General features: G+C 40.6%; 2 protein-coding genes and 1 long non-coding RNA gene across 6 annotated transcripts in view; 1 reads left to right on the top strand and 2 right to left on the bottom strand.

The window, feature by feature from the left end:
• Positions 1–10,606: 10,606 nt before the first annotated feature.
• On the bottom strand, positions 10,607–17,598 carry CENPA (centromere protein A). 4 transcript variants are annotated; one of them, XR_008915461.1, is made up of 5 exons: positions 17,105–17,598; positions 16,847–16,962; positions 16,278–16,355; positions 12,087–12,167; positions 10,607–10,962 (listed from the first exon to the last, which is right to left on the bottom strand). XR_008915461.1 is itself a non-coding variant. In XM_007475961.3 (5 exons), exons 2-5 carry the CDS (start codon positions 17,208–17,210, stop codon positions 10,897–10,899), a joined length of 366 nt encoding a protein of 121 aa, XP_007476023.1. In that variant the 5' UTR covers positions 17,211–17,218; positions 17,395–17,585; the 3' UTR covers positions 10,607–10,896. The 4 variants fall into 4 exon arrangements, 3 of the variants coding, with proteins under 3 accessions (XP_007476023.1, XP_007476020.1, XP_007476018.1); XM_007475961.3 differs by lacking the exon at positions 12,087–12,167 and having other exon boundaries at positions 17,105–17,218; positions 17,395–17,585; XM_007475958.3 differs by lacking the exons at positions 10,607–10,962; positions 12,087–12,167 and adding an exon at positions 15,226–15,569 and having other exon boundaries at positions 17,105–17,214; positions 17,395–17,584.
• A 27,951-nt stretch (positions 17,599–45,549) lies between these two features.
• Positions 45,550–46,824, top strand: LOC103102661 (uncharacterized). Its single transcript, XR_001626313.2, has 2 exons — positions 45,550–46,045; positions 46,723–46,824. It is a non-coding gene; the product is annotated as an uncharacterized LOC103102661 (long non-coding RNA).
• A 15,036-nt stretch (positions 46,825–61,860) lies between these two features.
• Positions 61,861–64,218, bottom strand: part of SLC35F6 (solute carrier family 35 member F6) — a 19,850-nt gene continuing 17,492 nt past the window's right edge. Inside the window, exons 5-6 of the mRNA XM_001380247.5 lie at positions 63,648–63,758; positions 61,861–62,772 (exon numbers count right to left, since the gene is read on the bottom strand). Coding sequence (XP_001380284.1) covers positions 62,303–62,772; positions 63,648–63,758 — 581 coding nt within the window. The 3' untranslated portion in view covers positions 61,861–62,302. The remainder of the gene's footprint in view (positions 62,773–63,647; positions 63,759–64,218) is intronic.

The raw sequence follows: 64,218 nt of genomic DNA, 5'->3' as shown, positions 1-64,218 counted from the left end.
CATGTAAACTCCCCAATCCTAGGAGCTTATCTTAAGATCTCATTTCTTGGCATGTACTTGTAAGGACCGTAAAACCTTGAGCAAGCTGTTTGACAAACAGGCTGATTTTCTATTATTGAGACCAAGAAGTTGCAAGGAAAGGGTTAACAACTGCCTAAAGCAGCTAGTTTTAATCAGGAAAGAAACCTGATACCTGCAATTACTCATCAGTGGCCAGCTCCCTTCGGCTGTTTCCAGCTTCCTTTGGCTGCCTCCGGCTATCTGTCAGGGGCAAGCAGCCAGCAGCTGGACACCTGATCCCTCTGTGTGGCAAAAAAACCTCAGTGTGTCTAAAAATCACCTAGAGATCATGGGGCATCCCCCAGTCTCTCCTAGGGGTGCAATATCTTCCCAAAAGGGGACTCGAACCCCTTTCCCTTCAAACCAATTGAGAGCAGTGTCCACCTGGCAGAGACATGGAGCTCCGTGCTCAGGGCTCTCTCAACCTGACGGAGACTTTAACTCCATACGACAGAGTCAGACCTCTGTCCTCAGGGGCCTCTAACTACCTGGAAGTTCCGATCTCAGCACCTGCCCTGGACCGTATCCTTTCCCCACTGCTGATCACAGACGCTTCCTCAGTTTCCTGACTGGCCTTCTCTCGAAGGACACAGAAATGCAGTAATTCCGAGTCCGCACTAAGAAACAGGTGGGAGGGTTGGACTGATGCTGCAAGGCTAAGCCTTTTGCCTTAGAAAAAGGCGGGCCCTGGGGCTTAGCATAGGGGCTCTTGTTTAAACCGCAAGAACAAATGCCCCACTGAGCCTTATGCCCATCAGGGGTCCTCATCTCCCCCATACACATTCGGTCACCATTCGCACCCACAGCCACACAACACTCAGCTCACCTGAAGGTCTGGTCCAAGGCAGTGCCTTAGGCCCTCCTGTCTGGGGGGGGTTCCAAGGTGGAGGGGTACTGGCGAGCCCCCAAATGTTAAGGTCCAGTTCGTCACCCACCACCATGGAAGACCCATAGACAATGCAATCAAGCAGGAGGGTCCTTTATTCTGGTATACACCAGGGGAAGCTCAGCACAAGAGTTCCACCTGCAGTTGTGAGTGCAGAGTCTTTTATACCCAATGCCTGACAGCATATCACTAGCCACCATACGTGGCCCACAAGTTTCTCCTGGAATCTATGTTTTGGGTGTCAGTACAAGTTTCTCCTGGACTCTACGTTTTGGGTGTCAGTACATTTAGGTTCCCTGACAGGGGTCTGTTGGTCAGATGTTCTATAGTGATATGTGCTGTACTGACCAAGCAGCTCCCTGCTTGGGGAAAGAAAGAAAGAAGAAAGAAAGAAAGAAAGAAAGAGAAAGAAAGAAAGAAAGAAAGAAAGAAAGAAAGAAAGAAAGAAAGAAAGAAAGAAAGAAAGAAAGAAAGAAAGAAAGAAAGAAAGAAAGAAAGAAAGAAAGAAGAAAGAAAGAAAGAAAGAAAGAAAGAAAGAAAGAAAGAAAGAAAGAAAGAAAGGAAGGAAGGAAGGAAGGAAGGAAGGAAGGAAGGAAGGAAGGAAGGAAGGAAGGAAGGAAGGAAGGAAGGAAGGAAGGAAGGAAGGAAGGAAGGAAGGAAGGAAGGAAGGAAGGAAGGAAGGAAGGAAGGAAGGAAGGAAGGAAGGAAGGAAGGAAGGAAGGAAGGAAGGAAGGAAGGAAGGAAGGAAGGAAGGAAGGAAGGAAGGAAGGAAGGAAGAAAGAAAGAAACTGAGGCAAACAGGGTTAAGTGACTTGTGCAGGGTCACATGTCTGAGGCCAGGTTTGAACTCAGGAAAAGGAATCTTGACTTCAGGCTGGGCACCTAGTTGATTTTTATTTAAAAATCTGCTACCATTAATCACCCTTGGCTACTAAACCTTCTCCTCATCCCCCTCTAGGCAAGTGGCTGTGGCTAGAGACCTGACCCACTCCCAACTTCTTTTTCCACTGTTGTTGGATATGGAAGGTCTCATCCCCTCATCCAAACCCACCTTACCCTTTATTTTTCTGCTATAGGAGTGGCATTTCTTCCCAGGTTTCCCTATGAGTTTGTAGAGTTCAGATCTTATTTGAATCTGTAAAACTAAAGACATGAACTGAAAGTCAATGTCAAACTCTTCCAGGGAGATTCAAATGCCTTCCTTAAACAAAGTATTTCAGTTATAGTCAGGAAGTTCCTATTGTGCCAAAGCTTATAGCTATCTCTTTGTCTTTGGCTCCAGCTTTCTGGGGAAGAGAGAACTGTTCATCTGTGTCACTCTGAAGATTGTTATCCAATTCCCTCCCCAGTCTTCCTAGGTTAAATAACATAGATCTCATTTCCTTTCTTTTCTTTTTTCTTTAAAAAAAATTCCTTTTCCTCTTTTTTCACCAGAATGCCCGGGAAAGCTCAAACCACTTTAACCCTGGGAAAAGAAATGAAAAGGAGATAGATTTACTAGCTCTGGAAGACCTTTGATTTGTACAAATTCCCAGATTGTTCTCTTTTTCGTTTTTGAGAGATTAGAGATTAAGATTGCCTCTTTATATCCTACTTGAAAAGCATCATTTGACAATTATGTCATTATTTTATACCTGCCTTTTGCCCCAATCCCCCATATTAAATCTGGCTTTGGTTTAAGTTGGATCTGGATGAGAATGAAGGGGGGGGGGGTCAGATAAGGAATAGCTCAATGAAAAAAATTCCTTAAATCACAAATGACAGAAACCCCGGACAGATTTTTCAGGCATTTTCATTGTTCTCATTTCAACATCTCAAACTTTCTATGATAGCTTTTCAAAATTTTTTGTCTCAATACCCTTTTGCTGTATTAAAAATTATTAAGTAATCTCCAAAGAGTTTTTATGTGGGTTCAGGGGTATGCTGGGGAAATGGCTAATAATTAACTCTCTGAAAAGAATATATTCAGGGCACACTTTATTATTTTTTTTAAACCATTACCTTTCATCTTAGAATCAATACTGTGTTTTGGTTCCAAGGCAGAAGAGCCATAAGAGGAGACAGTGGGGTTTAAGTGACTTGCTCCAGGTCACACAGTTAGGAAGTCTCTGAGGTCCACACTTGAACTCAGGACCTTCTGTCTCTAAGCCAGACTTTCAATCCATTGAGCCACCTTGATGCCTCCAGGGCACACTTTTAGTTTGATTTGCATCTTTAAGATTTTCTCCACTTTCTTAAGTCTAGACCAAATCAATAAAATAACTCAAGCTCTGCATTTCCAGTGTATAAATGCCCACACTGAAATTTAACCATTGCTCTATAAGCTGGCTTTAGCACATCACTGTGTATGAAATAGAAATGTCTTAATATTATTAATAATAGAATAATTTTTACCTTAAAAATTCCTGAAAGATCCTGGGGATCCCTGGAGGTTTCTGGACTATATTTGAGAACCTCTGCTTTAGGAGTTATGTTCCACATGATGGTGAGGATGGTACACTATTGTCTTATTAGGAATGATGAACTGCTTGATTTCTGTATGAACTGGAAGGACCTACATGAACTGATGTGGAGTGAAATGAGCAGAACCAAGAGAACATTGTGGGATGATCAAATATAATAGACTACTACTAATAGCAATGCAATGATCAAGAAGAATCCCGTGGAACTTATGAAAAAGAATGTTATTCACATCCAGAGAAAGAACTATAGGAGTAGAAACGCAAAAGAAAACATATGATTTATCACTCGGTTATATGGGTATATGATTTGGGGTTTTGGCTTTTAAAAGATCACTCTATTATAAATATGAATAATATGGAAATACATATATGTGATATATATATATATTATATATATAATATAATATGCGTATAACGCAGTGGAATTGCTTGTCAGCTCCAGGAGAAGGGAAGGAAGAGGGGAGGGAGAGAACATAAATCATGTAACCATGGGAAAGTATTCTAAAAATAAATTAATTAAAAAATTTAAAAAGCTATCCCCCAAAGTGAGTTAGGGCTGACTAATACTGAGTAGCTGAAGATATCAGGAAGATTGCCCCATTGTTTCTATATGTTATACTCCTAGTTATAAAATGAATTTATTTATATTTATTTAGAATTTAAATTTTTTATTTATTTTTAAATATTTTCCCATGGTTATATGATTCATCCTCTCATCCCCCCCACCCCTTTCCAGAGTTGACAAGCAATCCCACTAGGATAGACATGTGTTATCACTTGATATCTATTTCCATACTATTCATAAAATGAATTTTTAAAGGCATGTACTACTCCCTTGATTCATTTGTTCTTGAGAATTTTACAATGAAGTCAGCTCTATTAAAATGTGTTCTTCTCTAGTTTAAAATTCGTTGAATGGACCTGGGCCATTCTAAGAACTAGGTCCACATCTTGCCACTGGCATAAATTGTGTGACTATAAGCAAATCTCCTAATATTTCAGTGTTCTAGAGAACTCTCTAAGACAACAATTTACCGAACAGTTGTTCTATTTGGTAGAGTTTCTTCATTCACAAGTCTTGACGAAGGAAACCAAAAACACACCTCAGAAGAGTTTAGATTGAGACACCTTGAGTATCGGTAGGAGAAAATGGTTTAAATTAGCTAAAAATGCCTTCTCTGGCTAACTAGATAAGACTTATTTATTAAGTGTCTAGCCGAGTCAAGTATTGAGTTAGGGGCTTGGAGAAAGAAGGGGCATCGCGGGGGAAGTAGCAGCCTGTGGGAGCAGGGGATAGGAGCAGACACTCGGGGGCAGAAAATATCTCCTCATCAAGACCTCCGCAAAAGGGCAGCACAAGGCGCGATAGCATCACTCCCAGTCATGCGTGTCCTCTGGCCATATCTATTCTCTCTTCAAATCCCCTTCCCCATTGGCGGAGCAGTAGTAACCTGCTGCAGAGAAGGAGTCTTTTTTGGTTGCCTTTTTTTTCCCTTTGGGTTGGGGAGACTCATTTAACCAAATGCATTTTGCTTTGAACACGTGTCCTCAGATAGATCTAGTAAGAGCAAACACAGCGCTGGGGGCTCTCAAGCTGACCCACACAATGCCTTGAACTGGGGTAGTTTTCTGGTGGCTGACCTGTGAGGGAGGAGGAAGTCCAGATACTGCTATATGTAACTTGCTCATGTTCATAATTTGTCAGGGTTGATGATATGAAATTCTATTTGTTTTCTTGACCTGGAGCCATCCCGAGGTTTAACCCCCCGTGGGGCACTGCTTCAGGAAGCCGGGGTCCTAGCTCGAAGTCCTTTCCCCCACCCACCTATGTTACGGACATTTTTTGAATGCCTCGTACCTATCTCTGGGACTTGATTGTTTTAACAATTCTTTCTGCCTACCGACCAACAGCCTCCCTCATCCAGTTTGGAAGGAGCATCAAACTGAGTGAGTTTCATCAGTCAAATCTAGGGGAAAATAAGGAGAGCGAGCTTAAAGTGAAAGGGGCCCCTCCGGAGCGAGGGAAGGAAGGCGGACACTATGTACTTAGGAAGTCAGACGCTGGGCTCCGGGGAGTGGCCGCGTCTTCGCTCCAGAAGTCTGGATGACTCCTTCTCGGGAACGCTGCAGACGGGGTCTTTTCTCGCGGAGGATTTGGACTCAAGGTTCCTTCTTTCTGAAATTCTGTGAAAATTCTTCAAATTTTCCTTTTAGAAGAGGCTCATCCTAGTCTGGGAAGTGTCCGGAGCTGTTTTTAATTGCTAGTGCTACGGGGGGGAGGCAGCGCCTCCCGGAATGGCCCGTGGTGCCTTCTGCACAAGCTCCCGTGTGCACCTTATGGTGAGCGCTGGGGCCCAAAAGGTAGCCCCGAGGGCTTTGTTCTGCTGGTTAAATATATACACACATATATATGTATGCCTATATATATACGTTACATGCAGAGTAACTTTAAGAATAGCAGGCCACCAGAAATACGGGGAAACATATTGATGGTACCTACATTCCTCTCATTCCTGAGGCTCCGCGATGGGGAGCAGAGTCTCCATTTTTTTGTATCAAGGCCCTTTTGGGCATGAAACCTAAGAACCTCTTCTCCAAAGAATGTTTTTCAGTGCATAAAATAATAGGATCACAAAATAATAATAGAATTATTAGAGTAAGATTACAAAAGAAATCAATTACATTGAAATTAACTTGTCAAAAAAAATCTTTTTAAGTTCATGGACCCCGGAGAAAGGACATTTAGTAATGATGTTGTTACTACTACTACCACATATTTTATAATGCTTTTTAAAGTTTGCCAAGCCCTTTATGTCAACTCATTTGATTCTGATAATTTGAACTAGGTGCTATTATTATCCCCACTTTACAGATGAGGAAGTTGAAGCAAAGAGAGTCTGTGGCTAAATTCAAACTTGGGTATTCCTGCCTCCAAGTCCCCTGCTCTATCCACTGTGTCACCTAGCTGCCTCAGAGTCCTGTTGCAGGTTTGAATCTCAATTCAGATACTTGCTTGATGTGTTGCCCTACGCAAGTCACTTAACCTCTCAGTGACTATCTATAAAATGGGGATAAATAATAGCATAGACCCTAGTGATGTCATTTTGGCCCTCTTTGAGTATGATGGACAACAGCCAACCACATATCTTGTTTGTAGGATTTCTTCATTGTTCAGTTATGTTCAGCTCTTTATGAACTCATATAGGATTAACAGAGGTTAAGATACTGGAGTCATTTGCCATTTCTTTCTCCAGTGGATTAAGAAAAACAAAGGTTCAGTGACTTGCCCAGGGTCACGCAGCTCATGTCTCTGAGATCACATTTGAACTCAGGTCCTCATGACTCCAGACTGTAAGGCTAATTTGGGGGTTGTGGCTTAATCTAAATTTATTTGGTCGCCAGAGGAAATTCCAAATAAAATACCCAAGTCAGTTTGGAAATTTATGGTGATTTTAATTAATATAGAGGGAAGGAATTAAGGAGAAGAAAGAGAAAGAGGGTATAGGATTTCTCTTGCCTGGCCTATGCTAAAGGGAGTTCAAAGACCTCTGCCACGAGGTCTTTGAAGATTAAAGGCTTTACTAAGAGGATAGTGTTTGAAAGGTAAAGGAGAAAGAATCAGCCTAAACTCTGAGAGCTCAGTGAAAATGTCTCACCTGAATTAGGCTACTAATTCTAATACTAAGCTTCTCCCAGTATAGTATCAAGGAAAACTCGCCACTAAACTGGACAATAGCTGCCGCCACACCAAGATACCAAGACATTCAGCATGCTGCCAGCCAGAGCCACCTCTCCGTGAAAAGAGCCCAAGAGAGGAAGTGATGGGAAATATATAGATGGTTTTTACATCATTTTCCTGTGACTCACATGTACCAATGGTAACTTAAGCTTGACTTAGGACAGCCTTCTGTCAGTTGTTTCTGATTTGTCATTTGCTAGCACATGTCTGTCACAGGCCATCCTCCCAAGTACTTAATCCTTAAGTATGGGTGTAGACATTTCTGTTTTTGTTAGACTAAGTAGGGTGGAGTAATCTAAAGTTCCAAAGACCCAGCGCTCTATTCCCTGAGAAACCTAGCTGCCTATTGTTTGTACATAGTTTAAACATCTGTCTGGCCAACAGGACTGTGAGAACAGGGATTGTTTTCCTCTTTCTTTGTATCCCCTGTCCTTGGCATGTAGTAAGAGCTTAATGAATGCTTACTGACTAATTGTAGGGAGGAGATGCATTCTTTTTCTTTTTCTTTTTTTTAACCTTACCTTCCATCTTTGAATCAATACTGTGTATTGAATGTTCCAAGGCAGAAGAGCAGTAATGGTGAGGCAGTGGGAGTTAAGTGACTTGCCCAGGGTCACACAGCTAAGAAATATCTGAGACCACATTTGAACCCAGGACCTCCCATCTCTAGGCCTGGCTTTCTTTCCATTGAACTACCCAGCTGTCCCAGAGGAGATGCATTCTTAACCTAACAGGGTAGAGGCAATTATAAAAGATAAGATGGATAAGTGGTTACATGAAAATGAAAAGCTTTTGCTAAAACAATATTCACGTTCCCAGGATAAAAAGGCAAATGGTTAAATAGGAAAGAGGAGAATCTGTTATTGGATTTCTCAGAAGAATAGATATACACATACATGTAGATATTGTATACACATGTATATGTGCACATATATGTGAATGAATTCTATTTTAGCCACATACATACACATACATATGACTAAAAAATCCTGATTCCTTCAACTGATCCCCGTACAAGTCAATCTGAAGGTCCCTCCCCATCCTATAACCTTTCAGCTTTTGGATGTACTTCCTTAAATGTGGTGCCCCAAAATGAACACAAAACTCTGTGGCTGGGGTGCCTCCCTAGTCCTGGATACTGTTCTTCTTAATGTAGCAATAGATTTTTTGGCTTGTTTATCACACTTAACCTTCACCTTTAAGTCCACTAAAACCCCCAAATCTTTTTTAGACAAATTTCTTCCTTGACCTACCTCCTCCATCTTGATTTAGGAGGCTGTTTTTTTGGAATCTAAGTCTATGGTTAAGAAATCACAAAAGGGACCTCAGTAGCCATCTAGTCCAGATCAACTAAGAACCCCTAATACAACATACCAACAAAAGGCCATAGGGTCTCTGTTTGAATATTCACATGTCTCTATTAAATCTCATCTCACCAGATTGGTGCATTATGCTCTGTCAAAATCATTTTGGAGGGGGGCAGCTGGGTAGCACAGTGGATTGAGAGTCAGGCCTAGAGACGGGAGGTCCTAGGTTCAAATCTGGCCTCAGACACTTCCCAGCTGTGTGACCCTGGGCAAGTCACTTGACCCCCATTGCCTAGCCCGTACCACTCTTCTGCCTTGGAGCCAATTCACAGTATTGACTCCAAGACGGAAGGTAAGGGTTAAAAAAATCATTTTGGGTTTTGACTGTCATCCAATGTATTAACTCTTCATTCTCCTTTCCAGTTTTATATCTTCAAACAGGCATCCTATCTAAGATTTCATCAAAATTATTTATAAAAAATTTTGAAGGGGCAGCCAGGGAATTCAGTAGTTTAAAAGCCAGACCCAGAGAGGTGAGGTCCTGGGTTCAAATGTGACCTCAGATACTTCCTAGCTGTGTGACCCTGGGCAAGTTACTTAATCCCCATTGCCTAGGTCTTACTGATCTTCTGCCTTGGAACCAATACACAGCATTGATTTTAAGACAGAAGGTAAGGGTTGAAGAAAAAATTTAAAAAAAAAATTTTTTTTTAAATTAGGTCTGAGGACAGATCTCTGGATTTCCCACCATGCTGACATTGCAATATTAACATTTAACCAGTTCCATATCCATCTAGTTGTATTATTATTATCCTCTATCTCTGTCTTGCTCAGCAGAACATGAAAGTTCTATGCTAATTATATCTCATGTAGTCATCAAAATTCATTCTTAGGCAACTACTTTGTACTGGGTGTGGTACCAAGTACTGAGGATACAAAGACAGAAATGAAGCTGTTTTTGCCCTCGGGGAGCTTCCATTCTGGCCAGAGAGGAGCAAGTCCCAATAATGGGACATTGATCGGAGTGCCTGAGGCATCTCCCTTTCCCCTCCTCCTTCCATCTCCTGTGTAGTTAGGAGGTCTTAGCAGGGTATAAAATAGATACAAAAAGTTCCAGTTTCCCCAAAGTGCCTCCTTTTCACATCATCACAACTCCTGGGCAGCTTTGTACTAAAAGAACTTTATGCCTCCTCCTATGTAAGAAGAGGCTTTCTAATCACTGCCTCCCTGATGGCCTGAAAAGGCTCAATATTTAGAGATGCACAGAGCCTGAGAGAGCTCATCCCACCCGCCCAACAGCAGATAACAAGGAGATATCTGTGGCTTGGCAGTATTCAAAGTGTGAGCAGCACAGATGTCCTGTGCTTCTTCTGTGTGCTCCCCAGCTGGGTAACTTTGAGAGATCATAACTTATTTGGGGGGGATATACTTTTTTTCATTTCTATTAAACACCTTTTCCTTTCAATTACATGTATACTTTCTGGTTGACTTAGTTAAAATTAAACATTGATAGAGGTTCCTGAGCTGGTGATTCTGGGTGGTTGACAATCCTCAAATTACCTCGAGCCTGGAAGTGGCCTTCTAGAGCCTAGGTATGGGGAAGGAGGGTTAGGTGCTATCTTTTTATTTTATCTCTTCATACACTGTTCTGTTTTGAGAATGGGTTTTTTGTTTTGTTTTGTTACTCAAGGAAAATTGGAAAGAATCTTCATAAACACTACTCTTTTCTAGTAGAGTATGGTTCTTGGAAGCCAGTTGTTCAGTTATTAAGAAGGCCCAGGAGTGAGGTAAATCGCAAAACCTCAGAGTTGGAAGAGGTCTCAGATATGATTTAGTGTAACTTCTACCTGAACCGTAATTTCTTCTATACTACATGTACTAGTGGTTCCCGACTCTGCTTAAAAGATTTCCAGTGATGGATAGAGAACTCACTACATTGTTGAGACAACTTATTCCATTTTTGGAATTAAGTATTTTCCTTATATAACCCTTGTGTCAGAGGCTCACATTTGGCTCAAAGGGCCTAGGTACAATTTGGGGAGTTCTTACTTCCTTGGTCTGTCACCCTAATCCAATAACCTACGAATTTTAGTAACTGGCATCATCCAAGGGTAATCACCAGTTCCTCTTGCAAGCACACAGGTTCAAAAAGTTCAAAAGAGGAATGGTTTTATTTAAAAATTAATGGAATCAGATGGGCCTTGAATCTGAGTTCTTGGGAAAAAAATATCCTTCCAGTGACTACTCTTTTCTCAGTCTCTGTGCCCTGCATAGGGCTCCCATCAGTGCAGCCTTCCAGGGCTGCTCTGTCACAGTGTTTGTCTTCTGCAGCAATCCTGCATTACTCAGGTGTCACCTGCCACTACTGCCCATCAAGTGCCTCTGTCCTGCCACGTCTTCCACTGCTCCATGGCAGCTCTCCTCCCCTCCCAGTAGGTGCTTCTACTTCTTGCCACTCAGATTTCTTTCTGCTTCCCAGGAGATCCAGGAGAGAATTCTGTTAGGAAGCTAAAGAAGGAAAAAGAATCCAGGAGAAAGAGCTGGTTAGTGGTGTCAAAAGCTGCAGAGGTCAAGTAAGATAAGGCCTGAGAAAAGGAATTGGATTTAGCAGATGAAATCATTGCTAATATGATTGAGAGCAGTTTCAGTTAAGTGATGGGGTCAGAAACCAGAATGCAAAGGGTTAAAGCACAGGTAGTAAGGAAGTGGAGGCAATGGAGTATAAAGGACTTTTTCTAGTTTAGCTTGCTGTTCTCCGGCCCAGCATCCCATTGCCTACCTCTAGATTACTGCACCTTCCAAGCCTGGAAAGTAATCCCTCCTCAGCTGCCCCAAGCCCAAGAAGGTCCTGGACCTTTTCTCTCTCTTTCCACTGCCCCCCTCCCCCCCCCCCCCCCCCTTTAAGCCCTTATCTTCCATCTTGGAATCAATACTATGGTCCAAGGCAGAAGAGTGCCACTGCCCTTCTTGATGGTCTAGTCCTAGGGGCTCAAGTATCATCTCTACTCAGATGATAAACAAATGTATATTTGGTTATTAACTCTAGTTTCACATTATCATTTGCCTGATGGATATCTCCTCCTGAATGTCCTAGAGCCAGGTTGGCAAACCTATGGTATGTGTGCCTGAGGGGCTGCTCCCCTCCCCCTCTCCACGCCTGACTGAGAACATTTCTCACATTACCCCTCCCTCTGCCCATTAGTCCAATGGGAGTGCTTCCCCCCTCCCCTGTCTGGGGTAAGGGAGCTGCTCACATGTGGTGTGAGGATTGTATTTGGGCACTTGGTCTCTAAAAGATTCACCATCCTAGTCCTAGAGGCATCTTTGTAAATAATTCTTCTCTTTCATCTTAGAATCAATTCTAAGCATTGGTTCCAAGGCAAAAGAGTGGTAAGGGCTAGGCAATGGGGGTTAAGTGACTGGCCCAGGATCACACAGCTAGAAAGTATCTGAGGCCACATTTGAACCCAGGACTTCCCATCTCTAGACCTGGCTTTCTAGCTCCTGAAAACACCTAGTTGCCTCCCCCTCCCCTACTCCCACCCCTATCTTAAATTCAACATATTGCACTTGGCACTTCCTACTCTTGTCCTGGATGGGATTCTTCATAGCCATCTCAGACCCAGACATACCACATTGCTCTCTGGCCTTCTTGGTGCCATGCTGTTCCCCCTCTCAGACTGCTTTAATCAAATCAACACTATCTGCCATTCCTGAAAAGAACAAGTTAATAAATTGTCTTGTAGCTCCACTCATCATCTCTTTGACTGCCCAGATAAAACCACCCCTCCCTAGCCCCATTCATCCATACACAGTTTCCCCTCAGTAGAATATAAGCTCCCTAAAAGCAGGAACACCTTGGTTTTTGTATTTGTATCCCTAGCACTTAGCATAGTGCTTGGCACATAGTACGGTTTCAAATCATGTTTTCATGCATTTATTCACACCCCAAACTGCAATTATCTTTGACATAAAAATTGTACAAGGATTTATTGACAGACACTGCTACTAGTCTTATTTGTCAATGTGCAAAAAACATTTAAATAATTGTAACATAGATCCATGGAATACAAAAACCAATGGGCCACAAACAGCTGTTTCAGCAACCTTCAAGGAGGGATAAAGGAGTATCCCTATAAAGGATGAAGGGTAGAAGATTGCAGAAGGAGAACATCAGTTAAATAATAAACTAGTCAAAATACTCTAGGGACAAAGCTGGAATTTGCAGACTAACCATTAACACAGGAGTTATGTCTACTTACTTGCCATGCTTATGCTGAGTAAAAAGAGGTAATAAAGCTGAGCTAGAAGTTAATTATCTTATCACTAACCAATTAATCAGTTTTAGACTGATCGTGGCCAAATTCTTCAAGTTCCAGCTTATGTGACTATCTTAAGGAAATAATACTGAAAAATTATGTTCTCAATTATTCCTCCTTCAAATTTTCCTATTTTTCTTTTGGGCAACTACCATCTTTCATTTAGGTACAGAACCTTAGAGTTATCCTTGACTTTTCTTTTTCCTACCTTACCTAAACATTAAAATATACTCAAACAGTTTTATTAAAAAACTTTTTTTTAATTAACAAGCATTTATTTTTCTCTCCCTCTTTCCCATCCCCCACCTTTCAAAAAACCAACCAACAATAAAATTAACCTGAAAGCAAATAAGCAGTCAAGGCAAACCTATTCCTGTATTAACTATGTCTAAAAATTTATGTCTTACTCTACACATCTTGAGATGGATATCAGGAAATGGGTAGCACACTTTTTCACTGGTGAGAGTTCTTAAGTCTTTCAAAGTTATTTTTATAGTGTTATCATATAAACTATTTTCCTGGTTCTGCTACAGTACTGGTTCTCAAGTCTTCCAATTTTCTCTGCAACTTTCCCTTCCATAATATCTTAGGTCCAATGGTATTCCATTATATTCAAATACCATAATTTCCCCAGTCATTCTGTAAATGAATGAGGCCCTATCAGTTTCTAATTTTTTTGTCACTTCAAGAAGAGGTGCTTTAAATGTTTGTGTACATATATGTTTTAGGAATGTACTTTGCAGGAGTTTTGAGGGGCCCAAAGCAAAATGCATCAATTTTTAAGTGCCTAAAATTCTCTGTTCTAATATGTATCTCAGGTTTTGGATACCAGATTATTAAGATTGCAATGAGTATTGATGCCTTTTGTTTTTAATTGTTACTTCTAAATATATCCTCTAAAAATTCTCACCTCTAGGAATTGAGCTCTTCCTTGTAACAAAAAATGTAAAATAAATGATTGCATCTCACAATACTTTGCTCACTTTCCAGCCAAGGGAGTTATGTTTCATTATCAATTCCAGCATTAGTATAGGTTTTTGCAAATACTTGGCACCCACCTTCCTTTTAATACTTTTCATTTAAACTATTTTAGTCACTGTACCTGGTTTATAGTAGGTGCTTAATAATTGTTTGTTGAGTGACATTTTATCAATTTTATTTGGTGACTAAGACAGCATTTTTTCAATTCTCAAGACCAAAGTATGTTCAATTCAGGACCTTCTGCATATAGGGGAAGACTTTCTAGTAAGACTCTTCTCAAGGACAAATGCTTCTTTATACTAACTCTAAAAACCTGTTGGATTCAGGATCTTTAGTCCACCTTGGCAGATTATACTCAATAACTATTCTTAGTTTTTTTTAAAAGAGTACAAAAATAAGCATACCTGATTAAAATATATATTAGTCACATTGGGGAATTTTAACTCAAAGACAAATATGCCAAGCATTATTCATTAAGATGGAGAACTCAATCACATAACACATTTGCTTTTGTATTTAGGGCTTTTGAGGGGGTGGGGGTGGAATCATACCTTTGATTTCATTGGTGTAAAAAAGTTCTGATTAGAGACTTCCTCTCTCATACGGGATCATCAATAGCTCTTGCAACTTATGTCTTTTAGATTTGTTTAGGGTACTGAGAGGTTAAGTGACTAGTATAGGCTTATCTTGATAATATGTGCCAGGGGTAGAATTTGAACCCAGGGCTTCCTTGTTTCAAATAACAACCACCCCAATACTGTCTCTTAGAGCTTTAAGGCATATAGATTTCCCTACTTTTCATTAACCACTTCACTTAGCATTGTTAATTTTGAAGTAAGTCATGTACCAATCTGGCAGACACCATATTTACGGGAGAGAAGACATACATATGTGGACTACTGGGGACAGAAGCAGTGGAAGAGGCAACTTGTAGTGAAAGTACCTTCAGGAAGTTGGGTTTCAAGATAGGTAAGTCACGTAATATTATTATCCAAGGGGTAAGAGTCAGGCATATAGTTAACCAGGCAGATATTGCCCCTTGCAAGGGAAGAAAAGAAAGGGAAATGGTGAGAAAAACTGTACCACATTGAAGGCCACTTCTTTCATACTTCCCATTGTTTCTAAATATACAGTGGGGGTGAATCTGATGGGCTGTGTTATAGTCCATAGAGAGCCAGTCTCTAGGTTGGAAAAAGCTGGGTCAAGTCTTACTTCTAACACATATGGTTATTGTGATACTGGACAAGTCACTTAACCCAACTCTTAAAGTTGCAGAGGTGCTAACCTGCTTTAGGAGAGGGAGTTTCCACACTTATACCAATGAAATCACAGGCCCAGTTCCTTTCACTGTTTTTAATGAACTCTTCACTTGAAGGAAGCTGATAAAAAGACCCCGGAAGACAATCCCTGCTCTCATCTTTTCCTATACATACTTCTCCCCCCACCAAAGAGAGGGCACTTCTGGCCAATCTTTAATTAAAAAAACTTTATTTAGATTTTGTATAAAGGAACAATTCAAGGTTCTCCAAAGGGTAACACTGTGCCCAAGAAATGGGTAAGATGACATGGTGCTGAAGATGGGAAGTGGCAACTCCGGCCTACGAACTGAAATGGTTGGAGAAACAGAAAGGCACTAGATTTTTAACTCCTGGATTTAAAAGTCCATTGATACTCAAGTGTTTAGCCTAGTCCTTCCTGTAAACCTCGGATCCTTCTGGCCAGCTGAATATCTTTGGGATACAGAGTTACCCTCCGGGCATGTATGGAGAGAAGGTAGGCATCTTCAAATAAATGAGTTATAAAAGCTTCTGCTGCCTGGGTATAGGGAAAGAGATAGATGAATTGATATAGTCTAGAAAAACTGGGGAAATTTTTCTTAGTGTCTTCTACTCTTAGCATACTAAATTCAGAGACAGCGGACCTTGACAAAGGTAGGTCCCACTGTATTAACACAGAAGGTAAATGGGGTGAGTGATGGTGATAAAATGCCATCTTTCATTCTTATACTTCAGTCTTAGGGAAAGGCTCAATACTATGTAAAAGATGGACCCTAATAACACTGAGAGTATAGTATTAGAGTAGCAGTGTCTAACTTTGGGGTCCCACATATTCTGGCCCTTAAACCCTCACTATTGCCTCATCTTCCTTGTCTCTTTACTTTGTGAATGCCTCAGGCATCTTACCTCATAGTTCAATTATACTTTTTAATGATATTTCAGTTTCTGGTCAATTGTTTAGAAATCTTATAAGTACTTTTTTTTTAACCCTTACTTTCTTACAATCAGTCTCAGTTCCAAGGTGAAGGAATGGTAAGGGCTAGGAAATTGGGGTTAGGTGACTTGCCCAAGGTCACACAGCTAGGAAGTATCTGGAGGCAAATCTGAACCCAGGACCTCCCATTTGGCCTGGCTCTCTACTGAGTCACCTAGTTTGCCCCAGTTTGTGCTACTTTGTGACAACCCTTTCTCCCAAGAACCACACCACCCTACTTAAGGTTGTAATCTCCTTTGTCCCTCTCCTCACCTCCTGTAGGGCCAGTAGAGCATTAGCTTGCCAATAATAATCCACCCCTCGAGTAAACCGGAGACATATTTCTCTAACCTGTAAAGTAGTTTAGGAGGGCAAAAAATAAATAAAATAAAATGGGGAAAAATAAAGGCTAAAGCATATCTTTGCCAAGAGAGGGTACCATTTTCCACTCGCCACCCCCCTTTTTTTATACTTCAATCTTGGGGATGGTTTCAATACCAACCAGGCTCAGCCTTAGATATAAGAGCCAGGTATATCTTATGGGGTATTGAAATAGGAATTAAAGTGCAGGAGCCACAATCTATTTAATGGGTAGCAATTAGCAAAAAATAAGCATGTTAAGTGGCTATTATAAGCTAAGCATCATATTAAATGCTTGTAGCGGTAGCGGTGTTTTAGAAAATTAACATCAAGCAAGTGAAACGTTTCATGAGGAGTCGTAGGGTTTAGGAAAACCTCAGGTAAAAAGTTTGTAATACATTGTTATGGGTAGGTGGCATCCTGGGCAAGCTCACAAACAAGAAATTCTATAGGTTAGGAGTGGAGTTATCCCTGATGCTTACTAGTCGACCAAAGGGTGCCTTCCTGATCAGCAGATTTGTGCTTTTCTGTAACTTGTGGATCTCCCTAAGAATTCGCTGACTGGTTCCACCCGGGTAGCGTCGCCGGCGCGTGGTGCCTAAGATAAATAATAGTTATTAGAGGGAAGGGAAAGGAGTTACGAGAGGACCGAGGGAAGGAGTGAAGAGGTGCAGTGGTCGGGGAAGTTGACCCGGGGCTGGGTAGGGGGGTGGGGTTGGGTCAAGGCTATGTCTGGTTACCTGTGGGGATGGTGGTGGTGGAAGTGGAGGCGGAGGTGGAGGCGCGGGGCTGAGATTGGTTCGAGGGGCGCTTCTTTGGGGTGGATTTGCGGCGAACTGGCTTCATGGTCCTGCCTGGCAGGGGCAGAGTGTGGACATCGAAGGTCGCGGGGCCTGGGAACCCATCGCTCCCTCCTTCCTTCTTTCTTCCCCTCCCTCCTTCCTTCCTCCCTCCTTCGGGCGGCTCGCGCAGGGGCCGGGCTCTCGTGCCGGGCCCCCCTTAGCCAGGGAAGCCGCTCAGACTGACTGACCTGCGGTCCGGAGGATACGGAGCAGTCCAGAAGAAGGGAGAAGGTCAGAGAGGGAGCCGAGTCGGGGGAGCCTGAAGAAGGGTGGGGTGGGGTGTGATCGGACTCAGCCTCTCGAACTGGCAGCCACAGGCTGCATCTAAGTAAGTACCTCTTAACGGATACTCTTCTAATTAGAATTTAAACTGAGCTCAGAGGTCTACGTCACATCCGGCTCCCCCCTAGGTTAGTTTCTAGGGGTGGGGAGGTGGGAAGTGGGGAGGAACCTACCTCTTAAAGGCCAATAAATGTGAGAGAAAAGCAGGTAAGGCGGGGAAAGTGGAGAGGGGGCGGTAACATTCTGTGATCGACGGCCAAAGTAGCCAACGGGGGCTCAGAATTCCTCCAAGGAAGACATGCCTCTTCTGGGTATGAACTTCCGCGTTAGCTGACAAATGCCGGAAGCAAGTAGATTAGACTTTTTTTTGACACTTGTAAGAGTTAGAAACCGGTTTAGGAGCCCAACGGTGCTACGGTGGTGGTGCTCCTGGACTCATACTCTGCTCGTCTGGCCCTCGCCGCGTGTCCTTCACCTTGGTTGTGATCCGTAGGTCTAGCTCGAGTCCTCTGGCTCCGTTCCTTGTTAAATATCATTGTGGTAGTTGCTAGCCACCTCTCGAATGGCGTCGTTGTTTGGGTAGTCTTTTCCCATGGAGCCACTGTGTTACCCTTGTCCTGAGGTAGAGAAATGATGCTAGTAGAGTCTTGGGCTCAAGGGCCCCTAATTCCCTCCCGCCGTAAATCCAAAAAATCATGACTTTGTATATAGCAATTAACAAAACCTCGGAGGAAATGGTGGAAGGAGAAATCCTATTCAAATTGATGTAGAAAGCAATCTAACAAGAGACTAAAGGGGGCAGCTAGGTGGCACAGTGGATTGAGGGCCAGACCTAAGACCAGAAGGTCCTGGGTTCAAGAATGACCCCAGACACTTTCTAGTGTGACCCTGGGCAAGTCACTTCACTCCCATTGCCTACCACTTACTGAATGTCTGCTTCTAAGAAGATAAGGGTTTAAAGAAAGAGGGAGAGACTAGAGTATAAATGCAATTATAAAGTACAGAAAGACAAATGATTACAAGGATATTCGTTGTTCACAATCTAGCTGAGCCAACTTAAAAAAAATGACAATGCCATTTTTTCTGGACCTGTGTTTTAATTGATTAAAAATAATAAGCTCAAATGTGAGGAAGCTGTTCATGCTTTTAGCATGAATATGAAATAGCTAGCATTTATATAGTACTTTAAGGTTTACAAAGAGCTTTATATATTTTATTGTTTCCATTTTACAGGGGAGGAACTGAAGCATACTAGTTAAGTGATGTGTCCAGGGTCTCACTGCTAGTTAGTATCTGAGGCTGACCAGTTCCAGGGCTTTAGCCACTGTAATTCTTAGCTCATCTGCTTTGGTATCTTCAACCAGAAAGTGAGATTAAGGTCAACCCAGTCACTGTTCTGCCACCTATGGGTTATAATAAAGATATCATTCATAGATGGGGAACCATTAAATACAAGGAGACCTCCTCAAGCCTGGAGCAATTGTTGTTGTTCAATTATGTCTGACTCTTTATGAATTCATGGACCACATAGCATGTCAGGTTCTTCTAACCTTCAGATCTCACGCCTCTTTTTAGTTTTTATACTGGTTCCTCAGGAAACAACTAAGATGATTTGGTACTTCTATATCTTTGAGAAGTTGCCAAAGGGAGAAGCTGGGTGGCTCAGTGGATTGAGAGCCAGGCCTAGAGATGGGAGGTCCTAGGTTCAAATGTGGCCTCAGACACTTCCCAGCTGTGTGACCCTGGGCAAGTCACTTAACTCCCATTGCCTAGCCCTTACCACTCTTCTGTCTTGGAGCAATACACAGTATTGATTCCAAGACAGAAGGTAAGGGTTAAAAAAAAAAAAGTTGCCAAATTTTGTTGTCATCCACAGAATCATGGACTTTAGTGTAGTCAATGAAGCAAAAATAGCTGTTTTTCTGGAACTCTCTTGCTTTCTCCATAATTTTATTTTATTGGCAATTTGGCCTCTTGTTCCTCTTCCTCTTCAAAAACTAGCCTGTTCTTCTGGTAATTCTTGGCTTAAATATTGCTGAAGCCTAGCTTGCAGAATCTTAAGCATTACTTTGCTGGTGTATGAAATGAATGCAATTGTTTTGGAATTTGAATGTTCTTTGGCATTGCCTTCTTTAGGGTGGGGCAATCCTTTCCAATCTTTTCCAATCCCATAGCCACTGTTGAATTTTCCAAATTTGTTGGCATATTGAGTGCAATACTTTAATCTTTTAGGATTTTAAATAATTCAGCTGGAACTCCATCACATCCATTTGCCTTACATGTTAGTGATGCTTCCTAAGGACCACTCTACTTCATTCTCTAGTATATATGACTCTAGATCAATAGCCACATCATTATGGTTATCAGTGATGTTAAGAGCTTTCTTGTGTAGTTCCTCTATATATTCTTGCCACCTCTACCTAACAGCTTCTGCTTCTGTTAATTCCTAACATTTTTGTCTTTTATCCTACCCATTTTTGCATGAATTGTTCCCTTGATATTTCTGATTTTCTTGGGAGCTTGATTTTTCCATTTTGTGAAATAGAAGAAAAACATATGATCAATCATGTGGTTCAATGAGGATATGAAAGGATATGAATAGGGTTTTGGTGTTAAAAAATCACTCTACTGCAAATATGAATAATATGTAAATAGATTTTGAACAATGATACATGCATAACCCAGCAAAGTTCCAAATTGCCATCTAGAATGGTCCAGGCCTTGTTTTAACTGACTGTATAGAGCTTCTGGATCACCTCCTGTATCATTGCCTTGTTGTAGTGGAGGGGCTTGCATAACTTAGTGAAACTATAAGCTGTTGCCATATAGGGTTACCTAAAACAGACGAGTCATAGTAGAGAGTTCTAACAAAAGATGACCCCCTGGAGAAGGAAATGGCAAACCACTCCAGTACCTTTGCCAAGAAAACTCCATGAATACTATTAAAATGATAAAAGAGATGACATTGGAATATGAGCCCCTCAGGTTGTAATCCAGTATGCTACTGGAGAAGAGCAAAGAACAACTACAAGTAGCTTCAGTACTAATGAAGTGACTGGACCAAAATTGGAAGGAAGCTTAGCTGTGGATGTGTTTAGCAACTATAAAGATCAATATTGCATAGGAATCTGGAACATCAGACGTAAGCTAGTTGTGGTCAAACGGGAGATGGAAAGATTAAACATTGATATCTTGGGTGTCAGTGAATTTAAATGGACGAGAATAGGTGAATTTAACTCAGGTGCTCACTGCATATACTACTATGGACAAGAATACCTTAGAAGAAATGGAGTAACCCTCATAGTAAAAGGGAGAGAAGGTAAAACTCAAAAACGACAGAATGATATCTGAATCCAAGGTAAACCATTCACAATCATAGTAATCTAAATCAATATTCCAGCCACTGAGGCTAAAGAGGCCAGAGTTGATCAGGTCTATGAAAATATATAACCTTTAGTCTAGAAAACCTATATTCCAGAAATAACACACACACAAAAGATATATTCATTATAGAGGATTGGAATGCTAAAGCAGGCAAACAAATGATAATTGGAATAGCAGGCAAGTTTGGTCTTGGAGTACAAAATTAAGTAGAGCAGAGATTAATAGAGTTTTATCATGAAAATTCTCTGGTCATAGCAAACACTTTTTTTTTCAACAACCCAAAAGATATGTGGACATTACCAGGTGGTCAATAAAGAAATCAGATTGATTATATACTTTGCAACCAAAGGTGGAGAAGGCTGGAACAAACTGATTGCTAAATTCCTGGGTTAAAGAGTCTGATTTTGCACATTTATATAGCTCTTTAAGGTTTTGCAAAACATTCTATATACATTATCTTATTTGATTCTCACAACAACCCTGTCAGGTTCTATTGTTACCCTCACTTTACAAAAGAGGATATAAGTTCAGTTATTAGGGGGTCTCAGAGGTAGTATTGTCTAAAGCCAGTTTAAAATCTGATTTTCTGTCTATGATACTAAACTGACTCAGTAGGAAACCTTTGGGTAAGAGATCTTGTCTACCAAGTCAGATTCATGGTTGATTTGTAATTTAAAGTCTAAGAAGTGACTTAGTGGGTCCACAGCCAATATGAAGATTCTTTTTGAACTTCGAACTTCCTGATGAAGGATGAATCACCATCCACTACTTGAAGGAAGACATATTCATATTAATTTATAGATTTAGTGCTATAACAATCTCCCAAGGGGTATTTTAGAGAGCTAAACAAAAGTAACAAAATTAATTTGGAAGAGGAAAAGATACAGGTGATCCCCTAGATCAAATATAATCTTCATATTTGAATAACAAAATAAAAAATAGAATAGGAGCTATTTATCTTCACTTTCTGTTGCTAGAGCCTGAGACCCAGAGTGGTATAGAGGATAGAAAATTGACATGGGATCCAGGAAGACCTAGGTTGAAGTCTCATGATTTCACTTGAATACAGAACTCCCAGGTGAAGAAATTGACTCTTGGTTCAGGTCAGCCTCTTCTTTGCAACTTAGAGTCTTAGCTAAGAGTTGCCTAGAGCACTGAGTGGTAAAATTACTTGACCAGAATAAAGCAAGTGGTATATGTTAGGGATGGGACTTGAACCCATCTTTCTAGCTCTGAGGGTGACTGGCTGGCTCTCTTAATAAATTGCCTATTGAATTTAACCCTGAGGTAGATCAAACAATAATTCTAGTCTCTCCTCGGGTTTCTAAATCTAAAACGAGGGAAGGGACCTTAGAATGCATTGAGCCTATCTCTGTCTCTTCACAGATGAGGAAACGGAGCCCTAGAAAGATATAAGTGATTTATACCAACGCTAGGAAGCCAGGATTCAAATCCAAATCCTCAGACTCCAAATAAGTGGCTCTCTCCCCTATATCAGACCATGAAGATACTCCTGTGCTTCTCTAATTCCATTATCTGAAAGTCTTAGAACATTAACTAGACTAGACTGTAGACTGCCTGTTAACCAAAGAGAAACCTCCCAGTGTGACAGTTTCTTTCCTCAGGCCTGTTTCCCTGAAGGAGAGAATACAAGTAAAATCAGCAAGAAAGGATAGGAAACCATCCAGTCACCCTTTAGGGCTTTTAGAATTTCAATATATCTATTTCATAATTCTTTCTAACCTGAAGAAGTCAAATTTGTTCTTATCCCTAGGATGATAGGTTACATTGAACACCAGGTTACCTATATCTTAAGAGCTTAGTTTGTCTTAAGTATTTGTATGTTGAGCTTGTATTAGAGAGACAACTCTTTATGGCAAGAGTTTTTCCTTTTTTTAAATCATGAACCAGTCAGGTGAAACTTATGGTCCCTTTCTCAGAATAATGTTTTTAAATGCGTGAAATAAGTTATTTAGGATTACAAAGGAAACTAATTCTAGTTAAATACAGTTATCAAAATATTAAAAAATTAAAACAAGTCCAGGGTCCCCAGGTTTAAAAACCCTTTCATCTAAGTCTATAAATTGCAGAGCAGGCGCCAGTCTGCTTTGGGAGAAGCCTCATCATTAGGAGGTTCTCTAGGACAGTAACATCATAGATCTCATCTAAAAATTCCAAAAGTTAATCTACACTTCAGTTAAAAATTAATCTACAACTAGAGGACTTTTGTATTTGTAATTGTGTTAGAGGCCTACTATGACTTGTAATTTTTTATGAATTTATCTAATTTTGCCTATTAATTATTAATATATTATAAATTATGATATAATATTATAATAATATTAATATAAACTTATCTCATTTTCTGATAGGCCTTGAACTTAAATTAATAAAGTTATTTAAATATTTTAGAGTTTATATTTTTTACATGGTTGATTATTATTGTTTTGCCTTTTCTCTTTTCCAATTTACTTATTCCTCTGACTATATTAAGAATTTATATGCATTACTGATATTTTATTAATATGAACCTGACCTGTTGTCCCATTTTTTCCAATTTCCTAGAGTGGCCATGATTTTTGAAAAGTTCTTTTTATTCTTATCCTCTCTCTGCTACACACACACACACACACACACACAGATATTCTCAATACATTTTTTTTTACTGAATTCATTAATGAGAGAAAGCCAATGACTACAGAAGAGATACACGTTATTTCTAGAGGTAGGAAAAAATGGGGATTAAATATATGTCTTGATTTAAAAGAAATGTGTGGTGGTGTTTCTAATTTCCAAAAGATATGTTCTCTGTAGTGAACACATTCTCTTTCTTTATGATTGTCTTATCTTCCTATAGTTAATGAATGAGTAGAATAGTTCCTAGAATGAATGGAATCATAGACTTTTAGAAGTAGTCTCATACTAAACAGTGTAGATGAAAGAAAGGAGGGGACAGCGCTTTGTACTCTGCTCATTGGTTTAAGGACAACTATAAATGAGGAGGCATCCAAGGGGATATGGCCAGGTGTAAGTCTCCGGAAATGGTAGCTCATCCCTTTAACTTCACACAGTACACACTGTGCCCATTGCACTATCCTGTGTTGAATGGTTGAAAAAATTAGGGCAACTGTAAGGGGTAAAAATTAGGGTTGTTGACTGAATATATTATGCTAGTGGTCGCCAGGGATTAAATTTCAATCCCAATAAAATACTCAAGTCAGTTTGGGATTTTTATGGTGGTTTAATTACAATAGTAGAAAGAAATTAAGAAGAAGAGAGAGAGGAAAAGGAATTGGACTGCTCTGGCAAGCCAGATAGGAGTTCAGAGGCCTAGGCCAAGGGGCCTTCTCAATCTTGCTTGGCTTCTAGCCACAAGGCCTCCTCCAAGATGAGAGACCCCCTAGGAGGATAGCGCTTTAGGAGGTAAAGGAAAAGAGGAATCAGCCTAAACCACTTACCAAGCATGCTAAGAACACTGCCATGAGCTCCCAACACTGAAAGAGCCCAACGTCTCTGAGAAAAAGAGAGAGAGAGAGAGAGAGAGAGAGAGAGAGAGAGAGAGAGAGAGAGAGAGAGAGAGAGAGAGAGAGAGAGAGAGAGAGAGGAAGTGATGTGAAATATATAGGAAGTTCTTTACATCACTTCCTGCATCTCACATGTACCAATGGTAGCTTAAGCTTGACTTAGGATAGCCCAGGGGGTCTGTCAGTTGTTTCTTATTTGTCACTTGCTAACACATGTTGGTCATAGGCTATCCTCCTCAACATTTAATGCTTAAGTAGGGGTGTATACATTCCTGGTTGCTAGAATTCTAATACTAAGCAGGGTAAAGTAAATCTAAAATTCACACTACTTAGACAGTAAAAGAGATTTAAGAAAGAACTCGAAATCTATGATAACTATATTTGAAAGGCTCTCTAATGGAAGTGGGATTGAAATTCTATTAGTGGGGAGGAAGTTATAGTGGGAAAGATTTTAGCTCATTTGCAGAAGGGATTTCTAACAATTTGAGCTATAAAAAATAGAAGGAATGGGTTACTGGTGCATATAGTGAGTTCCCTGTCATAGAAAACATTTGCGCAAATCCTGAATGAGTGCTTACTGGGGGTATTGTAGAAGCTACACAACTGTTTGGAGGAAGCTAGGTGGCCTAGTGGATAGAATGCTGGATTGAGAGTCAGGAAGACTCCTATTCCTGATTTAAAATCTGATACATACTAAACTCCGTTTACCTCATTTCCCTCATTTATAAAATGAGCTGGAGTAGGAAATGGCAAACCACTCAGTGTCTTTGGCAAGAAAACCCCAAATAGGATATTGAAGAGTTGAAAACAATTGAACAACAACTGAATAAATATAACTGATTTGGGAGGATGGACAAGATATTCTAGGTTAGATGTTTTTAAACTCTTTAGATTATATGAAAAAAGATACTTCCTGTTTGCCTTTGTTACTGTGTACAGCAAAGGAATTTTGAAGCGATATAAGCAAAGCTAATGTATTTATAAGCTTATAAAAATTATTAATATGTAACTTCTATGAAGTATATGCACTTTCCTAGCCTTTGGATCAGAGAGGTCAAACATATACCTGTGGGCCCCAGTGAGAGCTGAACCAGATTAAAATTTAACTGGGAAATATTTCACAAAATAAATAAAAATACAGTAAAATATAGGTAATGTGAATATATGATTTTCCTAATCAATATGTGGTCTACAGGGACCATCATGTATTGTTTAGTGGCCTTCTACATTTCTATTTGAGTTTGACATCACTGCTCTGGATGCTTTTTAAAAAATGTTTTTTAAACCCTTATCTTCCATCTTAGAATCAATACTATATTGGTTCCAAGGCAGAAGAGTGGCAAGGATTTGGCAATGGGGGTTAAGTGACTTGCCCAGGGTCACACAGGTAGAAATGTCTGAGGCCACATTTGAACACAGGACCTCCTATCTCTAGATCTAGCTCTCAATCTACTGAGCTATCCAGCTGCCCCCTTTGGATGCTTTTTCTGATCTTTTTCCCCTCTTTGGACTTGAATTAATGTAGCCAATAGCATAGAACTCTTACCGATCTGCAAGATTCTTTCACTGGAAAAGGACTGCAATCACAGGATATGTTCCAGAACCAAGGATGTCCAGCAAAGGGTGAATAAGGAGAGAAAGAGGATACTATGGTTAGTTTTGGATTTAATGTTAATCAGTAAAAACTAAGTTTTCTTTTGAAACAGATAATTTAGGGGATAATTACCAAGTGACTTGACACATTAACATTTCCACAGATCTGCATATGACATGAATTTCATATTTATAATTTTAATTTTAAAACATTCCTGTATCCTTAAATTAAAAAGATTTTGTACAAACAAAACCAGTGTATCCAAAATTAGAAGGGAAGCAACAAATTGGGGAAAAAATATAACAAAAACCTCTGACAAAGGCCTAATTACTCAAATTTATAAGGCACTAAGTCAATTGTACAAAAAAATCAAGCCATTCTCCAATCGATAAATGGGCAAGGGATATGAATAGGCAATTTTCAGATAAAGAAATAAAAACTATTAATAAGCATATGGAAAAATGTTCTAAATTTCTTATGATCAGAGAAATGCAAATCAAAACAACTCTGAGGTATCACCTCACACCTAGCAGATTAGCTAACATGTGTGAACCTTAAAAATTCTCAGACCCTATTCATATGGTTGGATTGTGAACCTTAAATTTCTCAGACCCTACTTCATAAGGTTGGGTTAAGACCATTCCCCATTTTAAGCAATGAAGGAACTTAGATCAGGAATGTGAGACTTCTACTTAGATCAGGAATGTGAAGACCTCTACTTCACCCCTACTTAAGCATTCTTTAGGGGAAGATAAAGTTGTAAACTCTTTGCTGAACAATGAAAAGTACTTAAACCCATACTTATAATAAGGCAAAAAGTTCTTAAGCTGTGCCTATTTTTAGAACTAATACAAAAGGGTGCTAAGTACCCATAAAGGTCAGGCAACTTGTGAACTTGCAAAAGGCAAAGAGGTGAGAACTTACTCAGGTGTGAATTACTCAAAAGTTTAGTCTACTCAGGTGTGAATTAAGAATGGTCTGTCTTTTGGAAAACCTCAACTGTGATTGGTAGATGTAAGAATTTAGGGGAGGAGAAAATTCCCTTTAAAAGGAACTCAGAAAGGGAGCTGAAGAGATGGACATTCACATTCAGATTCAGATTCAGATTCAGGATTGAGCTGGTGGAGTCAGCTGAGATGAAGCTGGCCTGGTATCACTAGAATCCTTGCTTAGACAGATCTTGTGGTGAGTGATTAAGGACTGACTGATCTTTCACTTAAGGCTTAGACCTTTGTTGGCCAGGGCTGCCCTGGGCTGGGCTATCCTTTTCTCTCTTTCTCTCCTTTTTTTAAATTCCTCATTTGTATTAATTAAAATTCTCTATAAAAACTAGTTGACTTGGATATATATTTAATAATTGGGAATTTTCCCCTGGCGACCACCTTATATTTGATTTAAAACAAGACACTGGCTTGAAACCATATTTTCTGCGGTCACAATTTAAGCCAGCCACTCTTATATCTGCCACAATTTATGTCTTCCACTATTTTAATTATTACACATGGCAGCAAAGGAAAGTAATAACTGTTGTAGGGGGTGTGGCAAAATTGGGACATTAATGCATTGCTGCTGGAGTTGTGAATTGATCCAAACATTCTAAATGGCAATTTGGAACTATGCCCAAAGGGTGTTAAAAGACTGCCTTCCCTTTGATCCAGCCATAGCACTGTTGGGTTTGTACCACAAAGAGATAATAAGGAAAAAGACTTATACCAAAATATTTATAGTGTAAGGATAATTTTAGTGTTTTGACTTAAAATCTAAATAATTGGTTGCCAGGGATGATTCCCAAATAAAATACCCAAATCAGCTGGGAATTATGGAGATTTAATTAATATAGAGACAAGGAATTAAGGAAAGGAAAGGAGAGGAGAGAGAGAGAGAATTAATTTAAACTGCTCTGGTTCAGGCTGAACCAGGCAGTAGTTAAAGGCCTTGGCCAAAGTGGCCTCCCTGAGCCTAAGGGTAAGGGAGTCAGTCTTATCACTCACCACGAGACCATGTCCAAGCTAGGTTCCAGTCCTCCACTGAACTCAATCTCCTGAACTGAGTTCAGAATCATCCACTCCGAAAGGAATTGCCTGAACTGACTTTTTATCCCTCCTTTTAAAGAAAATTTTCTCTTATGTCACCTCACCTAAATTTTCATGTCTACCAATCACAGTAGATGCTTTTTTTCCAGGACTGCCCATTCTTAGTCCTCACCACTCTTTAGTTCTCACCTTCTCTGGTTAGATTATATCTTCTGAGTACTTCACACTTCTTTGTTAAGCTTGCCTTTTGTGAGTTACTTGACCTTTTTTGTGATTAATTTAACCTTTACAGGTACTTAACACCTTTTTGTATTAGATCTAAAAATAGACCTAGCTTAAGGTTCTAGCTTCACTATAAGGTATGAGTTAAGTACCTTCATTGTTCAATCAGGAGTTTACAACTTTATCTTCCCCTAAAGTATGTCTAAGTATGAGTGGAGTAATGTAAAGTCCCCAAGACATTCCTGATTATTTAGACCAAGTATCTCCATTGTTACAATAAGGAAATAGCTAAATCAAATCTTTCTAAAGTACAGTCTGAGTAGTTTTTAAGATTCACAATAGCCATGTTCTTTGTGGTGGCAAAAAAAATTGGAAAATGAGGGGATGCCCTTTGATTGGGGAATGGCTGAACAAATTGTGGTATCTGTTGGTGATGGAATACTATTGTGCTGAAAGGAATGATGAACTGGAGGAATTCCATGTGAACTAGAACAATCTCTAGGAATTGATGCAGAGTGAAAGGAGCAGAACCAGGAGAACATTATACACAGAGACTTATACACTGTGGCACAATCAACTGTAATGGACTTCTCTACTAGCAGCAATGCAATGATCCAGGACAATTCTGAGAGACTTGGGAGAAAGAACACCATCCACATTCAGAGAAAGAACTGTGGGAATAGAAAGACAGAAGAAAAACAACTGCTTGATCACAGGGGTTGATGGGGATATGATTGGGGAATATAGACTCTAAATGATCACCCTAGTGCAAATATCAATAATATGGAAATAAGTCTTGATCAATGACACATGTAAAACCCAGTGGAATTGTGCATCAGCTATGGGAGGGGATGGGGAAGGGGAGGGAAAGAACATGAATCTTGTAACCATGGAAAAATATTCAAAATTAATTAAATAAAATTTTCTAAATTAAAACAAAACAAAACATTCCTGTACCTCTCTAACAGTTTTCTATCTTTCTTTTACTTTGAGCTCCCCAATTCCTTTCTGGTCTTATTCTCTTCACTAATTGTAATAGAAGCCTATTGTGGTTTATATTTTTTGTGAGTTTATTCCATTTTGCCAATTAACATATTTTCATATTAATTTCTGGTGGGAATTGAAAAATTAATAAAGTTATATTTCTTCAAAATATTATGTAGTTTATATTTTTGTGTTATTGCTTTATTTATTTCTTTTTCACTTATTCCTGTCTGCCCCACACTACAGATATTAGGATAAAGAGAGAATGGCTGTAATGTACTTTGAGAACATTAAGCTAAAATAAGAAATCCCAAAGTTCTTTATTTTATAGGTATTACCAGGAATGATTCTTATGACCTGTTTCCATGGTGATGACAAGAGTACTGGATGAGTCAAACCCAAGATAGAAATAAAAAGAAAGATTTAATTTAGTCTGATCACTAACATAACTCAAGTTAGTCACCCAGAGGGATAGAGCGCTCTGGGACACTCATCCCACACACTCCTGGTGTAGTCTATTTGAGAAAAGCCATATTCTATATAACCCTTTATTCACATTGCCACACAGTGGGATTACCAGATCTCCCTTTGTGTGAGTAAACATTATGTATAAAAGAGAGCCTTACTCAAACCTCAGAAGGTAGATCTTGAGCTTAACTATTTGCTTTGTGATAAAAGTAGAACTATGACAACTATAGTTTTAAAAAAAATGTGCTAATTTAACTTCTGTCTATTGTCCAGGGTAGTGCTGAGAACGTGGCCATATATATCATATATATATTTCCTCTCTCTGGAGCTGGCATTACTGGCCTGATGAAAGGGAGGTTTCTAAGATTGAGTTTTCTAATGTAAAGAAGAGAAAGGTCATGAGTGAAGTTCATGTAAATGAAATATGATTATAGGTGCAGACCAGGGGTTGGGAAGTTACAGGACGAGTTACCTGGATGAGTAGCCTGTTGGAATGGGCTGCTTCCCTATATTTTTCTTCCTGCTTTGTCTCCTATTAGGAGCTTAAGCAGATTGTGATGCTCATATCATGTTTGTTGCCTTCCCTTTCCCCCCCAAAAAGATCTTAGGACCTTAAGGCCCTAAGATAAGGGATCTTTGGGTATTTTGGGAAAGAGTCAGATGAACAATGATGCTTACTTAGGTCTGTAATGGAGCCAGGTCACAGTGAGCACAGGAAGTAAAGGCCAATGAACATAGACCCCCAAGAAAACTAGAAAAGAGATCAGAGTAGCATTTCATCTCTCCCCACTACCCACTGAAATAGAAAACCATATAAGTACAAAATAAGTACTTAATTTTTTCAGTCATACATTTATTTTTATTCAGTCCTCCTGTATCTAGGGTTAGGGTTTCCCAAGAGACTGATGATACTTATGGCTTAAGACATTGTTGTAATGGCAGGGGTCAACAGGGATTTGGGGGAAATTAGAGAAAAGCCTAAGAGAGATTTTGGGCTGTTACAATCCTCCTAGGTAGTTGAGATTTAAGAGAAACCTTTCCTCTAAAAATGAAAAGAAAAAAAAAACACAAGAAGATAAAAAGAATGAGAAAACTGAAATTGTTGGAAGAGGATGGAAACTCACTTTAGGCCTAGAAAACTTGGAGACATTTTTGATTCTACCATAGACCTCTGGGTGAGGGAGAGGCAGGGGTATGTGTGTGTATGTAGTGGGAGGACAGAGATGAACACAAAATTTAGCAAGAGAGATGATGAACCTGCAGACCGATTAGAGAGATGGGCTATATCTGATGGTAGAAAGAGAAGATCTGGGGTACTCAACCACATCTGAATATGATTGACAGTTCCAATATGCATCGTAAGCTACCTAGAGCCCACCAAAGGTGTCTGACTGAATGCAGCCTGAGCTAGCTCAAGGAGCTAGTCTCTTTCCCAGCAGCTGCTCTCTTCTCTTTTTTCCTTTCCTGGCTAGATACTGATCCTTCCCCACCCTCCTCATTTCCACCCCTGCCTAAGGGATCCCAGAATCATTCCTCCCCTCTAAAAACTTAGGTTTACTCTCCACTTCCCAGTGGTGGAGCTAGTCCTTTCCAAGCTTGGTGGCAAATACACTGATCTACCCTAAGGAACAACTGGGTCTCATCATCTACCCTGCCACTGAACTCAGTATCTTCAGAAATTTCCATTTACCTTGCAGCGGAAGCCTCCTATAAATAATATCTTCCCAAGAGGATGAGGTCCTTTGGAACAGAGACTGCCTTTTCCTATTTAGAGCTAACATAGTATTAGGTACATAGTAAGTATTTAATAAATATTTTAGTCATATAGTAATTTATTCATTCAATATTTCTGTGTTTAAAGAATGCTATTCACCTCCAGAGAAAGAACTGTTGGAGTAGGAATGCAGATGAAAGCAGATGATTTTTCACTTGTTTATTTGGGTATATGTGTTGGGGTTTTTATTTAATAAGATTATTCACTTACAAAAATGAACAATATGGAAATTAAAAAATATTCCTGTGTCTAGGGTTAGAGTTTCCCAAGACACTGATGGCTTAATAGATACTGTAATAATGGCAGGGATCAGCAGGGATTTGGAGGAGAATAGAAAAATGCAGAGAGATTTTTGAATTATCAAGGGATTTATGAGGTTGTTGTCCCAGGATTCCCTGTCCCTTCTTTATGCAGTTTTTCTGCCTACGTCCTATCTGTCCATTATATAAAAGTTGAGGTTACTTTTGAAGTTGCTGTATAAGATTTGGGAGTGCACTGGGGACAGAAAAAGGACCCCAGGTTCAAAAATGAAGGAGGGATTCAGTGAAAGAATGTACATTCTAGAGAGAAGTAGCAGACACTGAAGGTGCTCTGAATGCTGCTTTGTGGGAAAGAGTGAAACAAGGAATATAACTACATGAGTGTAGATAAAGCCCAAATAACACTGTAGTGCTTAGAGGTCCACAAAAGGAAAGCATCCCAGTTAATGTAGTGAAAATATTTATTGGGGCAGAGTCCTGGAGAATGGAAACCCTTTTAAAGTTTTGCTCAGAGCCTTGGAACCTAAATATAAGTAGGAGAATTTTGGAGGTAGAAAAAAGCAGCATAGGCTATATGTAGGAATCTTTAGGATAGGAAGGCTTCCAAATGAAAAGTCTTTTGGAATGTGAGAAAAAGCATGGAAACTCTAGGATTCCTTTGGATACTAATCCTGTCAGCCAAAACCTTAGAGATATTTTCTCTTTTGGATAGTAGAGTCTCTTTATAGGGAATAATTGAACCCTACATAGAAGACAGAAAAGGAGGGGAAGAGAAACTTGAGATTGAGGAGGAGCAAGTGTTATCTTTGACTTCCATAGCAATGAGGAACAGCAACCCCGGATCCAAATGTGAAGCAAAGAGTGAATTTCCAGTTAGCTTGTTCTACAAAATCTGGTTAATTGATGCTATCTCCTGGAATAGAATCTAAAACTCATTTCATCTCTTCCCCAACTTTCTTAGAGAACTTTCATGGACGTATAGTATAAAACTCTGAATCAACATAATTTTTATGGATGTATTCCTTACTGAATAAGAATACAAATTCTTCTATGCCTCATAACCCTGTCTTTGGTAAAATTTCTGCTCTGATTTCCATTTCCCCAATAGAACTACTATCCTGTCGGGTATTCTATGAGTGAATGATAAATATTTACTGAATTGAGTAAAATGAGTAAGACAAACAATGAGAAAAAAATAGTACAAGTCAACACCTTTGGGGTTTGGTGCAATAGCTAGATCTATTTCTTACATGGTAGCTAAAACTGGGGAAGAATTCCTGGATTTGACTTGTTTGGAATTTTCTTGCTTTGGATATAAGAATTCTGAGTTGAGCCTTATCATAAAATTAAGAAGGCAAGAATTTGCTCCTTGTGTTGTTTTTAAACTCCCTCAGGTGGCTAATCCATGGCATTGCTACCCTTTTTCTATACCCTCCAAGGGTATAGGCACCCCAGGATCCCTTATCCCATAGGAGACATTTAAATCAAAGAGGTTATTCTGGGAAAGCTTAAGAAGCTACATGGGAAATAAAAAATGGTCATGTAGAATGCTTACAGATTCCTGGTAAGGAGATGAGAAAATCCAACTAGGGACACAGCATCCCAACTGGCAAAGAAAAAAGAAAACATTGTTCATTATTGTATAATAATCAGGGTAGGGAGTTTCAATTTTGTCTTTGTATCCCCAGAATATAGTGGGTTAGTGCCTGGCATATAGTAGATGTTTCATAAGTTTGTTGATCAATTGATTGATACCTCTAAGTCTATAAATGCTTTCCTTCAACTGTATCTTGTTATCAGGGATATGATGAGCATAGAGGTGCATTATCTAGACTCTAGAATAAAGGGAAATTATGGCAGGAAAGTCCAAGATAGATAGGCCTAAGAAAAATTCTGTGTGAATTTCTCTTAGTGAAAAGTGAACTTGTGAAAGAATGATTCTAGAACACTTACTCTTTTTTATTTTTTGTTAAACCCTCACCTTCCATCTTGGAATCAATACTGTGTATTAGTTCCGAGGCAGAAGATTGGTCAGAGCTAAGCAATGAGGGTTAAGTGACTTGCTAGGAAGTGTCTGAGGCCATATTTGAACCCAGGACCTCCCATCTCTGGACCTGACTTTCAATTTACTGAGCCACTCAGCTGCCCCTGATACCTACTCTTTATGACTATTTTGAGGATCAAATGAGATAACATACATAAAACACTTAGTTGACTTAGTGTTAAAACACTTAGTTAAAGTGCTAGAAAGCCACTGAAGTCATAGGACATTGATGGCCACAGTATGGGAGCAATGCTTAGGAAGTGGTCATCTTATTCCCAGAGATCTGAATGGGAATGGAGGAAGTCAGAGAAGGACAATAGGTCTCAGTGGTCCTTAGAGGAGTTAGGTGGGATAGAAACATAGATCCTGGGAACAAACAATTCTTCCCACCAGCTTTCTTGGCAATAGAGCAGGCCAGCACAGGAAGTGGGAACAGAAGGGAGAAGCATCAATTTGTGGGGCAGAGAGCCCAGTCAGTAGGATCATATCATAGTTTACCCTGGATGGCCTGAGGCAAAGACCCCAGAATTAAGAACTCTTGAAAGTAAACTCTTTCAGGTCTTCTCAAAAATATAGGATAGATTCTAGAAGAATTAATTTGGGGTTTGTCCTAGGTTTAAGACCTAGAATTATGGATTCTCAATAGGCCATATTGAATTCTGCCCAATTTGGTGAAATCAGAAAGTAATGGAAATGTAGAAGAGAAAGCAGGACATAGGTCATGAGCCCTTAGTGATACCTTTAAGGAATGCCCATCAGCCATTTCCTGCTGGCCTTGGAGGCCCTCTGGAAATACTTAAAATTTTAAAGGCTGCCAGAGTTAGTAAGTATGATCTTTTCCAACTCTGTGTGCTTGACTTTTTCAACAGAAAAGATTAAATTCTCTTCTCTGGGTAGGTCCCCTCCCATCCCTTACCGATACTATCTTTTCTATGACCTTTCATGGTGCTAATGAGTCCTAGGCATGACTCCTTCAGCAGAATCTACATCTACAAATTCTCTTTCATCTCTAGCCAACGTAGGGTGCCACTCACTGCACGACGGTCCCTGTGTGATGCCACATTCCATTGTCTGCCTTACTCATGAACTTCATGAAAATGAAAGGCAGAAATAACCAGTCAGACTTTCCCTTGCTATCCTTCAGGTCATGCCAGATTTATTGTTCCCCAGGACAAGCCCTGAAATTTTTAGTGATCAAATACAGGCTAGTGGGGGTAAATAAACATTTATTCTTTCTGGGTTTTTTTTTTCTTTCCTGAAAGATTTACAGGGTCAATATTTCCTTTTGAGGGGTTGCATGAGAACCAGAAGGGAAATGTATATATGAGCAATATCTGTACTCATGTAGCCCTGAATGGAAGTTCAAGGTTGTCCATCCAAGAAGTAGCATTCCATGGGGACCCAGAGCACAAACCCAAATAGAAGCAAGAAAATACATCTATTTTTAGTTAATTTTTATGATAATCTCAACTATAATTCTTAGTCTCTTGGCTAAAACCAATTGCTTTTTCCAATTTAAAAAAACCCAGTCCTCCTTGATATACTTAATACTCTCAACTTTCATAACAATGCTTTTTGGACATATTTCAGACTTTTTATCTCAGTTTCTTCTTCCTCTAATTACCTGAAAGTAATTAAAAAATCAGAAGTGCAGAAGAGAAAGCAGAACATAGAAAATGATTCTTTAGCAATACCCTAAAGAATATCCTCAACCAATTCCTGTCAAACTTGGGGATTCTCTTGAAATTCTTAATATTCTCACTGAGGCCCAGAGGCTGTCAAATTGGTACAGTTTTCCTTAGGATGCCAAAAACTCTATGTGCTTTGCTTTAATGGTTCCCAGCAGGAAAGTTTAAATTCTCTCCTTTAGGTAGAGAACAACTTTCTATAGATTATAACAACTCTATGTACTTGGCTTTAATGGTTTAATGTAGTTAAAGGCTCTCTAAGGGAGCTTATCTGCTTAAACAGTTTAAAGTATTCCCTGTATGCCTCATGGCTCTCGAGTCAACATCTCTAACTTTGCTTTCTCACCATTAATGGTATATCCTGGGATATAGCATAGAACATGCCCGCTTGGATATTTAAAATTTGGCTTGCTCCATGGAGAGCATGTTATTTTTTCTTCTTAATTCCTATTTGCCAAACAGTGTCCTGTATTGTGTGTGCTTCAGTGTGTGCTAAGGATGCCCTTTATATTGTGTTATAAGAAAAGTAGAACAGGAGGTTTTCAGAAAAACCGATAGACTTATATGAACTGATGCAGAGTAAAGTGAGAAGAAGCAGGGGAATCCTATACACAATAACAGCCAATTTCAAGAGACTTAGCTATTCTTAGCAATACAAAGATCCAAGGCAGTTCTAAAGGACTCATGGGAAAAAAAATGCTATCCACCTCCAGAGAAAGAACTGATAGAGTCTGAATGCAGATCAAAGCATACTATACTTATTTATTTATCTGTTTGTTTGTTTTGTGTTTTCTTTCACAACATAAACAATATGGAAATATGTTTTGCATGCCTGCACATACATAACCTATATCAAATTGTTTGCTTTCTCTATGAGGGGGGAGGGCAAGAGGAGAATTTCAAACTCAAATTAAAAAAAAAACAAATGTTAAAAATAATTTTTACTTATAATTGGGAAAAAATAAATTGATCAAGGCAAAGAAAAGAAAAGAAAAAATCAGGGATGTCACATGCTAAAGAAAAAAATCATCTCTTAATTTTATCATTGTTGGTAGTAGCTCAACATCTCTGTTCAGCAGGCTTTGAAAAATAGAGCCATTTTAAACTCTCTTTTCTAAATTCATAGTCAGTCTATCATTACATTGTGCACTTGTTTCCTCAGAACTTCCCTTAGATTGCTTCCTAATCTGGACATTTCATCTCTCCATTCAGAAAGCTTCTGTGTCTCTTCGCTTTTAGGATAAATAAAAACATTTCTCTTTGACATTTAAAGACCTTCACGCTCTGACTGCAGCTTATATTTCCAGGCTGATTGCACATTATAACCCTCACATATTCTATTTTTTTTTCCAGCTAGAATAGCCTGCTTGCCATCTTCTGTGGGTGACATTCCATCTCTGTCCCAATGGACAGACTATCCTCCATGCCTAGAGTACTCTCTCCTTACCATTGCTTCTTGGACTATTTAGCTCTCTTTTTAAGACTCTTTGGGAGTAGGCACCATTTCATTTTCATCTTTTTCTAGAGTCTAGCACAATGTCTGGCCCATTTCAGGTTCTCTGTAAATGTTTGTTGATTGAATGTTTTGCATTCCCATTGCTCAGCATAATTCCTGGTACGTGGTAGCTGCCTAACTCTTGTTAAATTCAAATATATGGGGAACAATGGGGAACAATGCACTAACTTTATATGTGTACCAGGACTGACCAATGAGCCCAGGTTTTATAAGGATATACAGACTGCTAATGATGCAATTCCCTATGTGGAATTTCCCTGAGAGCTGTGATGAGATGTCATGGAAGCGCCTGGGAAAGACTGTGGCATGTGTGGACGTTTTTAAAACGGGTTTTGATCTGGTAAGGAAGAACCTTCTTGACTGGCTGGGAGTTCTTTCCAAAGGTCTGGACTGACTTTCTAGAGGATTTTCTATGAGGCAGCTCTAAAGGGGGAGGTGTCAGGCTCTCCCTCCCATGTGGGCTGGCATGAGGCTTTGTGACAGTGGGCCTTAGTTCTTTGCTCAGAGTTTGTTCTTTTGTTTTAAGTGGAGGACAGGATCTGGAAGGCTACAATCTTGTGAGTTTCAGAAGGTCAGGAGAATGAATCACTTGAGGTCCAGGAGTTGAGAATAATTCTGGTTTGGCAGCCAGCCCTGAGGCTGGTCCCTACTCCCAAAGAGCCCTGAAGAGAGAGCTAAGAGCTCCAAGAAGCAATGGTAAGGGAAGAGCATGCTAGGCATGCCCATTGGTACAGAGGTGGAATGTCACTCAGAGGGGACAGTAAGCAGGCTATTCTGACTGGAAAAAATGTCATGTCTTTAGACACTGGAATGGGAATGGAAATGGAAAACGGAAAAGAGGCCTTCAGGACCTAGCCTAACTGTAGCTGAAACACAGACTCCACTGGCAGTGATGGTACAAAGGACATGAACATAGTGGGACCAGTGATATGTAGAAACTGTCTTAAGTCTGAGCCCTCTTTCTAGAGCTGTGATGGTGAACCTATGACACATATTAACACTGACACACATAGCCATTTTCCATGACATGTGGCTGCATGCCGGCTCGGCATGCCTTGGGGCCCAGGAGTCGCCAGGGAGTCTCCACCAAAGATAAGTGTAGGTAGACTAGATCAGTGATATCACATTCAAATAGAATCAGGGGCCATTACATTGTATGTAAGATTCCTATAGATGGCATATGGACTTAGAAAACCATATATTAATATTATCTATATTTTATAGTATTTTTATTTTATTAAATGCTTCCTAATTACATTTTAAACTTGTTCAGGCTCCACTTAGGATTGTTGTGAGCCACATGTTGCCTGTAGTCTGCCTACTGGACATCTCTGGACCAAATGATTTCTAAGGCCTCTTCCAACTCTAAAAATTCTAGGATTCTATAAAAATGAAGAACTGGGGAAACTGAGAGAACTATAGCTATAAAGTTGGGGACAGATACTTAGGGTATCTCCTTGTATAAGCCTCTCTACCAAGTACCACCAATATATTCCTCCCCCACCCCAAGTGAAAGAAGTTTGCAGGCAAAACCCCCCTGGGCTCAGAGAGAAGCCCTGAATAGCACTGATGTGACATTAGAAGAGGACTTTATTCCAGGGCTGGGAAGTTCAGGAAAGCTCCTAGGGCCACCATAGGATGTATGCTGGTGGGTCATGCTAGATAGGGAAAATGGTGGTGGGAGAAGGGACATTAGAATGGGGATTTAGCTGAGGACAACTTCATTGGGAAATCTGGTGGTGAGTGAGGCTAAGGTTATAAGATCTGGAAAAATTCCATTAGGAAATTGATGCTCAATGTAATTAAGTGACTTATCCGAAACAATATGTATTCAAAACTTGTCTCCAAATAAATCAGTCGACAGACTCTGATGAAATGTGTGCTACACTGTGCTAGGCACTGGTGATACAAATGCAAAAATGAGTCTTATCCCTGCCTCTAAGGAGCTTATAGTCTATTTTGTTGTTGAGTTGTTTCAGTCATGTCTAACTTTGTGTCCCCATTTGGGATTTTCCTGGTAGAGATACTGGAGCAGTTTGCCATTTCCTTCTCCTGTTCATTTTACAGATGAGGAAACTAAGGCAAGGTTAAGTGACTTGCTCAGGGTCACACATTTAGTAAGTATCTAACATCACATTTGAACTCAGGTCCTCCTGGCTCTAGGCCCAGTGATCTATCCACATTCTATTACTGATCTCCAAACCTAATACTTTTTCCTCCTCAGCACATTGGAAGCTCTATACTGCAAAAAACACCATATATATATATATATTACAACTTCTCCTACTACTATTATTCTCATCTCCGACTTCTATGGATGTTGCCATCACATGGGTCACAGGTTGATCGCAGGAAGGAGTAGAGAAAGAAATCATAATTAGTCTGTTATTCCATCAAATGCATCTGACAGTAGCCTCACTAAGCCTGGCTAAGGGTGACTGTTAATTCAGTTCCATTGCCCTTTTTCTCAGGTTCAGGAGGCAAAATGATGAACTCCTCTATGGAATGTTGTAAATTCTAAGTTCTTTCCTACATATTAATACTGCTCCCTCTTTCTGTCTCTTTCTCTCCCTCTTCTCTGTCTCTCTCTCTTTGTATTTCCCTCTCCCTGTCTCTCTCTGTCTCTCTCCCTTTCTTCCCTCTTCTTTGTTTCTCCCTTTGCTCTCTCTCTCTCCCTCACTCTCTGTCTCTTTTTCTGTCTGTCTGTCTGCCTGTCTCTCTCTCCCTTACGTTCTTAGTATGGGTTCTGAGACAGAAGAGTGGTAAGAGACAATTGGGGTTCAGTGACTTGGCCAGGGTCACATGGCTATGAAGTGTCAGAGGCTAGATTTGAATCAAGGTCCTCCTACCTCCAGGCCTGGTGCTCTATCCACTGTGCTACCGATCTGCCCCATCAGTTTTATCTTAGATGTAGGGGAAACAATGTTCAGAAATGAGCCCATAGCACATCCTATATTGCCTGCAAGGGGACCTGGAGTCAGGGTCTGGCTTGGGGACTGAGGTCATGGGAGTGAGGGGCATCTTGGAATATTTTAGGAGAACCATAGGAACTGGCAAGCTTAGTCAGCACTCCCAGGAACCCCAGGCATGTCTGGCCCTTCATATAGACTGGGAAAGATCATTAAGAGTCAGAGGGAAAAATGGGATTGTGTTGGACAGGATCAAGATGGAAGGGAGCATCAGGAGGGTTCAGCATGAGGATTAGGGAAGGAGATTATGTTCTGTAGACAATCATGAGTACATCCAAGATGGGGGTTTGGGGGCTTGAGATTACTAGTAAAGTCACTGGTCTCAGGAGGACTGTCAATAGTAGGTAGCAAGTAATTCAAATAGAGAAAATAAGTTTATTCCCCCTTAAATAGCTCCTAAACGCCATGCTTTTAATACTATACCACACTACCTCCTGGTTAGGCAACTTGTTCATTCCTTGACCTTACCCTTGCCCTCCCCCAGTTCCTCCACCAACTTCCTGGGAGGATTAAGTCTGAATGTGACATCCTGGGTGGGACAGTGGGAGCCTATAGAGGATAATTATATAGAAGCAAAAATGGTGCTTACTCAGTTCTGCCATGGAGTTGGGGAAATCCAGTCCAGATAGCAGAATTTCAAAGAAATGGAATGCCCATGCATAACCAAGAAAGAAAATTGAGTTAGGATATGATTTATTTATTTACTTAAAATTTTTATTTATTTATTTTTTGAATTGAGAAATTTTAATTAATTAATTTAGAATATGTTTTTGTGGTTACATGATTCACGTTTTTTCCCTCTTCCCTCCCTCCATCCTCCTAGTCAATGGGCAATAGAATATGAATTTATAAAGTGTTCTCACCCCTGCCTGAGTGGTAACTAATCAGAGACACATAAAATAGGTTGTGGGATCACCCCTCCTCCCACCCAGATTGTTTTCTGGGATGAATGAATAAGTGGTTTAGAGACTGTGTGGAGACTATGGGCCTTTGTAACAGGGACAGGACCCAGGCTTGTGGCCCTAAAACCCAGCAGCAATTATTCTGAATACATGTCCAAGCCATTGAGGAGGAGGGAATTGTGTGATCGCCTTGTGGGGAAAGGCAAACAACAGATACTATTCTTTCCCTTTTGGTGCCTTCTAGGTCATATATTATGATCAAGGCACAGGAGGGATAGATTTGGGGGCTAAGGCATGATTTTCTTCAATTTTAGAACAAACCCTAGTCAGGGCTTTTCACTAATGTTAACATCCCTCAAGGAATAATGCCTTCCTATATTAATGGTGCATAAGAAGGGGAAATCCTCACCCCCAGCTGCCCTGCGAATAACCCAGCACTAGGGATGGTGTCAGAAGGAGTCCGTATTAGATTGGTTGTATTTCAAACCAGAGTAGAGAAATGGAGAGAACATGGTTAGGTTGTTCCTTAATATAATTTTTTGCTGAAACTGATACTCTCTTTGCTACATGGGAATACTTCTCACCTGTATCTTTCTTGCCACAGAAGAGATAGAGATGGGTGTCCAGGTCCTAGCAGGAAGAAGAGGAAAAAATTAGTTGTGGCTCTGTATTCCACTGGGATGATTATTAGTAAACCTAAGGAGACATGGAACCCACTGGTCAACTGTGTTTGCATCCCTCAGATATGGGGTAAATAGTTTATCCAGTTAAGAATACTTACAGGGTGTTCAATGTGTGTGGAGAGCCTGAAGGCTGGTAAGTAGGGAAACATCCTCCTACATGAAGGACTTGAGGAATCAAATATGCCAAGGCTAGCAACAGAAGAAGAAAGGATTATGTGCCTGCGACCTCCAAAGAGTTGCTATTGGCATTTGGTACCAAAGCCCAGTTTCTCCAGATAGAATATAAAGTCCTTGAAGGCAGGGACTGTTTTGATTTCATTTTAATATTAATGTCTAGTGTAATGGGGCTCTTCTTTGCTTTTGGAAGTCTTTAGACTTAGGAACAAATCAGAGGACTGTCAATACTTGAGTCTTGTTTTCTAGACCTTCAGGAATAAAAACTCTCCTATTAGTGCCATCTAGTCTAGTTTATTTGGGAAGTTCTGAAAGCAATTTCTGGATCTAAGAGTGAAGGAAATGGAATTAAACAAAAATGCAATTAAACATTACAAATACCACATGGTTAACAATAAACTGACTTGGATAAATCATTAAATCCCAGTGGGCTTCATTTTTTCCCCCTCTTTAAAATTCAGGAGTTGGGCTGGGTGATCTCTTAGGTTCTTTCCAATTCATAGTTCTATGTAGCTCCATGAAAACCTTCAAGATAATATCAGAGATATATAGGCTGTCTGGGAACTACTTTAGGAGAGATAAAATAACCTGTTTTTCAGGCTGAGCTTGGAGAATTTCTTTCAACTTGAGGATTCATGCACTGAAATGGAAGTGAATTTGGTAACCAATTTACAATAGTGGGTAGATTTTTTTTAAACCCTTATCTTCCATCTTAGAATTGATACTAAGCATTGGTTCCAAGGCAGAAGAATAGTAAGGGCTAAGCAATGGGGATTAAGTGACATGTCCAGGATCACTAGAAAGTATCTGAGACCAGATATGAACCCAGAATGCATCATTTCCATACCTGGCACTCTATCTAACTAAGCCTCCTAGCTGCCTCAATAGGTAGTTCTTTTCAAAGTCTTCTCTTGCAAAGAACACTCTGGATAGTAAACTAATGGTTATGAATTTGGAAAATCTTATTTCAGTACCTGACATTTAATAAGTGTTTATTAGTTATGACGAAGATGGTGATGACAATGCTAGCAGATAAAATAAAGGGAGGCTAATTAAGACAGCAATTCCAACCATCTGACTGAGGAACCAAGGTGAACGTTTTATCTCTAGGAAATGTTATGAGCAGGATAGATTCTTACCTCCAATTTCAGTGGTGATGGAAACAGTGTTCAGAAGTTCACAGACACCAATTCCAGGCAGGGAAAAAGCATAGTTACTAAATACTAGAAATGTTGTTTTTTCGATCATTCATTTGTGAAATAGTCATCTCATCAGCATCCAACTCTTGTCATACTTAGACCCCTTGGGTTTTGAGCCTCCTGTCCCTACATGGTCTCCTAGCATTTGACCAACTCTCATATAAACCCACATTTATTAAATACCATGAAACATACAAAAAAGTGTGATTGTGTAGGAAGAATAACTACTTGACTTTGAGTTAAAATATATGAGTTTGCATTCCAATCCTAGTTTTGCTATTTATTGTGTGACTTTAGGTGAGGTACTTCTTTTTATTGGGCCTCAGCATCCCCATTTATAAGGTGAGAGGTTTGGATTAGATGATCTCTAAGATTCCTTCCAATTCTAACATTTTTTGTTATTTTTCTGTGATTTCTAAGAGGAGTGGAGGTGAGGGAAGGGTACAGAAAAGGAGGTGAGAACACCCCCAAAATGAAATTAGCCTGTTTACAATTTTCCCCAGGAATCTGCTGAAAGGTCCATTTGCCAATTAGGATGTCAATGTCTATGCTGAAAGAATAGCTAGGATTAATTTCCCCAGATATACTTTACACTTGTTCACAGATGAAATCCACTTGCCATTTCCAATCCACTCATACCATTCTGTTTACTATCTCTTCTTCAAGTACTGCAAAAATGTTACCTAAACACTAGTTCCAGAATTGGTTCTTGGGTAATTCCATGAGTTCTGGCTCTGGGCTGTCCCTATACTAGGTCAAGGAAATTCTAGTAAAAAAAAAAAAGGTTAGGGGGCAGCTGGGTAGCTCAGTGTATTGAGAGCCAGGCCTAGAGACTGGAGGTCCTAGGTTCAAATCTGACCTCAGACACTTCCCAGCTGTGTGACCCTGGGCAAGTCACTTGACCCCCATTGCCTAGCCCTTACCACTCTTCTGCCTTGGAGCCAATACACAGTATTGACTCCAAGACAGAAGGTAAGGGTTTAAAAAAAAAAAAAAGGTTGGTCTTTGAGGAAAAATACATGGATTTGACTCCTAAGTCTGCTACTCATTGGATGATTCTTCATCTGATAAATAGGGAGAATTATGCTACCTATTTCATAAGGTTGTTATGAAAAAAACACTGAAAACATTATATAGATATGTTATTATTATCTTTGGCCTTTGTCTAAATCATTTGTGACAAAACTGTTTCTCTACCCCAATGTGATGGTAATTCATTTTTCTTTCTCTCTTTCTTTTTCTCTTCCTTCCTTCCTTCCTTCCTTCCTTCCTTCCTTCCTTCCTTCCTTCCTTCCTTCTTTCCTTCCTTCCTTCCTTCCTTCCTTCCTTCCTTCCTTCCTTCCTTCCTTCCTTCCTTCCTTCCTTCTTTCCTTCCTTCCTTCCTTCCTTCCTTCCTTCCTTCCTTCCTTCCTTCCTTCCTTCCTTCCTTCCTCCCTCCCTCCCTCCTTCCTTCCTTCCTTCCTTCCTTTCCTCCCTCCCTCCCTTCTTCCTTCCTTCCTTTCCTCCCTTCCTCTCTTTCTTCCTTCCTTCCCTCCCTCCCTCCTTTCTTTCTTCTCATGAATCAGCTTCTACCAGCCTGTTAAATTTTCAGCGTGAGCATTTTCACTTAAAAATAGGTAAAATGCTACATATTAGGATTTGCTTTATTGTTTTGATTAATTTTCTAGATTTAAGAAAGTGATGGAGAAAATATTAATAATGTTATATTAAACTTTTTTTAACCCCCATCATCTGTCCTAGCAACAACTCTAAGACAGAGAAGGGCAAGAGCTAGGCAAATGGAGTTAAGTGACTTGCTCAGAGTTACCCAGCAAGGAAGGTTTCTAAGGCCAGATTTGAACCTACATCCTCCAGATTCCAGGCCTGGCACTCTATGCACTGAGCCACCTACCTACTTCCAGATGAACTTAAAAATGTGTCTTGTGTACATTTCTTTTTTTTTAAGAGCACCATTGGTAAACATTTATCAGCACACTCCATAATTTTATCCTATTCCCGAGCAGGAGTATTTATTTAAACTAATCCCACATCCCAGGCTGAAGATGACTAAATATAAAAGAAAGATAGTTACATCCTTGTGAAGTGACATCTTCCAGAAGTAATGATAGGGCCAACAGGAAACCCAGAGTCTTCATCCTAGGAACAGAGATCATTAGAGCTGACAATTGTATGAGGACTGAGATTCCTCAAAAGAAGTTATGCTTTCTTCTGCATCTGATTCCAACTGTTCTTTCTCTGGAGGTGGATAGAATTCTTTGTCATAAGTCCTTCAGAATTGTCCTAGATCATTGTATCACTGAGAGTAGTTAAGTCTTTTACAGTTGATCATTCCACAACATTTCAGTTACTGTGTATAATGCTCTCCTGGTTCTGCTTATTTCACTCTGTATCAGTTCATGCAGGTCTTTCCAGCTTTTTCTGAAATCATTCTGTTCATCACCTCACAATAATATCCCATCACCATCACATACCCCAATTTGTTCTGCTAGTCCCTAATTGATGGATGACCCATCAGTTTCCAATTCTTTGCCACCACACAAAGAGCTACTATAAATATTTTTGTGCAAACAGACCCTTTCCCTCTTTTTATGATCTCTTTGGTATATAGACTAAGGTATTACTGGATCAAAGGGTATGCACAGTTTTATAGCTGTACCCTTTGGGTATAGTTCCAAATTGTGGTAGGAAATCTTTTTAACTTGTTTTCCCTGTATGCTAGTATGGAAATTTGCTAGACTCTGTTCAAATTCAGGCCTCCCTGCTCTTCTATGAGACTGAGATTGAGTAGGCTTCAAGGACTGTTGCTTCCTCCCAGATGCCTTTGCTTTTTGACCTGAGTCCAAACTATTGCAGCTACAGCCCTGGAATTCACCCAAGTCAGCACCAAGCATGGGACCTGCTCTTTTAGCATTTCCCAATTCTGTGTATTGATCTTTAGCATTCCTGATTCTGTGTATTTATCTCCATGTACCAATTTTTATTGATATTCAAGGAGGACCAACACCTGTGGTGTGAGGGCTTGTGGAGCTCTTTTCAAGGCTGCTCTTCCATCTTTGGCATCCACCTGGCATTCTCACCTGTGATTCTAAGACACTGTAGCTTGCATAGCTGCTACACCCCCAGCAAACCACCTGGGCAGGTAAGTGACAGGCCAATATTCCTGTGAGTTGGGAAGTATCTTCCTTTGCATGTGAAGACTTCCCCTGGGGGACTGAGTGGAGCCTGAGAAAGCCTTTCCTTTCTATATAAATTTAACAACAATTTGCTAAAAGAGAACAAATTGAGTTAGGAAAGATTCTTAACTATTAAGGATCACAATGTCCCTATGCCACAAAGGCAGCTGAATCTGGTGCTGGGGAGCTCTTGGTCAGATATAGAAAATCCCAAAGCCATACACTTCATCCCCAGCCATCGCCAATTGTCTTGACTTTTGTCCTGTCCTCTGGACTGGAATGACTCTGGAAGAGAGAGTGAGGCTGATGACTTTGTGCAACTCTGCCTTTTTTACATCTAATTTTTACACAAGCCAAATCACCCCTTGATGTCATTAGCACTCTTTAAAGATCAAGGACAAACAATACCCTGCCCTCCCCCCATCTCCTTTGTCCAGTTTCTGCTCTGGTTTGCTGTCTAGTCTGGGTCATTGTCTTGCACCTAAATTCTAACTATGAGCCCCTCTTAGTGCCATGAGATAAGGGGTGGGGGGGAGGGGGAGAAAAGAGGTTGTTGCTAGCCTCATTACCTAATTTCCAGTCAATAATTTTATATTAATTTACTTTATATATTCCCCTTGCCCCTCCCCTTTGAGTTTTTCAGCTATAAAAGAACCCTAGGCTGTGATGGGCATTGGGAAGTTTAGTTTTCTGCATTAGGCTGTCTCTGCAATTCCCTAATAAAGATGCCTGGTTTATTTCTAAATTCTGGTCGGCCTCAGTTTACACTACTCATGTCACTGGCTCTAGAGATCACCTACTTGAATATTTTCATTTTTTATTTTTAGTTGAAGAAATGGACCCAGAGAGGGAAAAAACTAGTCCAGGGTCATACAATGAATAAGAAGCAAAACCAAGACCCAGAATGTCACTGCAGGGATTTGTCCTGCATGGGGTAAAGGACCAGGGACCCAAAGACTCAGAATCTCTTCAAAGCATAGACTGATTTAGTATTTTTCTTTCCTTTTAGAAGAGGAGAAAACAGCCAGCCAACTGACTCATTTAAAGCAGAAAGCACTTGGGTCTCTAAGCAAAGTCTGAGAAGGCCTTTCCTTTCTATATTAATTTAGCAACAATTTGGTAAAAGAGAACAAGTTGAGTTAGGAAATATTCTCACCTCACAAGGGTCTTAAATTCATTTAGAGGGGTATGACCACTATGGATTTCTGTCATGCACTTGATAAATGCATTATAGAACTGCGAAGAGTTCTGAGGATAAGGGAAATAAGGGAAGGACAGTGGGAGAAGTCTGGGAGGTTTCATGGAGGAGGTGACATTCGGGTTGGGTTTAGAGTAGGAGTTCTTTACCTCTTTTTGTGCATATCATGATAATCCAATGAAATATATGGACCATTTCCAAAAATAATGTGTTTATAAAAAATTAAATTTTATCTTATTTTTGGTTCAAGTTTTCTTCCACTTCCTCCCCTTCCCCTTCCCTTAACTCATTGAGAGGCAAGAAAAATAAAACCCATTATAAATATATGTAGATATACAAAACAAATTTCCATATTAGCCATGTTCAAAAAAGGCAAGATAAAGAAGTAAAAGAAAATATGCTTCAATCTGTTCTCTGAGTCCATCTGGCTTCTCTTTGGAGGTATATAGCATGTTTCATCATGAATCCTTTGGAATTATGGTATGTCACTGTGTTGATCAAAGTTACTAAGTCTTTTAGTCTTAATTATCTTTCAGTATTATTGTTAATTACTGTATTTAATGTAATGTGGTAATTACTATAAAATTGTTCCCTTGGTTTTGCATCCTTCACTTTCTATCATTTCATACAAGTATTTGAAGGTTTTTCTGAAACCAACTTCTTCATCATTTCTTAATAGCATAATAGTGTTCTCTCATTTATTTATCATAATTTCTTCAGTTATTCCTCCATTGATAGGCACCCTCTCAGTTTCCAATTCTTTGTAACAAAAAGAGCTGCTATAAGTACCATTGTACATGTGGGCCCTTGCCTTTTAAAAAAAATTAATCTCTGGATGCCCTTCGATTGGAGAATGGCTGAACAAATTGTGGTATCTGTTGGTGATGGAATACTATTGGGCTGAAAGGAATAATAAAATGCAGGAATTCCATGGGAACTGGAACAACCTCCAGGAATTGATGCAGAGTGAGAGGAGCAGAAACAGGAGAACATTGTACACAGAGACTGACACTATGGTACAATTGAATGTAATGAACTCTCCATTACTGGCAATGCAGTGATCCTGAACAACTTGGAGAAATCTATGGGAAAAACCACTATTCACATTCAGAGGAAAAACTGTGGGAGTAGAAACATAGAAGAAAAACAACTGCTTGAATACATGGGTCAAGGGGATATGACGGGGGAGGTAGACTCTAAATGAACATTCTAAATGCAAATACCAACAACATGGAAATAGGTTCTGATCAAGGACACAAGTAATACCCAATGAAATTGCGTGTCGGCTGGGGGAAGGGTGGGTAGAGGGGAGGGAGGGAAATAATGTGATTATTGTAACCAAGGAATAATGTTCTAAATTGACTAAATAAATTAATTTAAAAAATTAATCTCTTTCGGGTATTAACCAAATAGTGGCTTCACTGGATAAAGGGTATATGTAGTTTATTTGAATTTAGTTTCAAATTGTTTCCCTGAATGGTCAAACTACAGCTCCATCAACAACGTGGTTTTCTCACTGCCTCTCCAGCATTTGTCATTTTCCTTTTTTGTCATCTTAGTCAATCTGATGGGTATGAGTTGTTTTAATGTGTATTTCTCTAATTATTACTGATTAGAGCATTTTCATATGGTTGATAGCTTTGATTTTTTCTTCTGAAAACTATCTCTGTATATCTTTTTTCTTTTGTGGAGATGTATATAAATATGGAGTTTTGTCAGAGGGTGATAATTCTGGGTCCATCTAAGATAAAGATCTGAGAGCCCTCATCAGAGGTTAAGATCTCACAGTCTGAGAATGGGTCTGAGGCCTCTAGCCTTCACCTTCTTTTAGCTTCCCATAACAAGATTGCTGCCTGTTGCATGAACTCTGGATGATGCTCTGAATCATTATCTTTTACCCAGATACTCTATCTACATTTTTATTACACTTTCCCATGAATTTTTCTCAGACTATTGTTTATACTTTCTGTGGTTTTTACCTTTAAAAGATGAAACCAGCCTACTATAAACTCATACTCATTCGCCACCAGTGATGGGACCCTTCTGACCCCACACTGTCTCTGTCTTTTGATTCTCATCTTTCCCCTTGTCTTTACCTACAGGTAAGACCCCTCTTACTCCAACCTTTGTATATTCTCTTATTTTTTCCCCAACCTTACCTGGGGAACTCTAGTCCCGGTTCTGCCCCCAAAAGAGGGTACTCACATATTTGGTGTGCGAACAGGGACTTGGGTGACCGACAACCAGTGTGGAGCACATGCATCAAGGAAGAATTACAGATAAGGAACTCCTCCCCATCAGGGAGGAAGTCATCAGAAGTAAAACATAGGGCAATCTGTCTCATGACCAGCAGCTCTTTGCTGAGGTCCTTACTAATATATTAAGCCCTCATGGAGTTAAGATTTTTCAGACTGGCTGTGAGATCTCAACCTCTGATGAGGGCTCTCAGATCTTTCTCTTAGATGGACCCAGAGTTATCAACCTCTGACCGAGTTTTATTCTTTAAAAATGTTTTTATAATTTATTTTAATCATTCTTTTCTTTTAAAATGTAAAATTCCAAATTCTCTCCTTTCCTCCCATATTCTCCTCCACTCACTGAGAAGGAAATTAATATAATCAATTATAACTGTGAAATCATGCAAAACATTTCCTTATTAGCCATATTTTTTAAAATAAGAAAAACAAAAGAAAATTATACTTAAATTTGCATTGAGTTCCTCTGTTTTTTCTCTAGAGGTGGAGAACATTTTTTCATCTAGTCCTTTGGTGTTGTCTTGGGTCAGTTTATGGAACAGAACAGTCAAGTTTTTTACAGTTGGCTATCATTACAATATTGCTGTTACTCTGTACAAGGATCTCCAGGTTCTTCTTACTCCATTTTCCATCAATTGTATGTCTTATCATTTTTTCTGAATCCACCTCTCCTTGTCATTTCCCTTAGCACAATAGCACTCCATCACAATCATGTACCACAACTTGTTCAGCCATTCCCCAATTGATGCTAATCCCCTCCTTTTCCAATTTTTCGCCACCACATAAAGAGCTGCTATAAATATTTTTTGTATATATAGATCCTTTTCCTTTTCCTTTGATCTCTTTGGGATACAGACCTAGTAATGGTATTGCTGGATTAAAGAAGTAGGCATGGTTTGAAAGCCCTTTGGGTTTAGTTCTAAATTGTTTTCCAGGAATGATTAGTCCTTGATTAGTCCAGGTCTCCCCTAACAATTCATTAGTGACTCTATTTTCTCCTTATTTCCTTCAGCATTTGCCATTTCTGATAGGTGTGAGGTGGTGCCTCAGAGTTGTTTTAATTTGCCTTTCCTTAATCAATAGTGATTTAGGACATTTTTTTAAAATGTGTAGAGAGCTTTGATTTTTCTTCTGAAAACTGCCTGTTCCTCATCATATCTTTTGACCACTTATCAATCAGAAAAAAATTGTTTTGAAGATTCTCCCAGCCTATTCCTGGCCAATTTCCTGCTTTTCTTTTACTTTTAGGTCATTTGTTTTATGCAAAACCTTTTTAGTTTTATATAATCAAAATTACAAATTTTGCTTCCTGTGAACTTTATGTCTTACCCGATAATTAACTCTTCCCCTTGTAAGAGAGAAATCACAAAAGGAGAGAAAAAATCAGATCCAGCAAAGTAAAGGAACAGCCCAAGTGGGAGAAGGGCAAGGAAGACTCAAGATTCCAAGAAGGAAGAAAGAAACTGTGGGAATTCAAAACTGCCATCTTACTTTTGGTCAGCTCTTTCCTGGAGTGGACGGTCTGAGAGGAGGACCTTTGAGACAAAGGATCCCTCTGGACACTGACTACCTTCCAAGGAACCCCTAAATCTTTCTGGCTCAAGCTGAAGAGAAAAGTAGACTGGGACTTAATAGGAAGCTGTCTACTGAGATCTCTCTTCCCCCAAATTGTCTTAAACTTCAATTCATAGCCAGATTAGTTTAGGAGGAAGGACAAACCCAACAACTGACCCCCTCAGGATTTGGGGGGGAGGTCAGTTGCTGATCTGTAGGGATTCCTATCTCCCACTTTCCTCACCCAATACTCTCACTCCCCCTGCCCTGTGTGTTCTCAAGAATAAAGTGTTACCATTTAGATCAGGACTGTCTGTTTGCTGATATCAAAGAAGGAGACTGAAGATTTGGGGAGAACAGTATGCTGTTCCCCAAAAGGAAGAACTAGTTCAAGAACAGGACTGAGGAGTGAATTAAGTCTCAAAGGGAAAGGTGGCAGTTGGGATATTGGGAGGATCCAGAGGCAGGAAATTTACTTTCCTCTTAGCAACAGCTAAGATCAAGAAGGGAGGTAGTGGGTCATTTTTGTAAGACTATCTCCTCCAGTCCTTAACCTCTATCTCCAAAACCCAATCTCTGAGGAGACATATTCTGTCCCTCTGGAAGACAAATTGTGCTAATTTCCCCAAGGGGAAGAGAGGGGAGGATCAATCTCTTCCCTTTCTCCATTTGTTCAGTTCTCTCACCCTTGTGTGTGTGTGAAACCACCTTCTGGTCATATATTACACCCTTGATATAGTTTACTTATGATATCACCCTTTATATTTTAATCATGTATCCATTTTGAGTTTATTATCTTGGCACATGGTGTGAAATGTTGATTGATGCTTAGGCTCTGTCAGACTATTTTCCAGTTTTCCAGTTTTCCCAACATTTTTTGTCAGTGAGCTCTCATCTCAATAGCTGGGATCTTTGGGTTTATCAAACATTAGTTTATTGTGGTCATTTGCTTCTATATATTGTGTACCTAATCTGTTCTATTGATCAACCTTTTTATTTCTTAGTGCCAAATTCTTCTGATGATCAAAGATGAACAAAGTAGTATAGTTTGAGATCTGGTACTGTAAGGCTTCCTTCCTTCACATTTAAAAAATTGGATTTCCTTGACTTTTTTATTTTTATTCCTCCATATAAATTTTATGATTTTTCTACCTCTACAAAGTAATTATTTGGTAATTTGATTGCAATAGCACTAAATATGTAAAGTTAATTTAGGTAGTATTTTCATTTTTATTATACTGGCTCAGCCAATCTATGAGCAATGAATATTTTCCCACTCACTTATATCTGTATTTATTTGTATGGTGTTTTGAAATTGTGTTCTTATAGTTCCTGTGTGTCTTGACAAGCAGACTCTCACGTATTTTTTATTGACTGGTTATTTCAAATGGAATTTTTCTTTTTGTCTCTTCTTGTTGGATTTTGTTGGTGACATATAGAAATACTGAGGATTTCTGTGGGTTTATTTTATGTCCTGCAACTTTGCTGATGTTAATTGTTTCAATTAGTTTTTTGATTGGCTCTCTAGGGTTCTTGAAGTAAACCATCTTGCCATCTGCAGTGATTGTTTTGTTTCCTCATTGTCTATGCTTATTCCTTCTATATTTTTTCCTTATATCATTGCTATCACTAGCATTTCTAGTACAATATTCAATAGTAATGGAAATAATGGACACAGCATTTCTAGTACATAATCAGTGGTAATAATAGACATTTTTGATTCACTCCTGATGTCACTGGAAAGGCTTCCAACCTCTCACTATTTCAGATAATACTTGCTTCTGATTTTAGATAGAAACCTACTCATTTTTCTGAAGGAAAGTTCTCCTTATTCCTGTGCTTTCTAGTTTTATTTTGTTTTTTAAATTAGGAATGGGTGATGTATTTTTATCAAAAGCTTTTTCTGTATATATTAGAAATAGTGATATGATTTTGGTTCTTTTTTTTGATACTGGCAATTTGGTCTCCTCTTCCTCTTCTTGCCCACTTTTTGACTTTGGATTTTATTTTAGCATTGGGCTCTGCTTAATTTGGTGGTGGTGGTGAGGTAGGGGAGAAGAATATCTGGCCTGAGCTTCTGTTTCTACTATCACATCTTAGGCTGGTGGCCTGAAAATTTATAGTGCTAACAAAGTGGTACGGTTCTAGGGAGAGGTCTTCTCATTGCTGTCCTTGTCTGATCTTATTCCTGACACAGATTTGGCTTTGTTGATTTGTATGTAGTTGAGTTTCAGTATACTATTGCTAGACTCAGTCATTATTAGCCTGTGGAGGAGTTTTGCAGGTTCTGTAGCAATTGAACTGCTGGTTCCCCTTTGGATTTGGTTTCCTGCCCTTTCTATTCCACTAGAAGCTTATGTGCCGCTCTAACTGCTATAGTTGAGTCATTGCTTTACGTTTGGGTTCAGAGCCCATAGTTAAATTTCTTTCTCTTAAAAAAAAGCCAAATCTGGGGTCAGCTGGGTAGCTCAGTGGATTGAGAGCCAGGCCTAGAGAAGGGAGGTCCTAGGTTCAAATTTGGCCTGAGACACTTCCCAGCTGTGTGACCCTGGGCAAGTCACTTGACCCCCATTGCCTAGCCCTTACCACTCTTCTGCCTGGGAGCCAATACACAGTATTGACTCCAAGAAGGAAGGTATGGGTTTAAAAAAAAAAAAGCCAAATCCTTACCTTCTATCTTATAATCAATACTAAATATTGGTTCCAAGCCAGAAAAGTGATAAGGGCTTAGAGTTGTGACTTGTCCAGTGACACACAATTAGGATATATCTGAGGCCAGAATTGAACTCAGGACCTCCCATCTCTAGGCCTGGATGTTTATCCACTGAGCCCAAGATTTTATAATTTTTTGTGTGTGCTCAGTTTTGGCAGATCCTCTCCTTTCTGTATAGGTGACCAGGAACTGGATAATGGCTGACAGAGCTCCTGGTTGACACTACTCATTCCTGCTCCCTGCACTAGTTCAGGGGCCCCGAGGGATGTCCTTCTGCCCTGGTGCTCCATTTTGGTTCCTTTTCCATTCCTATGTATTGGAATTCTCCCAGGCCTATCATTTCTGGTGCTGTCACTATGCAGTACACTTGGCCCCTACCCTGATGTTTACAGACTTCTGTCTTTCCAAGCTTCCTTCAGATGAAAAAAAAAATGACCTTTTTTTCTTGTCTTTCATGAATAGAATTCACTATGTTACATTTTCTAGGTTGTTGTGGAAAAGGAGTGTAGGGAAAACTAGGCGAGAATGTTTCCTCTCATTCCACCATCTTGAATTCTGACTCCAGAATAATGTTTTAAAATGATTGAAGGGAATGCAATTAGAGGTTAGTGAAAACAAAAGTGTAATTCCTCCCCTACCCCATCTAAGTTTACAGACCTCTTTGAATCTACCCCCAGATCCATTTTGCAGACAGTGACCCCCAAGTTAAGAAGTTGGGTTTAGCTGTTGGCAAGGAATTTAGCCAGCAAGGAAGCGAGAGTGCATTCTGGGCATAGAAAACTAGTTTCTATTTTATAATGGATCTCTGCCAGCTTCTTATCACTCTTAGCAAAAGCACAGAAGCATAAGAACAGTGTTAGTTCATTGGAAAGAATAGTCAAATTTGGTTGAAACACAGAGAAGAGTAAGATGAAATAAAGCTGGAAAGATAGGCTATTGGACCTGGAGTCAGGAAGACCTGAATTTGAAGCTCTTTTCAATTTTTTTTCTACTAATCTAATCATTCTTTTTTGCCTCCACACCACACTTACTTCACTTTACCTTTCTGGTTAATTTTCTCTGGACATTTTCCAGCTTATCAATGCCTCCTTTTGAATGGAACATGATTGGGGCTTGCTTCTCTAAAGTTAACTAGTAGGAGATCCTGTGGGTAGTGTCTTCCTGCAGCCAGCCAGATAGCACAGATTCCCCCAGCTTCCTATTGTTCTTCACTTGGGTTCTGTCCCTATCGCTCAGCTAGCTCCCTGCTTGGGCAGTCCCAGATACAATCCTGGCTGAGTCTCCTTCCAGATCCCTAGTTTTCTTTAACATGACTGTACCACCCCTTTCCAGCTGACCCTCATGACCATTGTCCCGTTTCTTTTCTGGCAAGATGGGAGCTGTCCCTGGGGTAGTTTGTGGAAGATTTGCTAGACCCTGGTGAAATTCAGGCTTCCTTGCCCTTCTATGAGGCCAAGATCCAGCAGGCCTCAAGAAACATTGCTCTCTCCTAGATACCTTTGCATTTTGACTCAAATTTGCTGCCACCCGAGAAGGCACCTTAATCAGAAATTTTCACCAACCCATTGGGTCCTGCTCAGTGGTTTAGCATTCCTCACTTTTGTGTGTTTACTATTAGTCTTCCCTTCTCTGTATTTACTATTAGCATTCTCCATTTTGTGTATTTACCATTAGTATTCCTTACCTCTGGAAGATCAGGTCTATAAAAACTCCTTTGTCTATTTTTGCTGTAAAAGTCTTCAAAAATCCTTCCCTTCCATCTTAGAATCAATATTGTGTATTGGTTGCAAGGCAGAAGAGTAGTAAGGGCTAGGCCCGAGATGGTGAACCTATGACACACATGTCAGAGATGGTATGCCTAGACCCCATCTGTGGGCATGCATACCAAGGACCCAGTGAGCCTATCCCTTCAGTACTGAGTTCTTTACTAGAAAGCCTAAGGAAGGTGCAGCTGGGCTGCTTCCCTCCCCCTCTCCCTAGTAGGAGTTAATAAGGATGTCTCTTCAAGATAAGTATCCCTAGCCAGACAGGTTTGCCCCACCCCACTCAGAATACAAAGACCTTTTAATTACCTTCCACCTGAGTGAGGTAGAAACAATTTATGTCTTTACTATCAGAAGCAACAGTGTCTTTACTATACAAAGTGTTTTGGGGATTTGGGGATGTGTCTTTTGAGTTTGTACTTTTAAAATGTTCGATTTAGGAATGTTTTATGAATCTGAGGCTGAGTTAATAACCTCTTTCCTGTTCTACAGCTCCCTTCCCTAGTTTCTTTCACAAGCAAATTTGGGCTGTTTTAATTTGCATTTATTCTTAGTCCTTTTACTAAACTCTTACTAGCCTGTTCATATTTGCATTCAACCAGATGACTGCCTGAGGGTAGAAGCTCTGGAAAACACAATAGTGACTAGTAGTAGGTAGCAATCTCCTAATCTGCCCTGCATCCAGATTAACACCTGATTTCAACCCTAGACTATTTGCTAAAGAGGTTAATGTGGAGGATACCCACTTCCTGAAGGCTAGAATGTGATGGGGTGGATGTGTCAGGATAATGTCATTTAACCTGAGGGTTATTTTTCTATAAATATGAAGTTTTCAGGTAAAATGGAACCTTTTTTTCTTTTTCTTTCTTTCTAGATTTGAAAGGACCATAGCTCATATAACAAGAGGGGAGCAGAGTGCTTAACCTTGCCTCTCCCTCTCCCAAGCCTGACTACATTACCCACCCCCTGCCCAGCAGTCCAATGGGAGTGCTTCCTCCCTCCTCTGGGTGGAGTTAAGGCGGGGCTGGGCATGCCAGCACTCAGGGAGGGAAGGGGCACAGAATGTGGTGGTGGTGGTGGTAGGGGTGTAAACCTCAAAATTTCTTAGACTTATAAATGTTGGAAATTTCACCATTGGGAAATTTCATACTTGAAAAATTTCCTATTGATAGTGGGTCTTGACTATTGGAATGTGAACCCCATTGGCATGGGAGGTTCCTTCTCCTACCTTCTTAAGATTACTTTAGGACAGAAACCTTTTGCTGAACAATGGAAAGGACTTTGACCTATGCTTAAGCATAGAACAGGAATTTCTTTGAGTCATGATTGATTTTAGAATTGATACAATGGAGATACTTGGAATCAATTTCCACCCCACTCAGTCCTAACAGGATTGAGTAAGGGCTGCAGCCTAGATCAAAATTTAATTATTCCAATCTCTACCCTACTCAGGTTAACAGGATTTAGAAAGGGCTGTAGCAAAGGATCAAAGATTTAATTATTTGAAAATATGACCTTCAACAGACATGTGCAAAAGCCAGAGACCTCTGGGCGGTCCTGGGTTAAGCTAGAGCCTCCATTGGCACAGGGAAATTGATGGACAGGTGATTGGTAGATGTGAGGACTGAGGGGAGGGAACTTGGATGGTTTCCTTAAAGATAGGGGAGTCTGAAGACTCGGGGTGGTGGTTGAGAAGTTGGTCGGTGTGGTGGGTGTGTGCTCTGAGAAGCTTGCTCTGAAGGAAGCTGAAGGTGGGGGCCTCTGAGACTGTTTCTCCATTTTGGTCACGTGAGTAATAGGGACTGATCTCTTTTCTTTGCCCCAGCTATCTAAGGGCTTGGGCCTTTGGCCCAGCCTAAACAGAAGGGGTATTTAAGCCCTATTCCCTTCTCTCCCTTTTTCTCTCTCTATCTCTAATTCCTTTCTTCCTCCTATTGTAATTAAACTCCATAAAAGATTGACTGCTGACTTGAGTTTCATTAAGGAATTACATAGCTGAATTCCTTGGCGACCTTAAATTAATATATATCAGTCTTTTAAAGTGATTTCCTTGTCACAGGGGATAGGCACAGCACTTGGTCTGGGGCAGGGTCTGACACTCCATCTCTAGGCAATGGGGGTCAAGTGAACTAACTATCTGAGGCCATGGCTCACCTTTTAGATGGTTGGACAGCTTAATGCTTTGGCATTCAACTCTCTTAGAGACAGTTATCCCTAATAAAGATGTCTGGTTTACTTATAAATTCAGGTCTCCCTCAGTTTACAAGTTACCCTCCAATTTCTTTCCCTAAGCTCTCTTACGATCAAGAACAAAACCAAAAAGGAATTTAGGAGAACTTTGGGTTGTCTGCTTCCTCATCTTGAGTCCAAAGATACAAACCTACATTTATCCCTATTAAATAACACATTTTCTGTCTCTCTCTGTCTCTCACCAGATCACAATCCTTTGGGCTTCCGCCTCTGGCATAGCCATGTGTTCTAGCTAGCCCTCAGAGTTTTGTGTCACTTGCAAAACTGATAAATGTACTGAGTAGAGATGGTCTGGATACAAATCTCACCAGGGACATTTCGCAGAATCACAATGGCCCAGCGAGGATCCAGCTCCTAAAACACAGGCTTATGCCTTGCTTGACTTCAGCATGTGGGGCTTTGGGGAACATTCTTCTGACCATGAGTAACCAAAGGGCAGATGCACAGCTGTGATGACAGATTTTTGTCTTTGGACCTAGAAGCCCTGTTGGAACTGGCACAGAGCTTGCATGTAAAACAAGACTGCCAAGCCCCTCCCTGAGCATCTCTTCCCTGGAGGATTTTGGGTGAAGAACTGAGCTCCCTGTCTTAAGTCTCCCCATTGCAATCCATTCTTCACACTGCTTCTGTCCTCTGTACAGCTTCTCTCTCAGCCATTAATTTCACTTCTGGGTAGAGCAGACAAATGAGTCATTTCCTTCCTTGCCAGACTAGTTCCTGGTAGGACACAAAGCCTCTTCAGTTGGATCTTCTTTGTGGCTGGATTAAGCAAGTTGGTCCCCAGAGCTGGTCCCACCTGATTAAGCTGTGGCTCTTACTGGCTCTGGTGGGCTCTGTCACTAGCTCTATTTGTCTGAGGGGGCTTCCAAAGGCTTTTGAGGTTTATAAGCTAACTCATTCCATCTCTATAGATGTATTTACCCAAGATCAGAAAAAATGGACCCAATAGAAACAGGCACTTAACTGGAGGTAGTGGGCAGGCAGGGTGGGAGATAAGGCTACCACTGCCCCCTCTTTGCCCCAGAGGCTCACTGTGATTCTTCACTCAAAAGTTGGGGGTGGGGGGCAGCTGGGTGGCTCAGTGGATTGAGAGCCAGGCCTAGAGATGGGAGGTTCTGGGTTCAAATCTGGCCTCAGACACTTCCCAGCTGTGTGACCTGGGCAAGTCACAACCCTCACTGCCTAGTCCTTACAGCTCTTCTGCTTTAGAACCGATACACATTAATTCCAAGATGGAAGGTCAGGGTTTATTAAAAAAAAAAAAGCCTCCAGGGAAGAGGTAATGGGAGCCTTAACTAGGGTGATGACTGTAATAGAGAAGGGGAGAGATTTGAGAGAGGGGGTATGTTTGAATGGACAAGACCTGGCAAGAGACAGGATATGGGAGGTGGGGAGAGAAAGGAATTGAGGATGGTTCTGAGGTGACAAATCTAAAGGGATTTTAAGGTGGCGACCTTGAGAGAAATAGAGGAGCTAACAAAGAGGGGGATTTGGAGGGAAAGACAGTGATTCCGTCTTGCATTTGTTGAGGTTAAGATACCTTCTAGACATCTACTGGCCTTGTCTTGGGATGTTTCTTAATGGATATTAAAAGACTTGCTCATTTGAAGGATAATTTCTGGTAGGAATGATGTGTATTTGTGTGTATGAATGTATATTTAAGATAGAAAACTCCAGGGTTCCCAGCCATCCATGTCCTTATCCCCACATAGCTCAAACTGGGAGGGCAAGTCCCCTATCTAGCCAATGCCCCTGAGCTAGAAATAGCAAGAGTTCCAGGTGGACAGACAGCTACCATCTACATGCCCTTCCTTTTGGGGCGCTAAGATCTGACAATCCCGAGGATCTAGAAGCCTGCCAAGAGCAGATCGAACTTCCATCTCCTTCTGTCAGACACAAACTGTAAAACTAGCATCAGCTCTGATCGCAGCAACATTACTGATTAAAGCTGTTTACTGTTACCCACTATAGTTTCTCCTGGAAGTAAGGCAGTCAATGTCTTGTTGCATTGAGATTTAGAAAAGAAAGCCTATTAGAAACTTTAGCCCACCATCAATTAGCAAATAACTAAATAACTTCCTTGTGGTCGTCCTCAAATACCTCCACACAACTTTCCTGTCCCTCCAGGCTTCTCTTCCAGGCCCGGTATCCCCACTTCCAACCAGCTGGCAGGAGGTAGGCTCTGGGCTTTTTTACTGTCCTCACCACCCTCTTCTGAATGCTTTTCTGAACATTATTCTCCAGATGGGGTCTGAAAGCGGGACAATCTCACTTCCTCATTCCCAGAAAGCGCAGCTCTCCACACAGCCCAAGATGTTTTTTGGGCTGCTCCATCACATTGCTGATTCATGTGTGACCAACAGTATCTCCCTCATCTTGTCCCTGCAAAGTTATTTTTTTTGAACCCAAACTCTGCATTGCTGTCTCCTGAAATGCCTTTGATTAGATCCAACTTATTGCTTGAATTGAAGATCTTTGGATTTTGACTCTGAAATGCAGCGTGATTATGATCCTTCCTGACTTTGGGTCATCTAGTAAGCATATGCCATCTATGGATGTCTCCATACAATGAAACAGCAATATTCCTAACTTTTATATTTGATAATGTCACTCCCTAGCTCAAACACCTTCATTGGCTCTCTCTTGCCTAAAGCCTCCCACAATTTCTCTCTCAAGTACTTTTCCCAATTTCTATTACTCCTCATTCACACTCCCTGTTCCAGGTACAAAGGGGCTTAGGAGCTGTTCCCTGAACTCAGCATTCTGCTTTTCTTTGTGTCTTTGAACAGGTTGTTCCCCCACGACTGGAATTTACTCCTTTTGTCCTTTTGAGACTTACAAGTCCAAGGTTCTTTCAAGGCTCTGCTCAGATGCTATAATCTGAAACTTTTCTCTGAAACTCCTAGTGAGTTGTTGGTGCTCTCTGTCCTCAAACTGTCTGGTGACTCTTCCACATGGTAAGCCCTTGCCTTGTTGGTGAACCTTTTCGAGTTCGAGGGCCCAGAAGGCAAATTCAAGCTGTCTGTGAGCCCCTAGATTGCCAGGGAGCTGAGGGAGCTTTGGATGGCTGGACAGAGGGGTGGGACATGGATCCATGGCCCAAAAAGCTGCTTGTGCTTAGTGTAACGCTCAAAAATGTGAGTTCTTAAAATGGAAAGGTAGAGAGCTAGATCAAAGATGGCTCAAACCCAAGTGTCTGGGGGGGATGATGGTGCCAACTATAAAATGAGGACGTTGGGTCAACTGAGAGGCAAGGTTTAAGAATCACAGATATAATGCAGGACATAAAACAGGGACAAGGCAGAAACACTTTGGAAGAGTATGGTGATGCCAGGTCTGGAGTCAGGAAGACCTGGGTTCAAATATGTCCTCAGATACTTCCTAGCTACGTGAGCCTGGGCAAGTCCACTTAACTGATTGCCTTGCCTCTGCCTTTCTGTCCTAGAGTTGATACTAACACAGATGGTAAAAGTTAAAAAAACAAAACAAAAAACTTCTCAGTTTAACTGTGGGCCTTATTCTCCATGTTTACATTTGTTTTAGAAGAAGTAAACGGTCCCTGGACTAGATTTGGCTATGACCAGATATAGTCTACTCCTCTCTGCCAACCCCTGGCCCCCTAACATAACCCCTCCAACAACCCCCACATTATAAATCACTCTTCTGTTAAGTTTTACTTAAAAAAAAGAGAAAGAAATGCCAAAGGCGATAGTCCAAAGTGCCACTGGCTTTCTGACAAGCTCCTCCCCATCCTCCCCAGCTCAGCCTTGCCCGGACAGTGGCTGTGCTTGTTGGCACCCAGACCCCAGGGACGGTGGGACAGGCAGCTGCCAGTGGCAGTGTAAACCACTAAAACCTGGGACCTAAGCACAACTACCCCATCATCCTGCTGCCCCGGAAAAGGCAGAAAAGGATGAAGATGGCCCTGGGGGCCAAATCAATGAATCTGAGGCTCACTCAGCTCACTAATTCCCGACTGGCTCAGCTGCTGTTTGCAGATGACCCCACAGTGCACTTGTCTGAGAAAATACACAGGCTTAAGTAAGACTGGTTCTGAAGTGGTTTTTTTTTTAGAAAACTAAATCTGATTCATGATTTAGGGGAAATGATTAACATTCTATTTGGATTTGTAATCTGGCAAATCAGTACAATTCAGGTGCCTGGTTCAGTCTAAGTCCTCACTCTACATAACGAGGCTGGAGACATACACAGGGGAGCACAGCCCTTGTCCTGGGTCTCTGGGTCCTCTCTGGTCTTTTAAGGTATGTCCTGGACCCAAGGAAGCTGTAAAACACTGTCAGAGGAGACCTAGGAGGTTTCCACGTCTGGGGCACATCCAGTGTCCTCCTGAAGGAGAAGGCAACGAGGTGGGAGAAAGGCCCTTAGACACCCTATGTCCCAGGTTCCTCCACAGGATCCTAGGGATCTCAGTCCTCCAGGAAAAGGAACCTAAAATGCACAGTTCAGTCCATGGCAGGCCTGGCACACAGTCAGCTGTCCTCATTGATGGGGGTATGGTTGCCCTCGAGCAGCCTTTCCCGCTCCTGCTCCTCCCCTGGGGGCTGACACCAGGGCAAACGGGCCAGCAGGGGCTGGTGCAGCCCATTGTAGAGAGCTGTGCCCAACAGGAGGATGAAGAAACCTAGGATCTGCAGTGGGTGGAAAGTCTCCCAGCCTAGGGCCAGGCTGAGGGCCCAGATGACCACAGTACGAAGGCTGTCCAGTACCATGCGGGTGGTGGCACTCATTTCCTTGGTAACACTGATGCCAGCAAAGTTGAAGAAAGCGATGCTGCTGATGTTGCCTAGCAGAGCCACGATGATCAGCGGCTGCCTTCCCATCTGGCAGAAGGCGTCCAGGGCATCTTCTAGCACCCCCCGGGGGTTCCCACTGAAGGAGCCAGTAGGGATGTAGTACATGGGCACCAGCAACAAGGTGAGGATGACAAAGCCAAAGAACCCTGAGGAGGAACAAGGCAAAGGAATGAGAGATTTCACAGACTGCGCCGAGTCCTCAAACTCCACATACACACAAAGACACTTGGGATTTTGCACTAAATCACTCTCTGGGAAAGCCTGTGGTTTTAGGTCTCAAACCCCTCAGATACACTCCTTTCTTTCCACTTTCACTACATCTGTTCTCATCATTTTCCACTTGGTTCATAATAGCTTTATTACTGCTGCCAGTGTTCCCCCTCACTGTGATTCATGTTGCACCCCTCACCCAGATAAGTTCCTTAAGTACCATTTTGTTTATTCCATTCCCTGGATCAAAGATCTTCTGTGGCTCCCCAGTCCCTACAGAATAAAGTTTAAGTTTGACATAATTTCTATATTCTGAATACAATCTGCCCTCTTAACCTCATTTCCTATTACTCCCCTATACAAGAACCATCTGGAGCACTCAATGATCCCTTGATAGGCATAGTAGAGATGCTTTGCTTAGGATATTCCCCTTTCCTATAAGATACCATTTTTTTTATCTATAAAAACTCAACACATTTCTCAAGGTCTGATCCCATGCCACTTCCTTTACGGGAGTCCTTGAGCACTCACTAGATGAAGGTGGTCCTTGCCTATTTACCTGTGTTACAAGAGCAAGAGTCTGTGTTTTGGGTGTCTCCATCCTCTACACAGTAGTTTGGTGTCTGATACCTGGCAGATGCTCAATGTACACAGGAGTTGAGAAGGATGCAGTGCAGTGTATGAGGACCACCATTCTCTGGGCACCTCACCTCATTTCTGTGCCCTCCTTACCATGTTCCTTTGTGCTCTCCCGTATCTCACCCTGAGCTCTTTTTGCCCCCCATCCCGCTCCCTCTCCCCACCCACGCACCTTCAGTGCCCACAGCCCGAAGAGGGTGCACATTGTGCTTGTAGACAAATTTTTCCTCCAGCACCATCTGGATGGAGACAATCACCTGGGCCATGATGATCAGTAGGTCCCCTGTAGGGAGGGAGGCCAGAGAAAGGTAAAGGTTTCAGAGGCCACGGCAGGGAGGGAGGGAGGGAAAAGGTGAGCAGAAGATGGTTAACTGTGGCTTATATGACACTCCTGGTGAAGGATTAGGACTTTAGACTATTTAAGTATCATTTCTTAAAATTGATACTCTGTGAATGAAGAATTGTCCAGAGTATATCATTGAAATGGAATGTAAAAAAGATAAATAGGAATGCAAAGCATTCCACAAGGATGGGAGGCAGCATGTCAGAATGCACAGAGCCAGATCCAAGGTGTCTTAGTGGAAGGAAAGCCAGGGAGGACCTGGGTTTGAATCTGGTCTCAAGACACATCTTAGTTGTGTGACCCTTAACTTCAATTCACTTAACTCCAATTGCCTAGCACTTGCCCTTCTGTCTTAAGGGTTGTTACTAGGACAGAAAGTAAAGGTTTAAAAATAACAGTA

Source organism: Monodelphis domestica, chromosome 1 (genome assembly GCF_027887165.1).
Source record: "Monodelphis domestica isolate mMonDom1 chromosome 1, mMonDom1.pri, whole genome shotgun sequence".
NCBI lineage: Eukaryota > Metazoa > Chordata > Mammalia > Didelphimorphia > Didelphidae > Monodelphis > Monodelphis domestica.
This window is presented reverse-complemented; position numbering and strand designations above follow the sequence as displayed.

What these genes read in the sequence shown, in the direction of transcription:
- CENPA (XM_007475958.3), bottom strand. Translation starts at nt 17,210, where the DNA reads ATGAAGCCAGTTCGCCGCAAATCCACCCCAAAGAAGCGCCCCTCGAAC. An exon ending in CACCACCACCATCCCCACAG is followed by an intron (nt 16,963 to 17,104) that starts GTAACCAGACAT and finishes TATTTATCTTAG; the next exon opens with GCACCACGCGCCGGCGACGC. An exon ending in CTCTACTGGCCCTACAGGAG is followed by an intron (nt 15,570 to 16,277) that starts GTGAGGAGAGGG and finishes CCCTATACCCAG; the next exon opens with GCAGCAGAAGCTTTTATAAC.